The sequence below is a fragment of the Lynx rufus genome, unplaced genomic scaffold (assembly GCF_022079265.1).
Source record: "Lynx rufus isolate CCGP_SWC_20201006 ecotype Redwood Valley unplaced genomic scaffold, mLynRuf1.p SCAF_17, whole genome shotgun sequence".
Taxonomy (NCBI): Eukaryota; Metazoa; Chordata; class Mammalia; order Carnivora; family Felidae; genus Lynx; species Lynx rufus.
The window spans coordinates 49,477,386-49,549,474 of NW_025814831.1; the positions used below are offsets into that span (position 1 = coordinate 49,477,386).

Sequence of the window (72,089 nt, forward strand, 5' to 3'; positions counted from 1 at the left end):
CTGCATAGTTTGTGTTCAGAATTGAGCTGGGTCCTATTAAGTTCACAAAAAAATTTTTTTTTGTTAATGTTTATTTATTCTTGAGACAGACAGAGCATGAACAGGGGAGGGGCAGAGAGAGAGGGAGACACAGAATCTGAAACAGGCTCCAGGCTCTGAGCTGTCAGCACAGAGCCCGACGCGGGGCTCGAACCCACAAACTGTGAGATCGTGACCTGAGCTGAAGTCGGACGCTTAACCGACTGAGCCACCCAGGCACCCCAAGTTCACAAAATTTTATTGGACACTTCATTCACACCACTGTAAATCCTTTTGGTCCCACCTCTTGGAGCTAAAGCTTGCATGGCCAGCCTTAGCCAATAGGAAACAAAAACCAATGGATAAAAGCTTCCCCCTCCTGTCCCCCAAGCAAACTATTATGAAACACATTTAAAAGAATACCCTATCAAGACTGAGCATGAGTCACCCATAGGAATGGACAACTCAATGATGTATCGCTGTATGAGCTTCGCCTCCCTGCTTGTTCAATCCCCCTGACCCCTCATTCTTGCTCAGTGGGATTACTTCGAAACAAACTACTTTTTAGCACTTTTTGTCATGGGCTGTGCTTTGAAGGAGTATAGGGGAGGGGATGGTGGAGACCTAAGCTGAGAAAAAGATACATGCTGGCCCTTAAGTACAAGTTGCAGACACAAATATGAAGAAGATACCAATCAGTGACAGTATATTACTAAGTGCATAAAATAGCCTTATAGATATTTACAAATGAGAATTCTACTCATTAAGCAACATGTTCCAGATGGAGGTAGACTGTGATTCCCAAAGGAGTGATAACTCTTTGAGAGAGTGATAGAATAAGCAATGAGGATATCCTACATCCATGAACAGACAATTCAGGAGCCAAATCAAGTTGGGTTTTCTTTTTGCCACATGAGAAAAGATTGTCAGAAGATTGCATACGCACTGCTCAAGGACTTATTTGTACATGAGCTCCTAAGGAAGTCCATTGCTAAAATTGCTAAAACTTTTAATGTTTATCTATTTTTGAGAGAGAGAGAGAGAGAGAGAGAGAGAGGAACAGAGCATGAGAGGGGGAGGGGCAGAGAGAGGGAGACACAGAATCTGAAGCAGGTTCCAGGATCTGAGCTATCAGCCCAGAGCCTGATGCAGGGCTCAAACTCAGGAACTGGGAGAGCAAGACCTGAGCTGAAGTTGGATTCTTAATGGACTGAGCCACCCAGGCTCCCCAGTCCTACAGTTTTTTAAAGAAGAGATCTCTTTTGAGGAATACCAGATAGGAAAAAGTTGACTTATATGAAGAATAAAAAAGCAAAGGAGCCTAAAAAAAATACAATTTAGCAAAATTTCCATTCAATTTAATAAAAATACATTCACCCAGGATGGGAGCCAAGATGGCAGAACAGCATGGAAGTTTTTTGTGTGTCTCGCGTACATGAAATACAGCCAGACCCACACTAAACCATCCTGCACACCTAGAAAACTGATCTGAGGATTAACACAACAATCTGCACAACCTGAGCCACAGAATTCAACAGGTACATGGTGCAGAGAGGTGAACTCGGGGAGAGAGAAGCCGTGGAGGGCAGGGAGCCGCTTTTGCATGCAGAGAGAGGACAGAGACAGTGGGGGAGGGAAGAGAATACAGGAAAAGCACCCCCCCAAAAGCAGCTGGAGAGAAAGTAGAAAAGTGGAAACAGCCGCAGGGACTGAACTAAAAAGGGAGAAAGGAGAAAGGAGAGAGTTTAAATTCCATTAACACTATAAGCAGGGGGAGCTCAGACTCTGAACACCACAGCTCAATACCTGGCGGTGCTCTGATGGGAAGGGTGAATCCCCAGGAGCAGAGTGGAGTCCAGGGTTCTTCAGGCCACATGGGGAGAGGTGGTTCCCCTGCTGGGAGGACACCTGGTAGAGGCTGTGTGGGTTCCCCAAAGGCAAGGCCCCAGTGGACCTGGGAAAACAACCACATTCTCTGGTGCTGGAACAAGGTCATTAGGGGTGAAGCCTGGTGCCAGATGTGTGCTGTGATTTTCCATAATCCCTGAAACACTCCTGCTACACTATCTCACAAACTTTTTCTGGGATAGGCTGGCACCCAGCCGCAGGCTCTGGGCATCAGCACCAGCACAGTCCCGCAAACGTCCCTGGGTGCAGACAGCACCCAGCCATTGCTCAGTGAGACCCTCCTGCAGAGGGGCAGAAGGAGACAAAGTTGCAGTCTCTCAGAAGTAAGGGGACGGGAAAAACAGCCACATCTGAGACAAAACTCAGGAGGGAGGTGCTGCCTGGGGCTTGGTCACAGACTGTGTAAAAGCGAGGAGTGGATGGAAGCCAAAGACAAAGGAGGGGTGTGCAACTGCTGATTGGGGAGAACAGAGTTCTGATACTAGAAACTGTGTAGCTGGGTAACACCATTTTTACCGCTCCCACTCATGCGCATGCGCACCTACAAGTGCCACAATAATCCACCCCAGTAAGCTAAGCAGCTCCATCTAGTGGAGAATGGAGCCATTACACTAAGCTCCACCCGACTGGGTCAACCTTGCTCTTCAGAAACACAAGTCTCTCTGCCTGGACTATAAAGTGCTTCATAGTTTGACTTCTAGGGGAAAACAAAGAAATTTCAGTCATATTTCAGTCTGTTTACTGGTCCATCTATTCAATTTTCTTTCTTCCTTTTATTTTCTTTTTTCCCTTTTCTCTTTTTTGTTTCTTTTCTTTTTCTGAATACAGAAAGAGAAAAAACTCATTTTTATTTTCAATTTTTATTAAAAATATTTTTCTTTGGGGCGCCTGGGTGGCTCAGTCGGTTGAGCGTCTGACTTCGGTTCAGGTCATGATCTCGCGGTCTGTGAGTTCGAGCCCCGCGTCGGGCTCTGGGCTGATGGCTCAGAGCCTGGAGCCTGCTTCCGATTCTGTGTCTCCCTCTCTCTCTGCACCTCCCCCATTCATGCTCTGTCTCAAAAATAAATAAACGTTAAAAAAATAATATTTTTCTTTAATTTTTTTCTACTATATTTTTTACTTTTGTGTAAATTTTTTCAAATTCTATTTTACTTCCATCATTTCATTTTAGTCTACTTCAGTGTATTCATTTTTTCAAATTTTCAAAGGATTTCCTTTTTTTTCTTCTTTCCCCTTTTTTCTCTAATGTATCAAGCCCCTTTTAACACCCAGACCAAAACAAACTTAGGATCTAGCATCATTTATTCGATTTTGTGTGTGTGTGTGTGTGTGTGTGTGTGTTTCTAATTTTTTTAACTTTAATTTTTTATACCCCATTAATTCCTTTTCTCCCTTCAAAATGATGAAACGAAGGAACTGGCCCCAAAAGAAAGAGCAGGAAGATACGACAGCCAGGGACTTAACCAACACAGATACAAGCAAGATGTCTGAACCAGAATTTAGAATCACGATAATAGGAATACTAGCTGCAGTCGAAAATAGATTAGAATGCCTTTCTGCAGATATAAAAGAAGTCAAAGTTACTCAGGATGAAATAAAAAATGTTGTAACTGAGCTGAAATCTCAAATGGATGCCACGGCCACAAGGATGAATGAGGCAGAACAGAGAATCAGCAATATATAGGACAAAGTTATGGAGAATAATGAAGCAGAAGAAAAGAAGGAGATTAAGGTAAAAGAGCACGATGTAAGAAATAGAGAAATCAGTAACTCATTAAAAAGGAAAAACATCAGAATCATAGGGGCCCCAGGAAAGGAAGAGAGAGAAATAGGGGTAGAAGGGTTATGTGAGCAAATCATAGTGGAAAACTTTCCTAACCTGGGGAAAGACACAGACATCAAAATTCAGGAAGCACAGAGGACTCCCATTAGATTCAATAAAAACCGACCATCGACAAGCCATATCATAGTCAAATTCACAAAATACTCAAGCAAGGAGAGAATCAGGAAAGCAGCAAGAGAAAAAAAGTCCTTAACCTACGAGGGAAGACAGATCAGGTTTGCAGCAAGCCTATCCACGCAAACTTGGTAGGCCCGTAAGGAGTGGCAGGATATATTCAATGTGCTGAATCAGAAAAATATGCAGCCAAGAATTCTTTATCCAGGAAGGCTGTCATTCAAAATAGAAGGAGAGATAAGTTTCCCATAAAAACAAAAATTAAAGGAGTCTGTGACCACCAAACCAGCCCTGCAAGAAATTTTAAGGGGGACTCTCTGAGGGGAGAAAAGATAGATAGATAGATAGATAGATAGATAGATAGATAGATAGATAGATAGATACCAAAAGCAACAAAGACTAGAAAGGACCAGAGAACACCACCAGAAACTCCAACTCTACAAGCAACATAATGGCAATAAATTCATATCTTTCAATACTCACTCTAAATGTCAATGGACTCAATGCTCCAATCAAAAGACACAGGGTACAGAATGGATAAGAAAACAGGATCCATCTATATTCTGTTTATAAGAGACCCATTTTAGACCTAAAGTCACCTTCAGATTGAAGGTAAGGGGATGGAGAACCATCTATCATGCTAATGGTCAACAAAAGAAAGTCAGAGTAGCCATACTTATATCAATCTAGACTTTAAAGACTGTATCAAGAGATGAAGGGAATTATATCATAATTAAGGGGTCTATCCACCAAGAAGACCTAACAATTGTAAACATTTATGCACCAAATGTAGGCTACCCAAATATATAAATCAATTAATCACAAACATAAAAAAAGTCATTGATAGTAATACCATAATAGTAGGGGACTCCAACACCCCACTCACAGCAATGGACAGATCATCTAATCAAAAAATCAACAAGGAAACAATGGCTTTGAATGACACACTGGACCAGATGGACTTAACAGATATATTCAGAACATTTCATCCTAAAGCAGCGGAATATACATTCTTCTCCAGTGCACATGGAATGTTCTCCAGAATAGACCACATATGAGGACACAAATAAGCCCTCAACCAGTACAAAGATCAAGATCATACCGTGCATATTTTCAGATCACAACGCTATGAAACTCAAAATCAACCACAAGAAAAAATTTGGAAAGGTAACAAATACTTGGAGACTAAAGAACATCCTACTAAAGAATGAATGGGCTAACCACGAAGGTAAAGAGGAAATTAAAAATTTCATGGAAGCCAATGAAAATGATAACACCACAACCCAAAACCTCTGGGATTCAGGAAAGGTGGTCATAAGAGAAAAGTATATAGCAATCCAGGCCTTCCTAAAGAAGGAAGAAAGATCTCAGATACACAACCTAAACTTACGCCTTAAAGAGCTGGAAAAAGAACAGCAGATAAAACCCAAAACCAGTAGAAGACAGGAAGTAATAAAGATTAGAGCAGAAATTAATGCTATCAAAACAAACAAACAAACAAACAGAAACACATTAGAACAGATCAATGAAACCAGAAGCTGGTTCTTTGAAAGAATTAACAAAAATCAATAAAACCCTAGCCAGTTTGATCAAAAAGAAAAAGGACCCAAATAAACAGAATCGAGAATGAAAGAAGAGAGAACACAACCAACACAGCAGAAATAAAAATAATAATAAGAGAATATTATGAGCAATTATATGCCAATAAAATGGGAAATCTGGAAGAAATGGACAAATTCCTAGAAACAGATACACTACCAAAACTGAAACAGGAAGAAATAGAAAATTTGAATAGACCCATAACCAGTAAAGAAATCGAATTAGTAATCAAAAATCTCCCAAAAAACAAGAGTCCAGGGCCAGATGGCTTTCCAGGGGAAATCTACCAAAAATTTAAGGAAGAGTTAACACCTATTCTCTTGAAGCTGTTCCAAAAAATAGAAATGGAAGGAAATTTTCCAAACTCTTTCTATGAAGCCAGCATTACCTTGATTCCAAAACCAGACAGAGACCCCACTAAAAAGGCGAACTATAGACCAATTTCCCTGATGAACATGGTTGCAAAAATCCTCAACAAAATATTAGCCAACCAGATCCAACAATACATTAAAAAAATTATTCACCACGACCAAGTGGGATTCATACCTGGGATGCAGGGCTGGTTCAATATCCACAAAACAATCAATGTGATTCATCATATAAATAAAAGAAAGGACAAGAACCATATGATCCTCTCAATAGATGCAGAGGAAGCATTTGACAAAATACAGCATCCTTGATAAAAACCCTCAAGAAAGTAGGGATAGAAGGATCATACCTCAAGATCATAAACGCCATATATGAAAGACCCAATGCTAATATCATCCTCAATTAGGAAAAACTGAGAGCTTTCCCCCTAAGGTCAGGAACAAGACAGGGATGTCCACTCTCGTCACTGTTATTCAACATAGTATTGGAAGTCTTAGCCTCTGCAATCAGACAACACAAAGAAATAAAACGCATCCAAATTGGCCAGGAGGAGGTCAAACTTTCACTCTTCACAGATGGCATGATACTCTATATGGAAAACCCAAAAGATTCCACCAAAAAACTGCTACAACTGACTCATGAATTCAGGAAAGTTGAAGGATATAAAATCAATGCACAGAAATCGGTTGCATTCCTATACACCAATGATGAAACAACAGAAAGAGAAATCAAGGAATTGATCCCACTTGCAATTGCACCAAAAAGCATAAAATATCTAGGAATAAATCTAACCAAAGAGGTGAAAAATCTATACATTGAAAACTATAGAAAGCTTATGAAAGAAATTGAAAAAGACACACAAAAAATGGACAAAGATTTCATGCTCCTGGATAGGAAGAACAAATATTGTTAAAATGTCAATACCAGCCAAAGAAATCTGCATATTCAATGCAATCCCTATCAAAATAACACCAGCATTCTTCACAGAGCTAGAACAAATAATCCTAAAATTTGTATGGAACCAGAAAAGACCCTGAATAGCCAAAGCAATCTTGAAAAAGAAAGTCAAAGCAGGAGGCATCACATTCCCGGGCTTCAAGCTACACTACAAAGCTGTAATCATCAAGACAGTATGGTACTGGCACAAAAACAGACACTCAGATCAGTGGAACAGAATAGAGAACCCAGAAATGGACCCACAAACGTATGGCCAACTAATCTTTGACAAAGCAGGAAAGGATATCCAATGGAATAAAGACAGTCTCTTCACCAAGTGGTGCTGGGAAAACTGGACAGCAACATGCAGAAAAATGAACCTAGACCACTTTCTCACACCATACACAAAAATAAACTCAAAATGGATGAAAGACCTAAATGTAAGACAGCAAGCCATCAAAATCCTTGAGGAGACAGCAGGCAAAAACTTCTTTAATCTTGGCTGCATCAACTTCCTACTCAACATGTCTCCAGAGGCAAGGGAAACAAAAGCAAAAATGAACCACTGGGACCTCATTAAAATAAAATGCTTCTGGACAGCGAAGGAAACAATCAGCAAAACTAAAAGGCAACTGACAGAATGGGAGAAGATATTTGCAAACGACATATCAGATAAAGGTTAGTATCCAAAATCTATAAAGAACTTCTCTATCTCAACACCCAAAAAACAAAGATCCAGTGAAGAAATGGGCAAAAGACATGAATAGACACTTCTCCAAAGAAGACATTCAGATGGCCAACCAACATATGAAAAATGCTCAATATCACTCATCATCAGGGAAATACAAATCAAAACCACAATGAGATACCACCTCACACCTGTCAGAATGGCTAACAGTAACAATCAGGCAACAACAGATGTTGGTGAGGATGCGGAGAAAGAGGATCTCTTTTGCACTGCTGGTGGGAATGCAAGCTGGTGCAGCCACTCTGAAAAACAGTTTGGAGGTTTCTCAAAAAATTAAAAATAGGGGCGCCTGGGTGGCTCAGTCGGTAAAGCGTCCGACTTCCGCTCAGGTCATGAGTTCGAGCCCCACATCAGGCTCGGTGAGGACAGCTCAGAGCCTGGAGCCTGCTTCAGATTCTGTGTCTCCTTCTCTCTCTGCCCCTCTCCCGCTTGTGCTCTGTCTCTCTGTCTCTCAACGATGAATAAATGTTAAAAAACTTAAAAAAAAAAAATTAGAACTACCCTACTACCCAGCAATTGCACTACTAAGTATTTATCCAAGGGATACAGGTATGCTGTTTCGAAGGGACACATGCACCCAATGTTTACAGCAGCACTATCAACAATAGCCAAAGTATGGAAAGAGCCCAAATGTCCATTGATGGATGGATGAATGGATAAATAAGATGTGGTATATATATATACAATGGAGTATTATTCGGCAATCAAAAAGAATGAAATCTTGCCATCTGCAACTACGTACGTGGATGCAATAGAGGGTATTATGCTAAGTGAAATTAGTCAGAGAAAGACAAATATCATATGACTTCACTCATATGAGGACTTTAAGACACAGGACAGTTGAACATAAGGGAAGGGAAACAAAAATAATATAAAAACAGGGAGGGGGACAAAACATCACAGACTCTTAAATATGGAGAACAACAGAGGGTTACTGGAGGGGTTGTGGGAGTAGGGATGGGCTAAATGGGTAAGGGGCATTATGGAATCTACTCCTGAAATCATTGTTGCACTATATGCTAACTAATTCAGATGTAAATTAAAAAAGTTAAATTAAAAAAAATTTCAGACTGGAACACAATCTAAATAATCTACAATAAACTATCACTATTCCAGTTAAAAAAAAAAACAAAGCAAAACAAAATAAAACAAACAATGGTACATGATTTTTCAAACTATGTAATATATTTTGGATAAAGCAGACAAGTACTCTGCTAATATTAGAAACCACAAGTTTCAGTTTAAAGGGAAAAAGTTACCAAAATAAAATACAAGACATTAATAAAAATATTATCAACTTAAATTACAGTTGAAAATAGTAATATATGCTCATAATTTTATTTGTACTTTTTACTACTTTCTGTACCCTAAAAGTTCTAGAACCTATGAAGCCCATGTGCCACAGCCATACCTTTCATCTACATCTTGATTTCTAAAACCAGCCCAGTAAACAGAACCAGGGCCTCTTGAAGAACTGGATCATTTTAGGTGTAAGGCAGGCAATTTACAAAACAAGCTGGGATATCTTGTTGTTCCAGAAAGACCAAGGCCAGCACATCATCTACTGAAGCAAGACGAAGGGGATGACCAGCCACCAAATGAGAATGATTTTGGCACCAAGAGGCCTAATAAATGCAAATGAATATTTTTAAAAAATCTTTGGAACCACAGTATATGAGGAGAGTAAAAGGAAGAGAGAAGGGGAGCTCATTTGTCCACGGAGGGGTTTACCATTACACTAAAACCCTGCTATGACAATTGATAATCAAAGGTAAAGTACTAACCATGGATCCTGACACATTTGTTGTCTATACCCCAGTTGAGGCAGGAAAACTCTTTATGAAAGAATGCTATCTAAGAAATAAAAAAGAATGGAGGTATTAAAAAATCACTATGCTGTAAACACCCCAAAAGCAAACTGTTGTAGACAAAACTGGTCAATGGATACCACAACCATTACTAGTGAGTGGCTAATGGAAAAAAAAATGCATTTGCAGTGGAGAGGTCAGTCCGTTACAACATTCAAGACTGGCATCACTAGCAATGGCTGCTCAAAAGGATTACATGCCCAGTGTGGTACAACGTGAAGCACGTGGCTGGCAAGTAGCTTCCAGCTTATCATGGAGAATATAGGGGATAGAGTCACAAGTTAAATGTCACCTTGTGGAAACACACAAGACAGGACACAGGTGTTCCACAGCTGGTTTGTGACATTGGAAAGTCAGGGTCAGGGGAGGAAATAGGTAACAGTTCTAGACCAAGTGAGGTTAAAGGCATAAGGAGGCACACATCGTGACTGCATTTTTGTTGGAAAAATATACTCTCAGCAGATTGAGTATTGGTTAAAGAAATCTGGTCTTTGCCTGCGAGCAGATAATCAGGAGCTCTTGTTAATTGACTCAAGGGTAATGATTGAGCCTGGTGTAACAAAGGCAATAGCTAACAAAGAAAAGTAATAATTGTGACAATGTATATTTTACTCAGACATGTTTATATGTACAGACATGGTTATCATTTTGACATATTTGCTTTAATAATTAAATAAAGACAGTGTATGTTGGCTGAAAGAGGTGACTGTAGTGTGTTTTCCAGTATATTGGACTATTTTAATTAAATCTTAAAATGTTTCAGAAAAAAAATACATTCGGCCCTACTGATACTAAAAACAATTTTTTTACAAAGCAGCTGCCTAATAATTTATGCCAATTGTATCACTTTATATTTGGCACACTGAACTTTAGTTGCTCTCTTCTCCTGTTTTCTTTCTTTTGGTAATGTTCATGTGTTTTCTTTAAAAGATCTATTAGCTACTTTCCTTAAAAAGAAAAATTAGGAATTGTGAAACAAAATTATAGTGAACCAGTACCCAAGTTCCTTGCCAGTCTGAAAAGTCAGCTGAAAAAACAGTCAACAACCAAGCATGATGTATTTTAAGCCCAGTCTTCAAGAAATCCAGCAAGGTTTTGGGGCGCCTAGGTTAAGCATCTGACTTTGGCTCAGGTCATGATCTGATGGTTTGTGAGTTCAAGCCCCACGTTGGGCTCTGTGCTGACAGCTCAGAGCCTGGAGCCTGCTTCGGATTCTGTGTCTCCCTCTCTCTCTGTCCCACCCCTGCTTGTGCTCTGTCTCTCAAAAATGAATAAACGTCTAAAAATTTTTTTTAAAAAGACAAAAGAAATTGAGCAAGGTTTTGAAGATCTGCAAGACAGCCACTTCTCTTGGAATGAATAGCCCCTACCAGGTGTGGTAAACACACATACAAAGGATTTAGGTATAAATGAAAAAGAAATGTTAACATGAAAAATAAAGTCTGAGAGAGTTTACTCTTAATACCTCCACATTTAACATAACTGAGGAGGATGACTTTTTAAGTTTTTAAATCCCAACACCATAAGACAAGTGTTGCTCAATATGTGAAATCAGGTTTCATTTAGCCTTTTCAATCTCTCAAACTATGGGATGCAAGCCTTTGGGAAATCTAACCACCATATACAGTTACAGAGTTTGTGTACTGCACAAATGTACCTTGCCAAAGGGGATGTGAAAGCCAAGTAGGGCTGGGCCCAGGAAAAGTCACAAATCTAAATATATATATGTAAGACTGTACACAATTTAAGGAGATCTCAAACCCTATGAAGCCCAGGACACAAGTTCAGAACCTTTTCTTCTATTCATTTACCCAAATAAATGAGGTTTGCATTTTACCATATTGAGACTTTGTTGTTGAGTCAATCGTACCTCAGGCATAAAACTAATTACAAATGTGCCCTTTTCAAGGTAAAAGAAAATTTATCTTTACCAGGTTAATTAATTATTTTGTCCTTTGTTACAAAACTGATTTTTATCTAAATAAGATCTTAAGACAGTAACTCTCAAGTATTTTCTCTTGACTTCTCTTCCACTACATGAAAGGGTCACTCTCTGGCCTTTATAAATTTAATAAAAAGCTAACACTATGGAAAGCATATCTAGGAGTAAAAGTTTCAACATTTATAACTTCATGATATCTACTTTCTTTCATTTTAAAGTTTCATTCAAATAAGCAAAATTTATCAATTGAAGCTATCAGTTATAACAGCTTAACTGAATGAAATGACACAGGAACATACTCTTAGATACATACACTCATCCGTCAAAGTCAACTGATTTAATAAAAATATTTGACAAGAAAAGGAACAAAAGCATCACACTTAATTTCAGGATGCAGCTATAAATTTAAACTCAATTCTATGTGACATCACCACCCCATTCTTCAGTACAAAGAAGTCCCCAATGTCACAGCTAAAAGATCTCCCACAATAAAAAGTTTTTGTTAATATCTGATTTTCTCAAAACACTGTTAAAGTAATGTAAAGAGATCTTTTTAAGTGTATTGTAAAAATACAAAAAAGAACAGGAGAGTACTTCTGTTTCAGGCAAAATAACTTAGTAGGCTGGATAACTTAAGAAAAACTCCTGGGACAGATGCTGAAAAGTTCTGGATAAAATGTTTGTTTTGTTTTTTTAATCTCTTTACAATCATGGTTGGGCACTAGGAAGAAGCACTACACAAGCAAAAATGAAGCAAGGACTTAAATTAAGTGAGATAGCTAAGTGTAAGAGCTAACAGTTACCACTGATGCCTCTGATGATCGATGCTAGTGGATTCCAGCTTTTTGGTCTTTATGCAAATAAGTACACTGGGAAAAAGAAAAGAAAACGTAGGACCTAACATGACAGGTGAGATGAGATGAGATGAAACCCAAAACTCCCTCGAAAATAAGATGAACACAGAAGCAGATAGGAAGGAGATATGTCTATTTTACCTTAGCTCTGGGAGAGGGAAAGATTCTTCTGGGAGTTTCTCCAAAAGCTGGCCCTGCACGCACAAACAAAATCTGTAGCGTCCTTGGGTGTGAAAAACTCCAAGGTGCGAATTTAATTTAAAACATTCCTGGATTCTAGAAGATGGCGGCAAAGTAGGATGCTGGTCTCACCACATCCTGCTGATCGCTTAGATTCCACCTACATCTGCCTAATTTACCCCAATAACCACCAGAAGACTAGCAGAACAGACTCTCCGGAGCCAAGCGTAGACGAGAGGCCCACGGAAGAGGGTAGGAAGGGCGGAGAGGCAATGTGCGCTACACGGACTGGTGGGAGGGAGCTGGGGCTGCGGAGGGGCAGCCAGCCCACCAGGCAAGGCAGAGCCCCCGAGTCTGGCTTGCAAAAGTGGAGGGGCTGGACGGAGTGTGTTCTGACAGCCAGTGGGACTTAACATCTGGAATGTTATACGTCATCAGCTCTGCTCGGAGAGCGGGAGAGTTGTTGAGCCCCAGAGGACAGAGCTCAGCTTGGCGGGGAACAAAGGCGATGGGAAGCGCCGACTCCCTCGCCCATCCTCCAGCCAAAATGCCAAAGGGAGCCAGTTCCCACCACGGAACTTGTTTGCCCCGCGCAAACACCCAACACTGTGCGTCTGCGGATCCATCCCTCCGGCGGATCTGCCTCCCTCCCGGTGCTGCAGGGCCCCACCTGAAGCAGACCACCCAAGGCAAAGAGAGCTGAGCCTACCCCTCCTGCCCCTGTGCACCTTGCAGATCCACCCCAGCTAATATGCCAGATCCCACTGAAGCAGCACCACAAGCCCGGCAGTGTGCAAGTAGCCCAGACAGAGGCCACACCACTCCAAAGTGAGTCCTGCCCCTAGGAGAGGGGAAGATAAGGTGCACACCAGTCTGACTGTGGCCCCCAGCGGCAGGCTGGGGGCAGACATCAGATCTGACTGTGGCCCGTTTACCAACTCAAGTTACTCCAGACAGCACAGAGGAAGAGACTTGCAGTTCCACACCACCCCAGAGACTATCCAAAATGATGAAACGGAGGAATTCTTCTCAAAAGAAACTCCAGGAAGTAGTGACAGCTAATGAACTGATCAAAAACGATTTAAGCAATATAGCAGAAAATGAATTTAAAATAATAGTCATAAAATTAGTCGCGGGGCTTGAAAAAAGTATAGAGGACAGCAGAGAATCTATTACTACAGAGATCAAGGGACTAAGAAACAGTCAGGAGGAGCTAAAAAATGTAATAAATGAGCTGCAAAATAAAATGGAGGCGACCACAGCTCAGGTTGAAGAGGCAGAGGAGAGAACAGGTGAACTAGAAGGTAAAATTATGGAAAAAGAAGAAGCTGAGAAAAAGAGAGATAAAAAAATCCAGGAGTATGAGGGGAGAATTAGAGAACTAAGTGACATAATTAAGGGAAATAATGCACGCATAATTGGGATTCCAGAGGAGGAAGAGAGAGGGAAAGGAGCTGAAGGTGTACCTGAAGAAATCATAGCTGAGAACTTCCCTGACCTGGGGAAGGAAAAAGGCATTGAAATCCAAGAGGCACAGAGAACTCCCCTCAGATGTAACTTAAATCGATCTTCTGCATGACATATCATAGTGAAACTGGCAAAATACAAGGATAAAGAGAGAATTCTGAAAGTAGCTAGGGATAAACATGCTCTAACATATAAAGGGAGACTGATAAGACTCATGACAGATCTGTCTACTGAAACTTGGCAGGCCAGAAAGGAATGGTAGGAAATCTTCAATGTGATGAACAGAAAAAAATATGCAGCCTAGAATCCTTTATCCAGCAAGTCTGTCATTCAGAATAGGAGAGATAAAGGTCTTCCCAAACAAACAAAAACTGAAGGGATTCATCACCACTAAACCAGCCCTACAAGAGATCCTAAGGGGGATCCTGTCAGACAAAGTACCAGACACATCATTGCAAGCATGAAACCTACAGACATCACAATGACTCTAAACCCATATCTTTCAATAATAACACTGAAGGTAAATGGACTAAATGCTCCAACAAAAAGACATAGGGTATCAGAATGGATAAAAAAAAAAAAAACAAAAAAAACAAGACCCATCTATTTGCTGTCTACAAAAGACTCATTTTAGACCTGAGGACACCTTCAGATTGAAAGTGAGGGGATGGGAGAACTATCTATCATGCTACTGGAAGTCAAAAGAAAGCTGGAGTAGCCATACTTATATCAGACAAACTAGACTTCAAATTAAAGGCTGTAACAAGAGATGAAGAAGGGCATTATATAATAATTACAGATTCTATCCATCAGGAAGAGCTAACAATTATAAATGTCTATGTGCCAAATACAGGAGCCCCCAAGTATATAAAACAATTAATCACAAACATAAGCAACCTTATTGATAAGAATGTGGTAATTGCAGGGGACTTTAATACTCCACTTACAACATTGGATAGATCCTCTAGACACAGGCTCAATAAAGAAACAAGGGCCCTGAATGATACATTGGATCAGATGGACTTAACAGATATATTTAGAACTCTGCATGCCAAAGCAACAGAATATACTTTCTTCTGGAGTGCACATGGAACCTTCTCCAAGATAGATCACATACTGGGTCACAAAAGAGCCCTTCATAAGTATACAAGAATTGAGATCACACCATGCATACTTTCTGACCACAATGCTATGAAGCTTGAAATCAACCACAAGAAAAATCTGGAAAACCTCCAAAAGCATGGAGGTTAAAGAACACCCTACTAAAGAATGAATGGGTCAACCAGGCAATTAGAGAAGAAATTTAAAAATATAAGGAAACAAATGAAAATGAAAATACAACAATCCAAACGCTTTGGGTGCAGTGAAGGCAGTCCTGAGAGGAAAATACATTGCAATCCAGGCCTATCTCAAGAAACAAGAAAAATCCCAAATACAAAATCTAACAGCACACCTAAAGGAAATAGAAGCAGAACAGCAAAGACACCCAAATCTGGCAGAAGAAGAGAAATAATAAAGATCAGAGCAGAAATAAACAATATAGAATCTAAAAAAACTGTAGAGGAGATCAATGAAACCAAGAGTTGGTTTTTTGAAAAAATAAACAAAATTGATAAACCTCTAGCCAGGCTTCTCAAAAAGAAAAGGGAGATGACCCAAATAGATAAAATCATGAATGAAAATGGAATTATTAAAACCAATCCCTCAGAAATACAAGCAATTATCAGGGAATACTATGAAAAATTATATGCCAACAAACTGGACAACCTGGAAGAAATGGACAAATTCCTAAATACCCACACACTTCCAAAACTCAAACAGGAAGAAATAGAAAGCTTGAACAGACCCATAACCAGCAAAGAAATTGAATCAGTTATCAAAAATCTCCCAACAAATAAGAGTCCAGGACCAGATGGCTTCCCAGGGGAATTCTACCAGACATTTAAAGTAGAGATAATACCTATCCTTCTCAAGCTATTCCAAAAAATAGAAAGGGAAGGAAAACTTCCAGACTCATTCTATGAAGCCAGCATTACTTTGATTCCTAAACCAGACAGAGACCCAGTAAAAAAAGAGAACTACAGGCCAATATCCCTGATGAATATGGATGCAAAAATTCTCAATAAGATACTAGCAAATCGAATTCAACAGCATATAAAAAGAATTATACACCATGATCAAGTGGGATTCATTCCTGGGATGCAGGGCTGGTTCAACATTCGAAAATCAATCAATGTGATACATCACATTAATAAAAGAAAAGAAGAACCATATGATCCTGTCAATCGATGCAGAAAAAGCATTTGACAAAATTCAGCACCGCTTCTTAATGAAAACCCTCGAGAAAGTTGGGATAGAAGGAACATACTTAAACATCATAAAAGCCATTTATGAAAAGCCCACAGCTAATATCATCCTCAATGGGGAAAAACTGAGAGCTTTCCCCCTGAGATCAGGAACATGACAGGGATGTCCACTCTCACCGCTGTTGTTTAACATAGTGTTGGAAGTTCTAGCATCAGCAATCAGACAACAAAAGGAAATCAAAGGCAACAAAATTGGCAAAAACGAACTCAAGCTTTCACTTTTTGCAGATGACATGATACTATACATGGAAAACCCGATAGACTCCACCAAAATTCTGCTAGAACTGATACATGAATTCAGCAAAGTCGCAGGATACAAAATTAATGTACAGAAATCAGTTGCATTCTTATACACTAATAATGAAGCAACAGAAAGACAAATAAAGAAACTGATCCCATTCACAATTGCACCAAGAATCATAAACTACCTAGGAATAAACCTGAACAAAGATGTAAAAGATCTGTATGTTGAAAACTATAGAAAGCTTATGAAGGACATTGAAGAAGATATAAAGAAATGGAAAAACATTCCGTGCTCATGGATTGGAAGAATAAATATTGTTAAAATGTCAATACTACCCAAAGGTATGTACACATTCAATGCAATCCCAATCAAAATTGCACCAGCATTCTTCTCAAAGCTAGAACAAGCAATCCTAAAATTTGTATGGAACCACAAAAGGCCCTGAATAGCCAAAGTAATTTTGAAGAAGAAGACCAAAGCAGGAGGCATCACAATCCCAGACTTTAGCCTCTACTACAAAGCTGTCATCATCAAGACAGCATGGTATTGGCACAAAAACAGACACATAGACCAATGGAATAGAACAGAAACCTCAGAACTAGACCCACAAAAGTATGGCGAACTAATCTTTGACAAAGCAGGAAAGAATATCCAATGGAAAAAAGACAGTCTCTTTAACAAATGGTGCTGGGAGAACTGGACAGCAACATGCAGAAGGATGAAACTAGACCACTTTCTTACATCATTTACAAAAAGAAACTCAAAATGGATAAAGGACCTAAATGTGAGACAGGAAACCATCAAAACCCCAGAAGAGATAGCAGGGAAAAACCTCTCTGACCTCAGCTGTAGCAATTTCTTACTTGACACATCCCCAAAGGCCAGGGAAACAAAAGCAAAAATGAACTATTGGGACCTCATGAAGATAAAAAGCTTTTGCACTGCAAAGGAAACAATCAACAAAACTAAAAGGCAACTGACAGAATGGGAAAAGATATTTGCAAATGACATATCAGACAAAGGGCTAGTATCCAAAATTTATAAAGAGCTCACCAAACTCCACACCCGAAAAACAAATAATCCAGTGAAGAAATGGGCAGAAAACATGAATAGATACTTCTCTAAAGAAGACATCCAGATGTACTTGCTTCGGCAGCACATACACTAAAATTGGAAGGATACACAGAAGATTAGCATGGACCCTGCCAAGGATGACATGCAAAGAAGACATCCAGATGGCCAACAGGCACATGAAAAGATGCTCAACGTCACTCCTCATCAGGGAAATACAGATCAAAACCACACTCAGGTATCACCTTATGCCAGTCAGAGTGGCTAAAATGAACAAAACAGGAGACTATAGATGCTGGAGAGGATGTGGAGAAATGGGAATCCTCTTGCACCTTTGGTGGGAATGCAAACTGGTGCAGCCGCTCTGGAAAACAGTGTGGAGGTTCCTCAAAAAATTAAAAATAGACCTACCCTATGAACCAGCAGTAGCACTGCTAGGAATTACCCAAGGGATACAGGAGTACTGATGCATAGGGGCACTTGTACCCCAACGTTTATAGCAGCACTCTCAACAATAGCTAAATTATGGAAAGAGCCTAAATGTCCATCAACTGATGAATGGATAAAGAAATTGTGGTTTATATACACAATGGAATACTACGTGGCAATGAGAAAGAATGAAATATGGCCTTTTGTAGCAACGTGGATGGAACTGGAGAGTGTTTGCTAAGTGAAATAAGTCATACAGAGAAGGACAGATACCATATGTTTTCACTCCTATGTGGATCCTGAGAAACTTAACAGAAGACCATGGGGGAGGGGAAGAAGAAAAAAATGGTTAGAGAGGGAGGGAGCCAAAACATAAGAGACTCCTAAAAACTGAGAACAAACTGAGGGTTTATGGGTGGTGGAAGGCAGGGGTGAGTGAGTGATGGGTATTGAAGGCACCTGTTAGGATGAGCACTGGGTGTTGTATGGAAACCAATTTGACAATAAATTTCATTTAAAAAAAAAATTCCCAATGAGGCACCTGGGTGGCTCAGTTGGTTAAGCGTCCAACTTTGGCTCAGGCCATGATCTCACTGTCCAACTTTGGCTCAGGTCATGAGTTTAAGCCTGGGCATTGGGCTCTGTGCTGACAGTTCAGAGCCTGGAGCCTACTTCAGACTGTGTGTCTCCCTCTCTCTCTGCCCCTCCCCATCTTGCTCTCTCTCTCTCTCAAAAATAAATAAACATTAAAAAAAAAAAAAAAACACTCCCAAGTGACTGGCAGAAATAAATGCAAATCCTAGTCTACCCTGAAGTCTGGCTCCCAAGAATTCACAGATAAAGCAAATATGAAATTAAGACAAAAAATCCCTTAGGTACAAGAGAAAAAAAATCAGCATACGTGACTAACACTCAAACAGAACACAACCATTTCAGACTCACAGTGACTGGAAATAATTTACTGACTACATTTAAATATGTACTTAAGATAGTACATAAAGTATGAACAGGCGTATTTCATAAGTAGAGTGTCTAGAAATTTAAAACATATCATTGGATTTGGAAACTCAATAATGAGATAAAAGAGAAGATTAGACGTGGCTGAAGAAAGAATTATTATCAAAGATAATTTTGAAGAAATTACTCAGCATGAAGGAAAGAATAATAGACGAAAAATATAAAAAGAAATGTAATAGATATTGAGAACAGAGGGAAAATGTTTAACACATCTCTACTAAGACTACCAGAAGAAACAAATAAATAATATAGGAATGAGGCAATGTTCAAAAACATAATAGCTGAAAAATTTCCAACACTGATAAAAGGCACAAATTCTCAGATTCAAGGATCCCGATGAGTCCTAAAAGGATCCCGATGAGTCCTAAAAATGCTTAAAGAGATTCACAACTAAACATTACAGAACAATGAAGGGAAGATCTTAAATACAGCTAGAGGCAAAGATTACCCTAAAGAAATTAGTCTAACTTACTTCTAAAACTCACAAGACCTACTCCAGGAAGAAGTAAAATGGACTCCCCCCAAAAATGATTTGTGATGCAAAAATCAATGGTGAGCAAAATAAGCAGAAAGTGCATAAGAAAATCTAAGCTACTATTGACTGTATAATGCAGCAACAACTGTACTGAAATGTGGGGTTAAATATAGACAAGTAAAATAAAAAATAATAGTATATAATTTGGGTGATGAGCAAAAACAGTGATTAAATTTTGAATTTGTTCAATTAAACATGCTTGTTAGAATTTTTAGAACCACAAAAAATTAAAATAGAGACTATCACTTTCAATGGAGAAGATGAAATTTAAAACAAAATTTTAAAAAATCTCTATCAATCCAAGAAAAGGGAAAAAATACATATGTAAAAAGAATGCTTACAAAACACAAAATCAGATGGTAAAAAGAACTCAAAAAATATTATTAACATAATAAATATTAAAGACTAAATTCTTTAGTAAAAGAAAAGGTCCATATCCAGTACCTGTTTTATAAATAAAGTATTATTGGAACATGGCTACACTCATTCATTTACAGATTACCCAAGGCTGTCTTTGTGTTGCTACAACAGCAAAGTTGAACTCTTCAATAGTGTCTCACCATGGCTTTGCCTCATTATCATAAACCTTTCTATTTGTAAAAGAGGAGTTTGGGCAAGCTTTTAATGTTCTGACTCAATTTCAAGAGAATCACTAGAGGCCAAAGGCTTACTACAATCTTCTTCTTAACCTGGTGGCAAGACCTACTGACCTGGTAAGGGCGGCAGCTACAGCCGCCAACCTAGGAGAGGCTTCTGCAGACTTGGTTTTAGGGTCTCCTTTAAACTTGATGGTGTCCCATGCTGTACAATCTTTGCTGCTTACTAGTAATATACAGTTCTCACCAGGTGGGCTTATCTTCTATGAGATCCTGTTTTTTTTCCCACACATTTATATTCATTATTATATTCGAAATATAATATGAATATTATATTATATATATATATCAGGAGAGATACACTATAACAGGTCTCACACTTCCCCTCTAGGATATGACCCCCTGCAAAAGGCGAAATTTGCCTCAGTATATTCACCAGAGCCTGTTGGTTACTTAAAGAGAATTGATATATAAACTGATAGCACGTATGATTCTTGATCTCAGCAGAAAATCTAATTAAGATCAATTAGAAAATTAAAGAACTTTGAAGTACTCTAATACATCCTAAAGTACTGGTCATTATAATGGTTGGAACTTATCACAAAAAGGATAACATGACACTGAACAAAATGCCACGGCTGATCACGATGAGAGACAGGCATCCTTTACTAAAATCATAGTGTTCATGAAATCCCAACAGACCAAATCTTTGGAGAGGTGAGGCTATTACAAGATGCCAGCAATTAGATCCAGAATGAGAAGAGAAATACTGGAAGAAATCTGGATGCAAACTGCATAGGGATAATGTCTTGACACTCTCATCATGGAATATGGTAAAAAGTTTACACGAAACTACTTACCACAGCAAGGAAAAATTGGCCACTGTACTGAACCAACATTGGTATATTAGCCAGGGCTATCCAGAGAAATGGACACAACAGAATAAACACAGACAGACAGATACACACACACACACACACACACACACACACACACACACACACACAGATATTATAGAAATTGGACCACATAGTTAAGAAGACCAAGAAGTCCTGTAATCTGCTATCTTCTCTGCAAGCTGGAGAAATAGGAAAGCCAGTGATATAATTCAGTCCACTTCCAAAGGCCCCCAAACCAGGAATCCTGCTGTCCATAGGGAAAAGTAAAGAAAATTCAGCCTCCCTCAGCCTTTTGATTCTATTCGGGCCCTCAACTGACTTGATGTTGCCCATCCAAACTGATAGTACAAATCTTTAATGATTCAAATGCTAATCTCTTCCAGAAACAATCTCACAGACACTCCTAGAAATAATGTTTTACCAGCTACCTGTGCACCCCTTAATTCAGTCATAAACGTGACATAAATTTAAGCATCCCAGTGTGGAAACTTTACTAAGATTGCTGCTGGTGTCTCTGATGCATGTCCCATGTCACCAGCATAACTTTAGTAAAACTTTAAAGGTTGGCCTTGGACAAAAGCCCCAAATTCAGGTCCTCTTTGAACATCTCCAAATGGATTTCATCCAAGTATACCCTATTATGGGTTTTAAATATGCCCTGGTCATTGTTCTATCCTTATTCTCAGGATAAACTGAAATCCTTTCTTACTAGATCTTTAGCCCTACAGTATAAAAAATATTACCTAATTTCATGCTCCAACCTGAGGAATTCCAGCCTCTCTCTCTTTAGTAAACAAAGCACCAGTTTCCCTGGGGCTATTTATTAAAGAGTTTTGTAAAGCCCTACCACTTACTCAGAAAGTCTGCTATGCATATTGCCCCCAATTTCTAGGAAAAGTAGGAAAAAAAAAAAACAAATGGAGTTCTGAAACTTAGTTTAGCAAAGTTCTCAGAGACTCTCCAAGTTCTACGGTTGAAGATATTCTCATTGGCTTTAATGACTCCCCTGTGGTTCAACAACTTTTGCCTTATGAGTAGTTGACTTATCTGGGCATCTAGGAATATTACATCTGATTCTAGACTCCACACGCTACTAGCAAGCAGGCATGACCAAATATGGCAAGGGACTCATATAATACCTCTGACCTTATCATCAACAGGTATGAGCAGACTTGCCTTGGAATCCTCCTAAAGTATGCATTACCTTAAAACCCAGATTTGGCCTTCTGGAAGAGACAAATGACTCATGAACAAGTAGAGCATACCACCAAACTAATCATTGGAATTGTACATATTTCCCTTTGGGAGCAGCCACTTGGTTTCCCTTGGTTCCATTTCCTTGAATGAAATCTGGTAACTTCTGCATAAACTCAATCATTTTATTAGGCATTTTTTTTTTACTTTTTTTTCTTTTATTTGCATTTATTTTATGCAGGATTTGTTCCTGGGCCCTAAGTTTTTGTTTCTTCAGTTTCTTCTGCGAGATCTCTTTCTTCTGTGCAACCTCCTCTTTTGGTTTAGGAACAATCTGCTCTTTTTCGGTCAGGATCATCTTAGTGTGGCAGGGAGAGCTCATGTACCAGTTAATACGACCATGAACTCTCTAAGTTCTGCATTGCATCTTGAGGGCTTTGTTCACCTGGATGTGCTCAATGTCCAGAGAATCTATATCTAAACCCTTAAGTTCAGCACTACACCCTGAATTTTTAAGCATGTGCAGCAAAAATTCAGCACTCTTTTTGGGACACCGACTGTGTGTCAAGCCCCACTGTTTAGCCTGGGCACACCTACCAACTCCACCATTGTAGCGAAGGAATGGCACACATAGCTCCTGCAAAGTGACATCTTTCAGATACTTGGTGGTTTTTTGGACATGCATACCCTTGATGGCCTGGCAGTTTCACATGTGTTCTTTTTTTTTTTTTTTTTTTAATTTTTTTTCAACGTTTATTTATTTTTTGGGGGACAGAGAGAGACAGAGCATGAACGGGGGAGGGGCAGAGAGAGAGGGAGACACAGAATCGGAAACAGGCTCCAGGCTCTGAGCCATCAGCCCAGAGCCTGACGCGGGGCTCGAACTCACGGACCGGGAGATCGTGACCTGGCTGAAGTCGGACGCTTAACCGACTGCGCCACCCAGGCGCCCCTCACATGTGTTCTTAAAGTAAACAAGAAGATTTGAACTTCTTGATTTGCATGATTTACTTTAGTAGAGTTTTCTGGATCCAGTGAATAGAGAACCATTTTCAGAGATCACTTCAGGCCACTTAGGGCAAGAGTATCAGGCAAATTTTTAGATGGCAAACAACACACAGATAGACAGCCAGAAATCTAAAATCCTCTATCATGTCATATGTAGAAAAAAAAGACTCTTGTCTCCACCAAAACTATTATTTGGACCTTTTGTGGGATCTAGCTATGGTACTTGAACTCTCAGATATGGAGCTTGGAAAAGAACTAGGGAACACATGGTAGATATTTGGAAGGTGTCTCACTTTATCCACTGCTACAGGTAAAACACTATTTCTTTTACTTTAGATGTGCCTAATTAATGGTCTTGACACTAAATTTTAACACCTGGAACCAGACTACTCAAGTGGCCCCAAATCATAAAAAAACTAACTGACAACCCCATTAGGGGTACTTTAACCAAAAACAGATGACTAAGTGGCCACCAATGACTACATATGTAACACAAAACTGACTTTGTAATACAATTAGATCTGTAACACAAAAGTCTATTGGCTACAAACTGCAAAATGCCCAGGGGTTGTTACCATGGTAAATGGACAACCTGCCCTCAGGATAGTCTGATATTACCCACTCTGACTCATCAATTTGCCTCTCAGAAAAGGAAATTAGGTAAATTAATGAAAGGAGAAAAATTGGAACTTGGGTTAAAAACTGAGCCCTAACAATTCACAGAGAATTCTGGATTGCTGTCTATTCTCTGCTAGACTATTTCACTTTGCAAGAAGCCTTGAAATAGGGAGACAGCTTACATGCTATGGTTCAGAGAAAAGGAGAGCTAGACAAATCCACTAAGGCTATAAAGTTCCACCAAGGAAATCTTCATCCAAGAGATTCAGGAAATTGAACTGAAATAAAAGCCCATTAGATATAATATTGGTGTCTTGAGAGGAAGCATGTACTGTTTTAGGGGGAAATGATGTGATTATATCACTGCAGCCCTCTCTGGCATCTTTAGTACTACTAAATAGATCTGGTAAGCTAACAAAAAAAAAAATATCACAAAATTCGGTAACTTGGCAAATAATCCCCTATCTGGTACTACAGACTCTAAATGGAAATGAAATCTGTCCTTCTATTTTAATTTGGGCACTCTTGGCTCAGGGTTTAAAAGAATTCTACAAACTCTGATCATAGTCCTTCTCTTAGAATTTGTTATACAGGGGCTCAGATGGGTGATGGCAAGTTTTAAATGTTGCTATGCAACTGGTGTCTCATCACAAAATTAAAGAAATGATCAAGAAAAAGAACAGAAAAAACTAACACTGTGCATGCTGAAACAGTCATCTGGGAACCGTGATACATGATCATGATGCCACAAATAGCAGTGATGATCTGCAGTAAAGACTGGGATCACATCCCTTGTTATGAATCTTTCAGCTCAGGCCAAAGAATGGCAATACTGAGAACCGAAACTATTTGCACTTACACAGCTTACTGTCAACATTAACAACTTTTACTATTTGACTGTCTTCATTCAATGGCATTAATATTCTAGGACACTTGCCCAGAAAGCTAAAGCTACAAAGAACTTTACTGTTCATTTTAAGAACTTCCTTTAAGTCATTTATCTGTATACTAAACTATTCAACGTCCCCCCTCAGCAAAGTATATACTCTTTTCTCAGAACAGGTAGCGTTTAGTGACTATTTACTTTTCAAGATTTACTTTAAAATCCTAGTACCAAATTTGTCCAGCCACAAACAAGACCTCAAATCAAGAAACCCACCTTAAGTCAGACTGCAAAAAGAACTCACATAACTTGATTTTGCTCTCCCTTACTTCAAAACCCTAATAAGACTGTCAATGAAGTGATTGTCCTTACCACAGTAAAGAATAAACTCAGCTTTGCTTAAATCAGTAGGATTATTTTGATATATTTTCAGAAAGCTAGCATTCGACAATTGAGTAGGAAGCTTAGATTATGAGGTGCCATAAAAAAAAAAGCACCATATAAAATGAGGGTAGCATGGTATAGAAGTTACTACACTGGGGCTCCTGGGTGATTTAGTCGATTAAGCGTCTGTCTTTGGCCTAGGTCATGACCTCACTGTTCCCAGGTTCGAGCCCTGCGTCAGGCTCTGTGCTGACAGCTCAGAGCCTGGAAACTGTTTTGGATTATGTGTCTCCCTCTCTTTCTCTGCCCCTCCCCCACTCACACTGTCTTTCTCTCTCAAAAATAAACATTAAGGAAGGAAGGAAGGAAGGAAGGAAGGAAGGAAGGAAGGAAGGAAGGAAGGAAGGAAGAAAGAAAGAAATCACTATACTAACATTCCCCCAAAGTACCCAAAGTGTACTTGAAGGAATACTAATGTCTTGGGATATTTAAAGAATGTTAATTTAAAAAGAGGTTCTATGTTCAAATACAGTAAAACCTTGGATTGCGAGTAACTTGTTCTGTGAATGTTCTGAAAGATGAGCAAACATTTCTAATAAATTTTAACTTGATAAACAGGCGATATCTTGCAATACTAGTACCTGATGCCAGATGTTACATGATCGTAACTGAGCCATGGTTCCTCTCTGTCTGTCTCTCTGTCTCTCTCTCTCACTGTGGGATTGTGGGTGATTGTCTCTCCCATGCTCAGATGCTCAGTCTCAGGCCAAGGTGTTTGGCAGAAATGAGTGATTTTTCAGAACGCTGGAAAGTGCCCACAACTAGCACTAGTGTGTTTTTGTCACTTCAAAGCACCTATGGATGGTCCTTTGCTTTTCCATACAAGAGTAAGCTCAGGAATGCTTTGCTTCATTCTAGGTCAGGCTGCCTTTAGATACAGACCTTTTCCTTTTCTGCCTTATTGCCAGCTATACTAAATACAGTATATGACAAGAGTTTATTAATACTGTACTACAGTCAACATCTGAGCAAACATATACAATGGCCCCCATGCAGAAAAGATTCCACTGAGCCAATAGATAGCAGTGATTCCATTAGTGATAGTGAAAGTTGTCCTATATAATAACCTTCCCCTCTGTCTCCCTTACACCAGCCATGAAGGTTTTCAAAGGTAAGTGCAGATTAATTTATTTTTCTTTATATTTTGTATTTTATTATTTTGTACTGCATTACAATATTGTAATCATTTTTATATGAATATTTTGGGGTTGTGGAATGAAGCACCCGAGTTTCCATTATTTCTCACAGGGAAATTTGCTTTGATACACAAGTGCTTTTGATTACAAGCATATTTCTGGAACAAATTATCCTCGCAAACAAAGGTTTTATTATAAAGGGAAATATCACAATGAACAAAGGTAAACTGGTCTTGTTGGTACAGGGACTTAGTCTGTGCTACGAGCATCCATAGGAACAACATATACAAACCCATTTTACCACGAGACTCCATGAAACCTCTTGTGGGACTAGTGATCTAAAGATAATCTAGAAACACTGAACTCTACTAAAGTAAGTCAACCTAGGTTCAAGCCTTAAATCCACTACTTAATGGTTGTGCAAACCTGAATCAGATCTATTGGCTGGAGTTTCCATTTCTTTATCGTTAAAATAATAATAATACTTGCCCTACCTACTTCTTAAGGTGGTTGTGAGTCAAATGAGACGTTTGTGAAAGCCCTTTGGAAGCTCTACCGCAGGACACATGTGACTAAAATGTTCTTCACAATACCTCTCAGGAGAGATAAGGTAAATCCATGGGAATCAGGGGACAGTGTATTAGTGAAATAAAACAGAAAATATTCTAATAAAAATTATTCTGCACAAAGTTGGATAACTGGCACCACCAGAGTTTTCTTTGATTGTCTACTCCAGGTCAGGGGTAAACAGCTAAATAAATACACTGAGCAAACATTTAGTGAGCTACTGTAGTGCCAAGACATGAATACGACTGACATGAAATTAACCTCAGTACTTCTCCTTGATACTATATTTTATAATGATGCTTCAACCAGAAAAAAATAAGTTGTCAAAACCTCAGTGTACCCAACTGGTCTTTCTATTCCTTAGCACCAGTATAGATTTAATCTTATGCATCTATATTAACAAGTGGAAATGTTACTGATAAAGCTAAAATTTAGAGACAATTATTCTCCTCCATGATTCCAATTTAAAACAGAGACACAGAAAAATGAGACTGCTGCAGGCATAAGTTGCACAGTAATATAAACTGTCACCTGACAGATCTATGAGCCAACAGCCCTGTTTGATCAGATCAGACTTGGATTCTTTCTTTCTTTCTTCTTCTTTTTTTTTTTTTTTTCTTAACACAGGAGGCTAAGTTCATTTTGAGAGAGTGAGAGTGAGTGTGCATGTGCACACAGGGGAGGGGCAGAGAGAGAGAGAGAGAGAGAGAGAAAGAGAGAGAGAATTCCAAGCAGGCTCCATGCTATCAGCACAGAGCCCAACGTGGGCCTCAAACTCACAAACCATGAGATCATAACATGAACAAAAATCAAGAATCAGATACTTAACTGACTGAGCCACCTAGGCGCCCAGGTCAGACTTGGGTTCGATGTAACGATATGAACAGAACATTTAAGCTTACAGTTGTATAACAAGGCATGGCTTCCAATAACCCCACTCAGGGAAAAATTTGTGAAAAAAGAAGAAATCACTTGTGAGGAGACCTGAATTTTTATTTTCTATTTGCCTTTCATGAGCCGTCTAGGGAAGAAACTTCAGTTTACTCATCTTGGACAAGATAAGTGGTTCCCAGACTTCAAAACTTTATGGTCCAGTAAAACTCTCCAAATTTGGGATACTCACAAAAGACTGTCAACTCTTAACTTTAGTAAGGTAAGGCCACTTTTTAAAATCTAGCATTTTTAATTTTAAAACATTAAGAAGGAGGATATAACCTCAGAATAAAAAATAGCTCTTTAAAAAACTCATCATATTATCCTGTCTCTGTATACTATAATTTCTCTGTAAGCTCATATCCAAAGGTAAGAGTAAGTAACATCACTTTATGAAATTTACATATCTCCAGATTAAAAATCAGCCTGAAGGCTGGAGCCATTTAACAACTTGAACTCACACATAAACACTGAACACAACTAAAAATGTTTACATGCAGCATGCATATAACTCAAAGTTAGCAAGGCATCTGGTTCCTTCAACAATGAGGTACTTCAAAGCATGCACTGACAGCTCAAACATCAAAAAAAGTAATTGCATTCTCGACGGTTTTGCGAAATAAACACTTCAAGCTACAATGCAAGTTATAGTCTAGTAAGCAGTAGGGTTATTTGACTGGAATCCCCTTTCATAAACATTAAGAAATATTCCATATCAAGCTGTTTGCATGTGCTAGGTTATGACTGGCATTTGCACATACATTGTCATTTAATCTTGACAAAACACAAACAAGAAACTTAGAAAAGAGAGAAACATTCCAGAAGACATAAACAAATGTCACCCTTTACTCACCCATCCTTTTCTTCCTCCTCTTCAAAGGGGACAGAATGGCAAAATGATTCCTTCTTTTTTTTTTTAAATTTTTTTTTTTCAACGTTTATTTATTTTTGGGACAGAGAGAGACAGAGCATGAACGGGGGAGGCGCAGAGAGAGAGGGAGACACAGAATCGGAAGCAGGCTCCAGGCTCTGAGCCATCAGCCCAGAGCCCGACGCGGGGCTCGAACTCACGGACCGCGAGATCGCGACCTGGCTGAAGTCGGACGCTCAACCGACTGCGCCACCCAGGCGCCCCCAAAATGATTCCTTCTTACCATCTTCAAACTTATATTATTCCCATTCTCAGTAGAAAATTCAAGTTACTATCAAAAATGATACATAGGAATTTGCTCACTAAACAAAATCCAAAGAGGATCTTACAAGCTAAACAAGGCTATTTTAGGCTCAAAGCCTGAGTTAACACGAAATGGTTAGCTATACTTACACTCAACACACTATTTTTAGCTTCTAGGATTTCATCTCTAATGCTTACAAGATTCTAATATTAATGTAATAAAATATGAGGAATAAAAAAATAGCCCCCCAAAACAGAAAACTATACTCACTTAACTTCTCACTACCAAGCCTGTTTGGAGTACATGTCTGACTTAACCCATCAATTGCTTTCAACCACATATATGAAGATTAACTCTTTTTCCTGAACTTGGGCTGTCACAGTGAGAAAAGTAAACCACGGCTTGAGGTTAGCAATTTGATGATGACATGGAATTGAGCAAAGTTAACCCAAATCAAGACACCATTGTTCACAGAGTCCAGAAAGGTGACAGCCATGTTGATACTTTAGTTATAAGTAGCTGAAAACAGCTAGGGAATAAGGAAAATTATCTCAAATAACAAGATGTTCAGAGATAGGGAGTGTTCTGTCAAAGCTCAAGCTTTGCTTTTCTGATTCTCTTGGCTCTGTCCTCCTTTTTGCTCACTTCATCCTCAGGATGTGAGATGGTCATAACATTCTAGGCATCACATCCAGAAAATGGCAAACTCCAGAAAAAAGAGACATGCCCTTGAGTCCTCATTTTTAAGGAAAGAGACCTTACGAGAAGCCCCCACATCCTCACTGGCTCAAGTTGGACATGTTCATTGACCATGTCAATCACTGGTTTGGATTATCATGTGTCTTAAGAACCAAAACTCACCCCTAGTAAGTGAGAAAAGTCTCAGCTTGTCCTGAAGCACATGGCTGTCAAGAAAAAGATGGAGAACATAAAATCTGGGTTCTGCTGTGAAGGATGTGAATGTCAGAAAGTAGAATAGACATTAGTGTGTACTAGGAGCGCAAAGGCAGAACAGCCTTTTCCTTTTCCTGCTTCTCCATCTTGGCAGATTGAGGACCCAAGCTGGTGCCTAATGACACCCACGATTTACTGTCAACATGACTAACTTCACAATTGTCTCCATTCACATGGCATTTATGTTCTAGAAAACCTGCCCAAGAAGCTAAAGTTGCAAATAACTTCATTGTTCACTTCAAGAACTTCCTCAAAGTAACTTATCTAACAACTAGACTACTCAACTTGCACTCATTTCGCAAAAACGAAAATCAATGTACAGACAGGCAGTAGTCACATTCTGAGTCAGGGGCAGAGACAAGACTTGAAGCCAGGTCTCTCGACTTCTGTCAAATCTCGCTGAAACAGCATGCTTTGTCTCTAACAAGTATTTTCAGGCCTCAAAGTGATGACAATCAGGTTTTAGAGACAACTTATGAATGCAGTGACTGTCTTCTTCAAGGTAGAGAACCCCAGAAATCACTTAACTCATAACTTGAGACCAAAGGATGTATTATGATTTGCTCAGTGCCAGTTAACTGGTATAATAAATGCAAGAGAAGAAACATAACAAGACAGAATGTGATTTAACTGCCAGAGAATGGTGAAAATCCACATTTTAGGTTTTTTGGAAAAAACAAAACAAAACAAAACAAAACAAAAGATTGTGGGCCAGAAAGGACTTAAGGGATTTGAGCTGACTCTTAAACCAACAGATGGAACGTGAGACATGTTGACAGACAAGAGGATTTGTTAAAATAGTTTCAGGAATATTAGTTGGGTTGGGTAGGGGACATGAAGTTAATAGCATTTAACATTCTCAACCAAGTGTATACTTGATTCTGTGGAAGCAGAGACATCTAAACTTTAGAGAGCTTCTGTGGAATGCCCGGGTAGCAGTAAGTTGAATCTTAAATACTTGAGTTGATATATGCTAACCTACTAATAACCTTATTTCTGTGACATGTTTTATTAAAAACACTGAAAACTAAGGATGTTTTTTAAAAATACTTAATTACTTAAGTTATTCTTCAAAGTATATGTACACTCAGTTTAAAATGGATTTAATAGGGGCACCTGAGTGGCTCAGTCGGTTAAGTGTCCGACTTGGGCTCAGGTCATGATCTCACAGTTTGTGAGTTTGAGCCCTGCATCGGGCTCTGCACTGACAGCTCAGAGCCTAGAGCCAGCTTCAGATTCTGTCTCTCCCTCTCTCTCTCTCTCTCTCTCTCTCTGCCCCTCCCCCGCTCGTGCTCTGTCTCTCAAAAATAAAAATTTTTTAAAATAATAAATAAAATAAATAAAATAAAAGACTTACTTCTATTTAGATTTAAAAGAAATTTCAGATGGGCACCTGGATGGCTCAGGTGGTTGAGCATCTGATTTTGTGCTCACAACACAGAGCCTGGAGCCTGCTTTGGATTCTGTGTCTCCCTCTGTCTCTGCTCCCCACTCCCCGCCACCCTGCTCGTGCTCTGTCTCTTAAAAATAAATAAATGTTAAAAAAAAAAAAAAAAGAAATTTCAGAGAAGCACACCTCTATTTGGTCAATTACTTGTTATATTTTCATTTTTCATGTTTTCATTTTCAGGATACAACCAGTCTGAGTTGTGATAACAACAAAAATAGGCTTAAAAATGTTACACACAGCCAAATGGGTAGAAAGGAAACAGTTGATTTCATTAATGGCCACAATACTGATATTATCATAATCATCTGTAATTAATGAGTCAAAAGAAACAATCATTAAAGGAAAGGATATATTGGGGTGCCTGGGTGGCTCAGTCAGTTAAGTGTCTGACTCTTGATTTTGGTTCAGGTCATGATCCCATGGTTCATGAAATTAAGCCCCTGGGTTGGGCTGTGCACTGATTGCAGCCTGCCCACTTGAAATTCCCTCTCTCTCTCTCTCTGCCCCTCCCTGGCTCATGCTCTTTCTCTCAAAATAAACATTTTTGCTAAAAAGGATATATTTTAGGGGCACCTGGGTGGCTCAGTAGTTTAAGGGTCTGAGCTCAGCTCAGGTCATGATCTTGCAGTCCATGAGTTCAAGCCCCACATCGGGGTCTGTGCTGACAGCTCAGAGCCTGTAGCCTGTTTCAGTTCTGTGACTGTCTCTGCCCCTCCCATGCTTGTGCTCTATCTCTCTCTCAAAATAAATAAATAAACATTAAAAAAATATTTTTTAGTAAATAAAATTTAAAAGGATATATTTTAGATCTGTTCAGATAGTGACTTTACTACTTATATATTATCAAACTTCAAATTTAAATTTGTTGTTCTAGCTTTAATGGTTTTAGAACAAATGCAGAAGTTGCTAGATATGCAATATATACCCAAATCTGTAAGTGATATATTTAAAATTTTACTTTTAGGGGCGCCTGGGTGGCTCAGTCGGTTGAGCGACCAACCAACTTTGGCTCAGGTCATGATCTCACGGTTTTTGAGTTTGAGCCCCATGTCAGGCTCTGTGCTGACAGCTCAGAGCCTGGAGCCTGCTTCTGATTCTGTGTCTCCCTCTCTCTCTGCCCCTCCCCCACTCATGCTCTGTCTCTCTTTGTCTCTGAAATAAATAAACATTAAAATTTTTAATTTTACTTTTAGAATTATACAATTATTCAGTAGGACCACTCACTTAAATTCCATCTCAAATTAATTATCTTATTAATAAAAGATCCCTATCAAAAGTAATTTGTTTTGGCAATCATACCTCAGTAAAACTGGAAAGAAATAATTTATTGAAAGAATTATACCTTAAACTAGTGTTATGCATCATAATATCCTAGGTAATACTAAAATGAGTTAAAATGTTTATTCAAAAATGTTAATCTCATAATATAATTAAGTCCAGACCTATGCCTTTGATGCACTGGGTTGAATAAGGACACAACTGACTTGACAGAAAATTGCTTTCAAAAGCATCATTTACAAATGAAACTGGACCACTTCTCACACTATACACAAAAATAAACTCAAAATGGATTAAAGATCTAAATGTGAGACCTGAAACCATAAAACTTCTAGAAGAAAACATAGGCAATAATTTCTCTGACTTCAGCCTTAGTAACATTGTCTAGGTATGTCTCCTTAGGCAAGGGAAATACAAGTAAAAATAAACCATTGGGACCACATCAAAAGAAGAAGCTTTTGCACAGCGAAGGAAACTATCCAAAAGATAAAAAGGCAACCTACTGAATGAGAGAAGATAGATTTGTAAACGATCTATTCAGTAACGAGCTAATATCCAAAATATATGAGAATTTGTACAAGGCAACACCAAAAACACCCAAGTAATCCTATTAAAAATGGTCAGAGGACCTGACTACACAATTTCCCAAAGACACACAGATGGCCAACAGACACATGAAAAGAGGCCCAACATCACTAATCCTCAGGGAAATGCAAATCAAAACCACAATGAGGTATCACTTTACATCTGTCAGAATGGCTAACTCAAAAAGACAAGAGGTAACAAATGTTGGCATGAATGTGGAGAAAAAAAGAACCGTCGTGAATGGAAGCTAATATATACACAGGAATCTTCATTACACCTTCTGTCATTCTTGCTGACCTAGGCAGTATGTGGTAGACCTGCATTTGTTTTTAAAGGTTTATTTATTTTTGAGAGTGCACCAGCGGGGGAGGGACAGTGAGAGGGAGTGTGGCTGATCTGAAGTGGGCTCTGTCCTAACAGCAGCAAGCCTGATACAGGGCTTGAACTCACGAATCACAAGATTATAACCTGAAGTCAGATGCTCAACAAACTGAGCCCCCCAGGCGTCCCTAGAACTGCCTTTTCTATTGGAGTGATCAGTTTTACACTTCCACGTTAGCAGTGAATAATTATTGCGGGGTGGGGGGCAGAGTTCTCCAGGATGCTGATATTGCACCTTAATCTCTCCTAAGATTTATAACTAACTCCTATGTTGAGCCCCCTTAACCCAATAAGGGAAACAAAAGGAGTCTGTTAGAGGTAAATGATCCTGTAGTTTCTATATGCCTCTCGTATGACAGAAAATTGATATTCAGGTGTCTAGAGTGACAATCTTGAAGAAATGCAAAACCATCTGTTTTCTGAAATATCATGTCTCTACCTATTCAGGCTACTTTTAATTTTCTGTATATACAGTATTTTCTAATTAAGAACTTAAAGTCTATGTCTTGTATACTAGAATACTAGAAAGTGGAACACCTGATTAATGAGTACTATTCTCCTCTATCATCTCAAATAACAAAAAAAATGTGTAGAACTCTAGCCTTTTGATTATACAAATCAAGAACAGAGTGACACAATTATTCATCTGAACATTGTTAAATACAAGGTAATGAAGTACTTCTAAAGATGCAACTAGAAATCACACTTGTCTCCAGCCTTTAGTGAAGTGCTTAGAAAAGTTTATTTTGTGCTTAGTCTATTTTTCTAAAGCATCACAAAATTACTATACATCCAAAACTCTCCAATGGTAGAATATTTAATATTCTAAAGGCAAGGTCTTTGAAGAAAACTGTTGTACATTACGATACTGTAGAAGTCTAATGGATTCACACAGCAGAATCTAGACAAAACAGGACATTACAGAAATTGTCTATTAAATAATGGGCAAGTGATTCATTCTGAGTTATGGCTTTTCCCCTTCTTGTAGATAATACAGTTCTTACTGCCACCCAACACCCCCCCCCTTTTGCTGTAAAGTCAAAGCTCTGTACTCTTTGAGGTGTAAAATTATATTAAATGTCCCATCCTGCTGATGCCCACCTGTGAAACACTACACAATAAAAAGTACAGCAGAATACAGACTTTGTGTTCAAAAACGTACGAATGCTATGATTTTTAAACATCAAGCATACACAGACTTTGTAAAATCAATTAAGAATTTTCTGTGTGATGATGAATATACAGTGAAAACATACACTATAAGATGCTTTTTCCTGAGTAGAATGGTAACTTTATTTTATATCAAATTAAGCTTCTATGAATTTTCAAATGTAAAATATCAAGGCTTTTCTACAAGATCAAATAAAAATCAGGAATGTTCACCTTCATGTGCAAAACAAACAAACAAACAAAAACCTCAGAAGTTCAACAGAATGACATAAAATCTGAAATGAGTGGCCAAAATTTTAAATGATCAGTAAACAGCTTTTCAATTTTAAGGAATCCTCAGTAAGCTTCAGTTGAAACAAAAAGGGCTATTTATTAAAGCATGAAAAATGTTTCCAGAAAATTATCCAATTTAGAAAAAGAAAAATGTAACCCATGGTAAGAAAAACATAAACCATACAGTGAACAGAGGGGAACAAAAAAAGGCAACTGACCTTTATAGGAATCAAGACAACACCATGGACTTATATAAAAACTTCCTAAATCAGGAGAATATCCTATATTACCATGTGTAGAAAACTAATTAAAGCAAGGTAGTCTTTATTAGTTGCATAATCTAAAAATATGAAGAAATTTTGGACTATATTTGTGAAATGACCAGAGTTGTCACTGAACCACACATTTCTCGAGTCAATGGGCAAAGTTCCCATTTATGGGAAATATGTTCTTTTTTTCACACAGTGAAACTGAGAAAAATTATATCAAATGAGAAATCTTCTCCAAAGTAATCTCCAAAAATACCTCAATAATGCAATACTCGGGAAATGTAATTTTTCAACTCAGAAGATCTGAAACATTATTAAATAAAAATACTCAAACCTTATTGCTTGGCACCAGATTTTTCAAAACCTAAAGAATTGTTTAAACCATCATACTGTTGTTCTTAAATCCTATTTCAAACTTTTTTATGTAGTGCTACTTTTATTTTCTGAAGACAGTCTGTCCAATCTAATGACAATCTAGACTGAACCCTGCAATGTACAAGCATGTCACAGTTTACTTCAAACCAGAATGATCCATCTTCTGTTTCTGCCAAAATCATATTATGATACCTATAAAAATCAACTAGGATTGATCTGTGGCCAATGAAGGACCCACAGAACGTTGCCTAATGGTGTTCCGTGGAAAGTCTTTGTTTGTTCCTTCTTTACTTCCTGCTTCCTCTTCTGAAACATCTTCTTCATCAGCCTCTTGTTCCTCCTCCACTTTTTTCAAAGGTTGAGAAGATTCTGGTAATAATTTTTCTTAAAGATAAAGACCAGAGGGGATTAAGAGGTACACACTTCCAGTTATAAAATAAGTTACAAAGATGAAAAGTACAGCATAGGGAATATAGTCAGTAATACTATAATCACATTGTATGCACACAGACAACATTCATGGTGGGCATTACAACAGAAAAAGATAAAGACCCAGAAATGGTTTTTTTCACTGATGTATTAGAGTTCCACTACAGTAAAATCAAGACACAATTCATAGGCCCATAAACTGCTTCGGATTTTATTTATCAATCATAAGTTTAGATTTCTAAAAGGAAAAAGTTATCTTTAAAAATAAGTGACACCATAAAAATGAAAATTGGTTTGAAAGATCCATCTTATTTACCAAATTCACTGTAATCACCTGCCTGTTTATAAACTGAACCGAAATTAATAAACCAGAATTAATGCTGTGCGTGCATGTGGATGTTGTAAGAAAATATACTACATTACACAGAACCAAATTTATTTGCTCTTAAATCTTCTAGTTAATAAGTGCAATGAAACAAACTTCAACACTACCCGTTTCAGTTTCTAGGTGAGCAGCAATCAGACATTTATGTTATATTCCTATCCATTGTGTTTTTCTTCTCCAAGGAGTTTCACAAGTGTGCTTCCTCTTCCTCACATATATAATTTTGTTTGGCATAATTACAAACAATAAAATGTATAAAGCTTAAGCGCACAGCTCAATGAATTTTTAACTATGTACGTGTACACACACACACACACACACACACCTTTTCCATTTTTTTTTACAGGACCTGTTGCTAGTTAACCTAAACTTCGAACACACCATGTTACTGAGGTACAGAACACAGAACTGGGCCAAGAGGCTTTAGTCTATTCCACGATCCTAGACTGCCTTAATCTTAGGCAATCCTGAGCAGAGTAGGGAGGCCTGAGAGCGTAAGGCAGAAAAAAACACGAGAAGAAATGACCACATGGTGGGCACTCTGTGGTTTGGTCTGACATTGCTCTTTCAGCTGGGTTAATGGCCCCTTCCCAGTACCACACCCCATGTAGCTGTGGTAGGCACTACAGCCTACAACAATGGTTCTCCATGGGGGGTGGTCTTGCTCCCTGGACCCCACCACTGCCAAGGAACACTTAGCACTGTCTGGAGATATTTCTGGTTGTCATCACTAAGAGGAGCGGTGCTGCTGCCAACGTGTGGGATGATGCTGAACACCCAACAATTTACAAATGACAGTCTGTCACAATTAAGAATTATTCATCTCAAAAGGTAAAAAGTGTCCATGTTGAGAAACCCTGGTTTACACTGACTGTTCCAAAAAGTGAGCTCTTTACACAAGTAGAGTACACCAAAATTTTTCCAAAAGATAGCTGGGTGTAGGGAAAAAGCATACTTCCTACTCTGGATTGTGAGCCACTGCTTTCTTACTCATTTTATGCTAAGGACTGGAAAGAGCAAAAATGAAGCAGGGAAAGACATGGAAAACAAAGCGGTTCAGAAACACAACATCTTTAACATTTGAGCCCAAGGATCCAGCCAACTCTGCCCTCAGACTTCCTTGCTACATGAAGCAGTAAATCCCTATTTTGCTTAAAGCTAGACTGAGTTGGGTCTCTCCCTGGCAACTCAACATCAAAGCTAAACACAGACATTGAAAAACAACTCAAATCACGTGGCCTGCTATAGAAGGGGTGGTATCATATTAAAGTCCAGGTTAAAATCTATCAGTCGTGCCACAGATTACTTGAAACTAATTTGCTGTTAGATTTAAGGTTTTTCAATGATATAAGTATTAAATGTACATCCACCAACTTTTAAATTGTCTTTTAAGTAATCTGTGTTCACATTTCTTTCCCTACAGGTCAGTGGCTCTTGCTAGATAGAATGAATTCTTCCCCTGTACGTGTCTTTTCGGTATTGATGCAACCATCTAAGAAATGAAAAGATAAGCTGTCAGCTATCCAGTGAACAAGGTAGACTGTAAATGCAATCTTGACTGATTTCACTTCAGGAGTTCTGACCTCGGTAATTCCTAAAGTCACAAAAGGTGGCACAATGAAAATGTCATGCCCGCAGTCTACTTTAGGCTCTACTCTCTACTCTGTCACTTCTTTGTGACCCTAGAAAAATAGTTCACCTCTCTGAGCCTTACTTTCCCCAACCACAAAATGAAGAGTATCACTCATACAATCTAGAGAGCTGCTGAAAAGTGAATGGGAGGGCACAAAGTGAGAGTTATTTATAAACAGCAAACAGGAGGGCTTCCCTAACAGTGTAATTTTCAAGATTAAACCAAATGCTGAGAGCAATTGTATTAAGACAGATAGCAGTGAATACTTCTAATTATATCAACTCATCTTGTAGTACAGTGTTAATGCAAATCCTCAATCAGCTACAGGAACTGCTTTCCCGAATATCCTACCAGAAAAACTTAGACTTGGCTACGATTCAAAGAAAAACCGTCAAATGTGGCCACCATAATAATGAACGACTACCAGAGTAGAACATACTCAACTCTTTCTGACTCCAGTATACTCAAATGGATCCATGAATATCATGAAATTTTCAAATAAAATGACACCAGATCAGGGTTATTAAGTATCTGCAAGTTATACGCAATGTTAAAAATCTCCACATTACAAAAGCCAAGAAAACAACTATGTTCTAAAATCCAGGCTGGAATTCTTACATGAAATCTATATCCTCCTTCCGTTTCTGACGTAAACTATTATTCCACATTTAGAAACCTAAGCTAAACAAGCAACTTGCTATATGTGTGACTGTGTTCACAGAAATGAACAAAATCATGGCGAATAAAAAATAAACGTTAAAAACATACTTACTGGAAGGGTATTGCTGTGGTCTACGCCTTTTTGAAGGAAAAAGGCAATCTGCCACAAATATCATAAACTGCAAAAATAAACACAAGTAATCTGAATGTATATGATAGAGCTTAGTGTACCTACATTCAATCATCAGATTTTAAAATATTTTTCTTCCATGTACTCTGAAAATGAAGTACTTACAAGTCCCAATAATAGTCCTGAAAGCAGAGTTGCTAAAGCAAAAACTGTGTATGATCCCCAAACTGGTAATCCAAGGTCTTCAATAAAATAGTTATGGCAAGTCTAAAATCAAAAGGAAAGAATAAACTTAAAAACCCTGGTTGTTTAAAAAACTCGGGTAGTGTCAAAAATGTTTCAAATAGAAATAAAACTCTAGCCCATACCCTGATCCACATGGATAGCTGAAAGAGTGCTGACATACTACTCATCCTGAAAGAAAAAAGGATTAAAAAACTGAATAGGACACATACCTTCGAAAGACAATGTGTGCATATCTAGATCTTCTATTTTTCAGGCTATAATTTCCCTAACGTAACAGATTTTATTGCTGGTGTTAATCAAGACTAGCGGCACATCATTGATTTCAAGCTTGTATTAGGAATTCCTATTAATAAAAATGAACAGTTCTTGAACTGCTGTCACTATGTGATGTCCTCATAAATAAAACACTTGGTAACTTTTTCCCTTTCCCTACTGCTTTGACTTTAGCCTTTCACCTTTCATCTGATGATGTCTCCAATATACTCTGCATAACGGGTTACAAGTTCTAAGGAACCAGTTGCCTAAAGTCAAGTGTACTGTAAGCAAATGACAACTCTTATTAACCCTTAAAATCCCTCCAAAGAATGAGGAGAGAAGGGAGCCTGAAGGAAGAACTGGGAATACTTGTTGAACTGATCCTTCCCACCTAAGTATTATTCCCCTTTTGTATTAAAATTAAATAATTTTAATTTGTATTAGTTTGATATCATTTAAGGATATACAAAGAAATTTCATATGAAATAAATGCTAAGACATCATATAAACATAAATAATTATTATTTTCACATAAACCCAAGTAGTTTAGACAGTTAGAAAAAAAGGCAAAACTAAGAAGGGTTTGCTTCCTCTCTAGCACAAGGATTGCCACCAACATATAGATCAATTCACACCTAAGCCAAAGTTCCTGCATGCAGGATGACCTACTCCGACTGCCCACACTGGGTGGGTGAGCCTGCCGACACTACAAGTGTCTCTCACTCGGTCCACCAATAAAAAAGGCATGCACTGCTGAATCCCTGAGGATTCAACAAAGACGCACAAGGAATACCTTCTTCTACTAGAGAGGGTAAGATTCGTCTAGGAGATTTCAAATTAACAAAAATCAGGAGCAATTTCAGTTTGACACAAAAATGTGGTTCAATCATGTTGCTTCTGTCACTTAAATTGCAAATGGGCATAGGAACAGGGAACTGAAACATAAAGCAATGTGTAGCCTCACTATAATCAGCACTAATTAGATTCTATCAGGAATACTAGGGCATGGTGGTTCAGTAAGGGGAATTCTGACAGCTACAGGACCATTCAATTTAGAGATTTTCACAGGAAAAGAGGTGAAAAGGAAAGGAGTTAAAGACAAAATTCGATTTCAAAATATCACTTAGGGCTGATCTTTCCTCCACTCCCAGAATCCAGAGCATTTTTATACCTTACACCGTTGGTGTAACAACTCCCCAACCTCTAAGGGCAAGTGTGGTGAGGGGACAGGAAGAGGTAACTTAGCCAAACCAGGATGAGTCCATGGAGACCTCAGCAAAACTCAATTATTTCCAGATGTCTCTCATATGACCTGAGAGGCCTTATACCCCAAAGGCTAGCTGAAAATACTCTTGCTATTTCCAATCCTTACTGCTCCATATATCCAGCTATAGATTAAGCCCAGTGGTTACCCATACCATTAAGTTCATTGTCCATTCATCCTATTCAACCAAAAAATTATCAGATGGGTAGAATAATGCAATCACGTTAAGAACTAAAATATAACGGTATAAAATATAACGGTAACAAGAGTAGGCACATGTTTGAGGCTTATTCAAATATTAAGCTGAAATGATAGCTTTACCAATTACACTGCTCAGGGAGATCAATTCGTTTTTGAGGATACAAATGACCATTATCTGGAGAGCTAAAATATTCCTGAAAAGGCTTTCAACTTAATTTTAGCATATACCTCCTTCTAGCTTACCAAAGATCAAAGTATCTGACTTAGAAGAAAAAGTCAAACTACAAATATCGCAGTAAGTATGAATGTACCTTAAGACTCCAAGAACTAAAACTGGGTATGAATGCTTTATTTCCACAAAATATAATTATCTGGTCCAATTAATTCTGAAATAGATAAAAGAAAATCCCTCATACTTACAGAACAGAACCTGGACCAAACCACGATGAAACGGGTTCAATACTCTTCCACTCTTTCTCACTTACAAAGTTTATGAAGTCCTTCTTAGTCCTTGGGCCCTGATAGCGCCTAAATTCACCATCTTTACAACTAAAGGGAATCAGAAATAAATATTAAACAGCACCAAATAAACTTAGCATTGTTTTGCTTTTTCTTTAACCTCATTTTATAATCAATCCTTATATTCAAAATCATTAGTAATGCACAAGTAACAAATTGCACAAGTAACAACACTAATTACCAACTCATAACATCTTGGTTCCAAATTTATTTAAGCAGTGGCATTATAAAGAATCATAAGCCTTACAATTATTATTACTTTTCCAAATTATAAAATTATGAAACCATAGTTCTATGTAAATTATACCTCAATAAAAGTGCAATGCACATCTTAAAAGGATGGCTACATGAAAAGTTGTTAGACAGTATCTGGCACTTACTAATTATTAGCTATTTTAAGCTTCAGGTTAAAAATTGAAGGCATTTTTCTGGTATTTTCAGCCATAATCACATCATCTTAACCATGCTACTTTAAATTGCTGGAGGTATCTGGTAGTGTTTCCTTTCCTATTTCAGTGATTCTATTTTACAGTTATGCTTTGCATTCTTCCTGACATCTGCCTCCTCCTTCCCCTCCCAATGTAGGGAGTTCTCATAGGCTCAAAAATGCTCTCCCTGCTCCCACAACTTCACTATTTCCAAACTACCCTAAATAATACTGCCAGTCTAGGGGCATCTGGGTGCTTCAGTCATTTAAGCATCCAACTTCGGCTTAGGCCATGATCTCACGGGCCCAGGGTTCGAGCCCCGTGTCAGGCTCTGTGCTGACAGCTCAGAGCCTGGAGCCTGGTTCAGATTCTGTGTCTCCCTCTCTCTCTGCCCCTCCTGCACCTGTGCTATCTCTAGCTCTCAAAAATAAATAAATGTTAAAAAAAAATGATAATACTGCCAGTCTAATCCTACATAATACTTTATCACTTAAGTACAAAAATTTTCAAGAGCTCCCTACCACCTACAGTAGGGTTAAAGAATCCTTTAGCCTTCCAGTGCCAAAGACTACAAGGAAGCTTCCACTCAAAAACAAAGTTTTTGTAAAGGCAATGGCATTTGAGCTGTTTTTGAAAAATATGTAGGATTTCAAAAGGCAAAAATTAGGGACATGATAAACAATGTGACTTAAAAAAAGGACAGGAGGGGCGCATGGATGGCTCAGTCATCCGACTTTGGCTCAGGTCGTGATCTCGCAGTTTGTGGGTTCGAGCCCCGGAACCCAGTGTTGAGCTCTGTGCTGACAGCTCAGAGCCTGGAGCCTGCTGCCTGCTTCAGATTCTGTGTCTCACTCACTCTCTGCCCCTCCCCCCGCTCACACTCTGTCTCTCTCTCTCTCTCAAAAGTAAATAAAACATTAAAATAAAATTATAAAAGAAGGACAGGAAATTCTGGAAGTTCAGGGGATGTTAAGAAGGGAGAAGGAAAATGGGAGATACTGATTAGAACCAGTAAAGGGGGAAGTGGAGAAAAAGACGAGTAAAAAGGAACAGTAGCACTTCAAGAGAGGAATAATATACATATGAATAGATACAAAAGGAGCAGGGGTGAATACAAAGGCACAGAGAAACAGATACACACATGGAAAAAAAAAAGATGCCAAAGAAAAGTGAGGTAGAGACACAAAAAACTGCCAACTTGCTTTCAGAAATTTAAATGAGGAAAGTACCTCCTGCCACACAAGCCACCAGCTGAATGAACTTTATGTCTAAAACATTATGCATATCTTCATCTAAAAATACTTTCTTGCTAAAAAATGCTAAACATCATCTGAGCTTTCAGCAAGCTATAATCACTTATAACAGACCACCAGAAGACATAATAATGAAAAAGTCTGAAATATTTCAAGAATTACCAAAATGTGACACAGAGACACAAAGTGAGCAAATGTTATTGGAAAAATGGTGCAGACAGACCCACTTGATCCAACGTTGCTACAAACCTTCAATTTGTGAAAATCCAACATCTGTGAAGCACAGTAAAACAAGGTACGCCTGTACAGATTTGAGATTTCCTATCCCCAGCTTAGAAGATAAATTCAAACTAAAAGACCTGACACAGAAAACTACATAATCTTGTTCATCCTGACTTAACACTCAACCATTTCACCGATTACCGTCTGAAGACTGAGCTACAGCCCTTTCCTAGCTAATTTTTGAACATACCGTGTTCCTATTTATGACTGTTCGTGAAAGTATCCAAAGGATGGAATGCTTACTTCTACACTCTTTTGAAAATTCTACCTCTGAGGTTGCGTTTATATTCCCATGTTCTCCAGGAACCACCCTGCCCAGTGATTTTTTTTCCTTACCAAACTTTCTACAGGACTTAACACAAACCTGGGCTCATAATCTTTACTATGCTACATGGTATCACACCATGTCATGTGAACCTCTGAGTTCAGAAGGTTACAAAATAGCTACAAACCTCTGTGACCAGAAGTATTTCATACGTCATCCATCTATTTAACGCACCTACAATAGCATGAAGGACAAACTGAGCCTTACTGAATATAATGCTTTTTAAACATGATTCAGGCCAGAGGTCTTTTATTCTGATTATACTATGCTGCATCCTTCTCCGTAACGATAGAATCTTCAAATACTTACTGATAAATAGTAGGAAGAGCAGTTATAATAAATCGTCCACTCAGTCCTAAAAATGATAAGGAAACATTAGAAACAAATACAAGAAACAACAGGTTTTATATGAGCCAACAATCACTTACTACTTAAAAGTTGATTCTGAATTATTTAAATACTAATAGGGGATGAATATGAAATTATACCTAAAAACAGTTGAGCTTTGTAACAACGAAAAAAATCCCAATTATGTACTTGAAGCAACTTTAAAATCAACACTACTGCACATTATCTCAATTAAAAGTATGTAAGGCTTGAATACTGAAGATGTCTGTGAATATATATATTAACATTTGATCAACTATACCACTATGTGATAAGACTACCAGCAATGAGTCAGAGGGTGGCACACTATAACAGTAGTCTTAGAAAGATCTAAAATCAAATGAAATACCACTTGCCATTCAAAAAAACAAAGAGTTTAAGATGTTAAAAACGAAAAATATTTTCAATCTTTCCTAAGATGGGCAGTAACAATAACATTATTAACCATGTGTTAAGCTCTAATATAACTGAGAGTTCATCTCTCTATGCCTCAGTTTTCTCATATTACCTAACTCACAAGGTTGTATAAGGATTATATAACAAATGCAAAACACTTGGAGCAATACTTGTACTAAGTGCTCAATAAATATTAGCTCTTATTACCATCTGGGGTGGGAACAGAATCAACAACCCAGGTTTACTGTGACCAAGATCAGGTAAGATGAGGTTGGTCTAAGAAAGGAGCATCCTTAAGCAGGGCCTGCCACTTATTCAGGGGGCCAAGTCGGGAGTGTATTTGACCCCACAGACATGAGAGCTTTGTATTAAGAGCATGCCCTCAAACCACAGGTTATTAAATTTGAAACCCAATTAAGAGATTGGGTTCACTTGTCAGAGAATGTACCCTTGGCTCTACAAAAAACCTCAACCACATGCTCTTTATTCTGAAGCTTGGTATATGGATGCAAATGATGGCTTCGCCAATGTCCACCTAAACCACAGTATTCTAGGACTTCTCAAAGGCATCTTACATGCTAGTCTGGGGTCTGGGATACAAAGGAAAAAAAGATCAAAGGCAGTTACATGGGCCAGAACAGGGAGAGGGCACGGCCCCCAACGTCCCTTACAGCAACACCTAAAAGGAATGAGCTGCATACACAACCACAGAATCTGCTTTTTGTAGCCACTGCACAAGGATCCCTCACCAGGGAGGCGGGTGAGTCAGCGTAAGTACTGCAGACAGTTATGCAGTTATGTTATGTTGTTTTTTTTTTTTTAATGTTTACTTATTTTTTGAGAGAGAGAGAAACAGAGAGAGACAGACTGCGAGCAGGGGAGGGGCAGAGAGAGTGGGAGAGACAGAATCCGAAGCAGGCTCCAGGCTCCCACAGAGCCTGACGTGGGGCTCGAATCTACAAACTGAACCTTGAGATCATGACCTGAGCTGGAGTTGGACGCTCTACGGACTGAGCCACCCAGGCGCCCCCAGACAGTTATGTTTTCAAAACCTAATGAAAGGCAGTTAAGACCAAGTGATGTGGCAAACAGGATGAACATATCAACCCAATTTGCAGACTAACCACAGACTTACAGTACCTGGCTGCTCTGTGACATCTACTTTTGCAACATTAACCTCAAGATCTTCTCCCCATTCAGCAAAACTTTCCCATTCTGGTTGAAGATTCTGACAAGCAGGACACCATGGAGCATAACTATAAAATACAGTTTAAAAAAAAAAGTTAAGCATTCTAATATGACCATATAGATATAACAATTCTAAATGTGTAATTCGTGAAGACTGTTTTATACTAAAAACAAGATAGCAAAGTGATTAATTCTGTGAAGATGAAAGAGTTTTAACTGTGGAGCTAACATTCTGAAAATCAAAACTATAACTGATGATGCTCATTACGTAAAATTCTGAGAATACGTTCTTCAGACACAAAAATAAGTTCATAAGTTTACATGCCAAACAGTCTTTGTTTTTTAATCAGTTTATATATTTTGAGTGAGAGAGCGCGCACCCATTTGAGCAGGGAAGAGGCAGAGAGACAGAGAGGGAGAGCCCCACGCTCAGCTTGGAGCCGGAAACTGGGCTTGATTTCACGTCCGTGAGATCATGAACTGAGCCGAAATCAAGAGTCAGATGCTCAACCGAAGATCAACAGACTGAGCCACCCAGGAGCCCCCCAAAACAGCTCTTTGAAAACCTTTGAATCTCTCTATGAATACGTGGCCACCAGAAAACTCAAAACCAAATCTGGAGTTCACCCGTTTGAATAATTTGCACTACAGGAGTCACAAAGGCAAGGGGCTGGTAAGGAGAAAAATAGGAAGTGCCCAGGGCTGTGGCGAAAAAGGAAATGCATGCTCCTTATGAGGGGAACCTTCACTCAGCATGATTGCCACAAGGGGATTTCTGGCTAGGTAGCAGGCTCTACCTTATTTAAAAGAAGCTGAAAATCTGCATATTTATGTAAAAATGGTACCTCAAAACTTAACCCGGACACACACACTGGACAGAGCATACAAAATTCTTCTGGCCAGTCCTTGGTTAGCCAGTTTCTAAAACCTCAGGTTTACAAATCTATGGCCAAGCTTATTAGCATTTTAATTACTCCTCTGGTATTCAGCATCTTTCAAGGCCCTGATTTTTCTCCAGGATTTCATTCTTTACTTTATTGTGTATTATCTTTCAATTTGACTCAGTTTGTTTTTTTTTAATGGAAGAATAAAGCCAGTACTTGCTGAACACAAGAGTTCAGTTTCTGCATTTCATTATATTTTAACTTATGTTATGAAAATAAAACTCCTAAAAGTAATAGACACTGGGAAACAAGACTAGTACCATACATGAAAGCAAAAGTCCTTAACAACAGATTGTATTTCAATAAAAATATCTCTGCAACAAAACTGATCAGGATGGGTTTAATGCAGATAACAGACTTATTACAAGAGCAGACTATCATTCATTAGTAATACTCGATCCCCCTTACAAGTTCCTTTTGTGCTTTTTAAAGTCTTAACGCATAAATCAGTAAGCTAAGGGGGAAAAAAGAACAAGTTCTACAGTATAGTCTAATTTCACAGAGAAGTTCTAATTCAAATCCCCAAATACTTAACTTTTGACCACTGTATTTACATAGATTGATCAAATCAGTTAAAAAAAAAAAAAAACCTCAAGGGGTGCTTGAGTAGCTCAGTCTGTTGTCTGACTTTGGCTCAGGTCATGATCTCACAGTTTGTGGGTTCGAGCCCCGTGTCAGGCTCTGTGCTGTCAGCATGCAGCCTGGAGCCTGCTTCAGATTCTGTGTCTCCCTCTCTGCCCCTCCCCAGCTCGTGCTCTCTCTCTCTCTCTCAAAAATAAACATTAAAGAAAAAATTTTTTAAAAACCCTCAAGTATTACTTGACTATATTTTGTATATAAATTCATAATCACTATTGTTTAATTACTATTTATGAAACCGTAAATATTTTATGGGCACAATCTAAAACAACTTATTCATGACAATAAAAATCAAATTTTGTCTCTGGTTATATTTCCTCTTGGCTGCAGCTTCAATGTTGCCTAAAAATTCATTTCACTAAGTTACAGATTAAATGTATAATGCATAAACAATTTCCCCTATCTTTTACTCCATATAAATGTTCTATGCCTTTTTTGATTTTATGACTCAAGAGTTATCGATTTGGTCTTCTGCACTCTCCCTTGGGGACGTCCACCTTCATCCATTAACTGGCAACCCAAGCATACAGGGAAACACTCATCTGAACCCTGTTAAAGAAGGGCACCGTTCTAACAATTACTGCATACCTACGCTTAGGCTCTGGAAAGGAAAGCCAGTATAGCAATACCAGGACAGATTAATTAAAACCCTTAGGTATTTCTCTCACCTGTAAAATGTGGGAAATAATGCCGATCTTAAAGAATTTGTAGAAAATTAAATAGTATAATGTATATAAAGTGTTTAGCAGTGTCTGGTAACAGTTAACACTCAAAAGTGGTGTTTTTTACTAATATCACTAATACCACTAATACCACTACGATCAATAGCACTACCACATCACCAATTTAGCAACTAAAGCAAAAGCAGACAATTTATTTTCTACAGATGCAAAGGGGACCTTAGTAGAACAGAATCACCACAGACACGTGGTTTCCTCCAAACAGTAAATGATGACCTGATGGTCCTAAGAGTTTATAATCACTCTCATACATTAACTTTATTTTTTATTGCAATAACACTTAGATCTGAGAGTAACAATCTAGGACACTGAGCAATAAGTACTTTGCAGAAACACGAATCCAAAAGAAAAATGAGACGTGCAGAGAGAAAAAAACAAAAACAAGATAAAGCAAAAAAAAAAATTAACAATAATCCAAGTTGAATTTACTCAGCATTTAAAATTAAAATACACTTAATCCATAAAATAAAATGTGAAAAGTCTCAAATCCCAACACTACGAATGGACTTTTAAAGGATAAAAGACAAAAGGAGAGGAGAAGTTCTGCTCAATCTCCTCTTTTGTAAAGTTTGGTGAAGAGTAAGTCTAGAAGTTTGCGAAGGATGATTCTAAAATAAATAACTGTATAGGAATTAGTCAAACCAACCACTTCCACCCCCAAAGTCATGAAAAGTAGAAAAAATGCGAAGTTGAACTCTTATATCTCTTAGGCGCACCACAGTACTAGAAACGAAACCATTTAGAAGAAACTTAATATTCCCTGGTTAGAAACGAGGGGGTGGGACCCAGCCAGCGGCCGATCCGAAGAGGACTTTAGGGATCTGGAGGAGTCTGAGGCGCTGGGTCGTCGGCTCCGAGTGGCAGTTCTGGGTAAGCTGGGACCCGCCTGAGCTGAATGGAAGTGAAGCGGGTGTCCAGATTTAGATCCAGCAGCCGGGACCTCCCGGCCCACCGAGGGGACGCGAGACGACCGCCCCACACTCACAATTCTATCATCCACTCTCCTTCCAGCAACTCTTTCCAGTTCTCGTCTGTGATGATGCGCACGTCGCTCCGCCGCCCGTGGGTCCAGGGAGCCCCGCAAGCCAACAGCAGCAACACTGCCACAGGAACCACGGGACTCCTGGAGGCCGTCATTTCTGCAGCTCGCCCACCCCACAGCAAGCGCAGCGCCCCCCACCTTTGCGCAGCCGCTCCTCACTTCCGCCCTCAGAGAGCTAATCTGCTCATGCGCATGACCGCGCAGTTGCGCGCGCGCGCGCGTTCCTGGGAAACTCTCAATGCGCAGGACGATGCCCGGTCCTACTGGTTTGTAGAGAGAGAGGGAAAAGCGCCAATCCCTAGTGCGCATGACAGAAAAGCGGTTTCTTCCCTACGCCTGGCGAGCCCTAGAATTGTTCGGAAGGAAAAGAGCAAGCAGGGGGCGTGGTGTGGGGAGTGGGGCGGGGCTACGGAGCGGCCTGGCTTAAATATTGTTTCACCTTTTGGCGCCAAATGATTGGTATTCATTCTTACTCAAGCCAGTTGGTAAGTTTACACTAAAGAAGTGTCCAATTAAGCGCCCTTTAGAGTTTTCATTTGTTTCTTTTGGAAACTTTTGTAGTAAAGCTAATGGATGTTTATGTAAGTCAGAATTTTGATTTTCTTCTAGGGGATTACAGGCTGGAAAGGTGCACAAGGGAATCTTCTGGGATACTTTTACATTCCTTATCTTTGAACAGTTGGTTACAAGGGCGTACACATAAAAAACCATCAGGCTGTACCCGTTGACATTAGTGCACTTTATGCACTTTAGAATGTATGTTATACCTCAATTTGTTTTTAAATGCAGTAGTTACAGAGATGCCAAATCTGAAATTCGACATGGGAACAAAACACATAGGCTTGTAACAAATATTTGAGATTTTTTCCCCCAGGCATTTGTAAATGCAAATACAAATCAAAATGTGCACTGTCTTTAGAAAGTATTAGTCAAATGATAATAGTTGCAATTACATCTCACCTCAATTTCTCTCCTAAACTCACTCTAGTTGGCTGACTCCCTCGCCCTGACACTGAAGGCTTTTTCTAGGACACTAGTGATCTGCATGTTAACAAAGCCAATTGTTTCTGCTCAGTATTCATCTTACTTCACTGACAGCAGTATTCTACAGTCACCACGCCCTCCTTGAAGCTGCTTTACTATCTTGCCTTCAGTTGAGCCTCACCTGATTGCTTTTTCTCCTTCCTCACTAGCTGCTTCTTCTGAAACTTCTTGGTTGGTCCTCTCTGTGATTTCTAGGCATTGGTTTGCCCTAGAAATCCTAGTAGGATGCTGTACTGGCCCCTTTTTCTCTTTGTATCTGCACACTCCTCCAGATAAACCTCAATCTGGAAGTAAAAGAACTCAGTCCTACCTGTCATTCCCACTCTGGGAACTTTGGACATATGTATTCAACTCTTTGCAGGACATCTCTTGGATATAGAATAGGCAGCTCAAACATTATGTGGCCAAAAAATAAAATTCTTGATTCTCCCTCTCTTAGTCTTCCATCTCAGTAAAAAGCCCCAAGGTCCATCAGGTTGCTCAAGACAAAAATTTCCATTCTAATTCTTTATTGTTTCTCTCTTCACCCCTTCCTCATGTACTCCATCAACAAGTCCCATAAACTCAACCTCCAAAACATATCCTGCATTTGATCACTAATTTCCATCTGCATAGCAACACCCTAGTCCAAGGTTCTATCATCTCCTGCCTCTACTAAGATAATAGATTCCCAACTGATCTCCCTGTGTCCTCTCTTTGCTTCCTTAAATAAGATCAAGCTGTTTCTCTTGAAAACCCTCCAAGTGCTTCCCACTTTACTTAAATCCAAACTTCTTAAACTCATTACTAGTACTTAAAAAGTCCTACTTGATCTTCTACCTACCTAACTGCTCCCTCACTTAGTATTTGCTCTCTTCCTCCTTAGCCTGCTACCCTCCAGTGGTTCCCTGAATGTGTCACATGCATTCTCACACTAGAGAATTGGCATTGTCTGTTCCCTTTACTTACTACTTATCCACCATGTTTCATATGACTCCATTTTGTCATTGATCTCAGCTTGAATGTTACCTCTTAAAAGTCATATTAGAGCCATCATATTAGTCCACTCTAAATATTAGTCCACTCTAAATATTAAACTGATGTCCTTGTTTATTAACTGATTTCTTTCCTCACTCAGTAAGAATGTAAGTTTCACAACAGTGGAAAACTTCTCTATTTTGTTCACTACTATAATCCCTAAGGTATAGTGCCTAGCCACTATTAGAAACTAATATATAATAAATGCTCAATAAATATTCGTTGAATGAATGAATGAGGAAAATGATAATTATAGATATGCCATGCTTTTATTATAATGTATGGGCTGTACATAAAAAGAATAGGGGCACCTGGGTGGCTCAGTCAGTTAAGCCCCTGACTTCATGTCAGGTCATGATCTTGCATTTCGTGAGTTCAAGCCCCATGTCAGGCTCTGTGCCGACGGCTCAGAGCCCAGAGCCTGCTTCAAGTTCTGTCTCCCACTCTCTCTGCCCCTCCCCTGCTCACACTCTCTCTGTCTCTCAAAAATGAATACACATTAAAAAAAATTTTTTTTTATTTTTTTTTTAAAGATTTTTTTTTTTCAACGTTTATTTATTTTTGGGACAGAGAGAGACAGAGCATGAACGGGGGAGGGGCAGAGAGAGAGGGAGACACAGAATCGGAAACAGGCTCCAGGCTCTGAGCCATCAGCCCAGAGCCCGACGCGGGGCTCGAACTCCCGGACCGCGAGATCGTGACCTGGCTGAAGTCGGACGCTTAACCGACTGCGCCACCCAGGCGCCCCAAAAAAAAATTTTTTAAGAATATAAACATATTCTTATGTAATATGGAAATAATAGCTGCATTTATTTTTTTATTTTTTTAATACTGCCTTTTATACTCACAGGGTTGATAAAAAGATAAAATGAGCTTATATTCATAAATAATTCTTTTTAACAGTACATCATTCATGATAATTTATTAAAATTTCATTTTAAGTGCATTTTTATACTACAAAAAAATGCAGTCTTATGACTTATATGTGCAAGTATCGAAGGCTATAAAGTGAATAGAGATACCCTCTAAAATCTTTTTCCATCTTCGGTGACAATTTGCACCCCATAGGCAATTGCTAATAACATTTTCTTTTGTATGCTTTCAGAATTTTTCTAAGTACATAAACTGTTCTTTAAAAAAATACACAAATGAGCTCATACCTCAATTACTACTCAGTTTTTTTCACTTAACAATACATACATATCAACTTAAAAGAATTCTAATATGATCTCTGAAATATTTGTCTAAAAGTATAAATATCAGGAAATATGTGAAAATATCTATATAATATAGTATTGATAACTTAATATATTAATAATTAACCATCAATTTAAACTTCCTGTAATGTTATTATAAATTAAATAATATCAGATAGTATTCTTTATATAATACAATATTGAATAAGTTATTGATATTATTAATATCATTTTTCTCATAGTGTGAATGCTACACTATCCTCTCAGTTAAAGCTTGTATGCAGAATAGGCCATATACACTCTTGACCACTGAGTTCTGTGTGGCACATCCTACTTTTCTGTATCAACCAAAATACATTTTACTCTGTATCATGAGTGTGTTCTGAGATTAGTGCCACCCCACGAAAGATGGAAAGGTAGCTTAGTGTAGTGATTAAGTGAATGGAGTCAAGCCAGGCTGTATTCAAATCTTGCCTTTACCACTTAAGTTCTTCAGGATATTTGGCAAGTTGCTTAACCTCTTGTTATCTTGGTTTTTGTGTTTGTAAAATGGGGTAATGGTTATCCTACCTCACTGTTGTTCTGTCAGAGCTGTTATGAGGATTAAATGAACTGACATTTATAAAGTGCTTAAAACAGAGTGAGTCAGTTTAAATCTTCCAAGAAACAGATGCTAAAATGGGATTAGACACAGAAGGGATTTATTAGGGAGAAGTTCTGGGAGGAACGAGGGGAAGAGGAGCAGGAGTAGGCAGGGAGCTTGCAGACTGCAGTATTTTTCTGACACCTGTAAAAGGACAAAGGGAAGGCTGGGCAGAGCCTCAGAACACAGTACAGTTCTAAGAAAGGCTCAGCCAGATCCATGGAGAGGCCTGAACCAAAGCTCCCTGGTAGAGGAATCTCATATCAGGCAAGAAGAGCTGGCACAAGTATATCTGCCACTCAGTCATCAGCTGGCAGCGGTGGTTAGTTGGGCGGGAAAGGGAACATGGCCTCAGCATTCAGTGGCAGCAGCTGGGGACCATCAATCAGAAATGCTTCCCACAGCAGGCTCTCTTGTAGGCAGGCATCTGAATAGTGCTTCTCTATGATTGCCACACAGAGCGTGGCAAACAGTAAATACTAATAAGTGTTTGATAAATAATGATTTAATACATAAGAGTACAGAGCAATGTTCTCCAATAAAAATAGAATGAGAATCACATATATTATTGTAAATTTTCTTATAGCCAAATTTATAATTAAAAATTAAAATTAGGGGTGCTTGGGTGGCTCAGTCAGTTAGGCATCTGATTTGGCTCAGGTCATGATCTCACAGTTCCTGAGTTCAAGCTCCATATCGGGCTCCATGCTGACAGCTCAGAGCCTGGAGCCTGCTTCAGATTCTGTGCCTCCCTCTCTCTGCCCCTCCCCTGCTCATGCTCTCTGTCTCTGTCTCTCTCTCTCTCAAAAATAAATAAATGTTAAAATAAATAAATAAAAATAAGTTTCTAAAAAAATTAAAGTTAGCACTCATTTTCATATTTCTTGAATATGATTACATAATTAATTATGTAATTAAATAATATCAATTTAATAACCCTGTATCAAACCCTAAATTTTGGTAACAGAGAATATTTTTTTTTCATTTACTCAGAGACCTTTTACTAAAATTAACTTACATAAGGCCATAGAGAAAAGCTCAAAAAATTCTAGAAAGTAGAAGGATAGTGTAGCAGTTAGCCTGTCTGGGGGTAAACCCTACCTCCACCCTTGGCTAATAACCATGGGCAGTTTTCTCTTGAGCATCCTCAGTTAGATATCACCAATTAGGAAAAGTATGGACCATAATGCTTCAGCAATGTCCTGGTGGCCCCCCTGTGCAGGAGAAACTAAAGATTAATATTTTAGTTGCTGAAGATCTCAAGAGGGAGGGTGGAGGGCAGGGGGAGCAGCCAAGATGACTCTAGTAGCTGGAAGCTGTGTAGAGGCAGGACTCTTGGGAGAGGTAGGTGGCTCCAGGTAGCAGCTAGCTGCCAACCATCATGGAAATATTTCAATATTTTAACAAGTGGCACAGCTTTACTGTCACAGTGTGACTCACTAATTCTCCCAGGCTAAGGCTGTTCCTCTTCCTCTGAGAGCTAGTTTTTCATTGTTTTGGTTTATTTCATTAGGCTTAGGGGGAGGAGCCACTGATGATCTAGCTTCGCTGCTAGATCTTACCACCAAAGATCTGAAGGAGACACTATTTGAGTTATTAAAACCAGATTAGCCCTCCTAACTAATCAACCAAATCACCAAGTTCTGTTGCTTTTAACTCCTAAACTCATCTGAAATCTATCTTTTCATCCCACTGTCACAGCCCTGGTATATGCCATGATCCTTTTTCCTCTGGAGTCTTGAAGGTTTTCCTTCTTTTTTTTTTTTTTTAAATAAACATTACTGATATATCATTATTGATATATAATACATTGATATATAAATCATGTACCATACACTATAGCCATTTAAAACGTACAATTTAATGGTTGTTAGTATATTTACAGAGTTGTGCAACCATCACCACAATCAAATTTAAAACATATTTATCGGGGCACCTGGGTGGCACGGTCGGTTAAGCGTCCTACTTCAGCCAGGTCACGATCTCGCGGTCCGTGAGTTCGAGCCCCGCGTCGGGCTCTGGGCTGATGGCTCAGAGCCTGGAGCCTGTTTCCGATTCTGTGTCTCCCTCTCTCTCTACCCCTCCCCCGTTCATGCTCTGTCTCTCTCTGTCCCAAAAATAAATAAACGTTGAAAAAAAATTTAAAAAAAATAAAATAAAATAAAACATATTTATCACCCCAGACAGAAACCCTATATTCTTTAGCAGTCATTCCCATTTCCACCCAACTACCCCTTTCCCCAGCTCTAAGCAAACACCAATCTACTTTCTGCCACTATGTTTTTTTTTTGTACTCTAGATATTTCACAGAAATTGAATAATATAATATATGGTCCTTTGTGACTACCTTCTTTCATTTAGCATAATGCATTCAAAGTTCATCCATGTTGTAGCATGTATCAGTACTTCATTTATTGCTGAATCACACTCCATTGTATGAACAGAACATACTTGATTATCCATTCATCACTTGATACTCTTTGGCTATTATTAATAATGCTGCTATGAACATTCATGTACAAGTTTTTGTGTGGACATAATGTTCCCATTTCTCATGGACATGTACCTTGAAATGAAAGTGTTTATGATACAGTATCTAAAAAATGATTGCCTAATTCAGGGGTACCTATGTTTTCATATGAGAATTTTACAGTTTTGGCTCATACAGATATTTGGTAGATATTTGGTTCATTTTAAGTTATTTTTTATATATGGTGTGGGATAAGAGGTCCAACTTCATTCTGTAGCATGTGGATATCCAGATGTCCCAACACCATTTGTTGAAAAGACTATTCTTTCAACATTGAATGGTCGTGGCAACTTTATCAGAAATCAGTTGATCATATATGTATGAGATTTTGTTTTTCCCTGAATTTCCAGTTCTGTTTTATTGATCTATATGTCTCCCTTGATGCTATTACCACATGTCTTCATTACTATAGTTTTGAAGTGAGGAAATGTGAGTCTTCCAACTATGTTCTTTTTTAAAATTGTTTTAGCTATTCTGGGATCCTTAAATTTCCATATAAAATTTTAAAAAATATATTTTTTTCAACGTTTATTTATTTTTTGGGGGACAGAGAGAGACAGAGCATGAACGGGGGAGGGGCAGAGAGAGAGGGAGACACAGAATCGGAAACAGGCTCCAGGCTCCGAGCCATCAGCCCAGAGCCTGACGCGGGGCTCGAACTCCCGGACCGCGAGATCGTGACCTGGCTGAAGTCGGACGCTCAACCGACTGCGCCACCTAGGCGCCCCTCCATATAAAATTTTAAATCAGCTTATTGATTTTTATAAAAAAGCAAGCTAGAATTTCAAGAAACTACATGAAATCTGTAGATCAGTTTGGGGAGTTGCCCTTTTTTTTTTTAAATTTTTTTTTAACGTTTATTTTTTTGAGACAGAGAGAACGTGTGAACAGGGGAGGGGCAGAGAGAGAGGGAGACACAGGATCTGAAACAGGCTCCAGGCTCTGAGCTGTCAGCACAGAGCCCAACGCAGGGCTCGAACTCACAGACCATGAGATCATGACCTGAGCCGAAGTCTGACGCCCAACTGACCGAGCCACCCAGGCGCCCCTTCTTTTTTTTTTTAAAGGAGTTGCCCTTTTAACAATATTAAGCCTTCCAGTCTGTGAACAGGGATGTCTTTCCATTGATTCATGTCTTCTTAATTTTTTTCAGCAATATCTTGTAGTTTTCAGATTACAAGTTTTGCAATTCTATTAAATTTATTAAGTATTCTTTTTGATGCTTATATTAATGCAGTTGTTTTTATTGTTAAGTTCATTTATCTATATTTATAGAGACAGAGCTCCCACATGAGCAGGGAAGGGGCAGAGTGGGAATCCCAAGCCGTCTCTGAGCTATCAGCGTGGAGCCCAACTAAGCCGGGCTCAATCTCAATCTCACAAACTACGAGATCATGACCTGAGCCAAAATCAAAAGTCAGATGCTTAACCTACTGAGCCACCCAGTACCCCCACCTTTTTTTTTTTTTAAGGTAATGCAGTTGTTTGCTTAATTTCATTTTTGGTTTGTTCATTGCTGCTATACAGAAATGCAATAGAATTTGTATTGTATATTTACCTTGTATCCTGCAATTTTGCTGAATGTGTTTATTAGTTCTAATACTTTTTAGTGGATTTCTTACATTTTTTGTATGTAATAATATGTGATCTAACAGTAGAGATAGTTTTACTTCTTTTTATTTGCTAATATAGATGCCTTTTATTTAATTATTTAATTTTCCTACCTGGTTTCCCTGACTAGACCTCCAGTACAATGCTGAATAGAAGTGGCAAGAGTAGAGAACCATCTCTTGTTCCTGTTCTTGGAAGGAAACCATTCCGTTTCATCATTAAGTATAATATGAGTTTGGATTTTTCACAGATGCCCTTTATTAGCTTGAAGAGGTTTCCTTCTCTTCCTAGGTGGTTGTATATTTTTATTATGAAGGAATGTTGAATTTTATTGCATGGTTTTTCTACATTTTTCGAGATGATCATGTGGTTTCTCTTTTATTCAATTGATACAGTGGATTGTATTAATTGATTTAAATCAACCTTACATTCCTGATATAAATCCCACTTGGTTATGGTGTTTAGTTCTTTTTATATATTGATAAATTCCACTTGCTAGTATTTTATTGAGGATTTTTACACCTGTATCCATAAGAGATATTGGTTTCTTTTCTTGTGATGTCTTTGTCTGGTTTTGATATCCAAATAATACTAGCCTGATAGAATGAGGTGAGAATTGTTCCCTCCTTTTCTATTTTTTGAAAGTGTTTGTGAAGAATTCTATTAATTCTTTATTTTAAACATTTTTTAAAATGTCTATTTATTTTCAATAGTGGGGAGCAGAGAGGGATAGAGAGAGAGGAGGACAGAGGATCTGAAAAGGGCTCTGCGCTGAGAGTGGAGAGCCTGATGTAGGGCTCGAACTCACAACCATTAGACCATGACCTGAGCCAAAGTCAGACCCTTAACTGAATGAGCCACCCAGGTGCCCCAACAATTATATTAATTCTTTAAATTTTTGGTAGAAGTCGAGAGTGAAATCTGGGCCTGGGCTTTTCTTTGTGGGTAGTCTTTAAATTACTAATCCAATCTTTCACTATATATCTATTCAGATTTTCTACTTTTTTTTGTGTCAGTTTTGGTAGTTTGTGTCTTTCTAGTAATATGTCTTTTTCATCTAAGTTATCTAATTTGTTGGCCCATAGTAGTTCATAGTATATCCCTTTATAATTCTTTTTATATCTGTAAGGTCAATGTTAAGTCTCTTCTTTCATTCTTAATTTTACTAATTAGTAATTTAGTAATGTGAGTCTTCTTGTTTTTCTTGGTTGGTTTAGCTAAAGGTTTGTCAATTTTATTGATCTTTTCGAAGAACCAGTGTTTAGTTTCAGTGGTTTTCTCTATTTTTTAAAAATGCTCTCTTTCATTATCTCCTTCCTTTTCAATCTTTGGTTTTAGTTTTCTTCCCCACTCCTTTCAAAGTATTTTAAAGTGGATATTTCTTCTTTTTCTAATTTTGGCATTGAACCCCTAAGTTACCTTCTAAACACTGCTTTAGCTGCATCCCATAACGTTTGTCAGGTTGTGTCATCATTTCATTGTTGTCAAGGGATTTACTAATTTTCATTTTGATATCCTCTTTGTCCATTGGTTACTTAGAAGTGTGTTATTTATTTCCACAAAGTTCTGAATTTCCCCAATTTCTTTCTGTTATTATTTTCAACTTCACTCTATTGGGATCAAAGAGCATGCTTTGTGTGATTTCAGTTCTTTCTAATTTATTGGGATTTGGTTTATGGCCTAGCATATAGTCTAATCCAGGGAATGTTCCATTCCTTGAGAAAAATCTGCATTCTTCTGTTAGGTTAAGTGCTCTATAGATGTCCATTGAGCCAGATGATGTGTAGTGTTGTTCAAGTCTTTTAATTCCTTGTTGATCTTCTGCCTAAATATTCTATCCATTATTGTAAATAGGGTATTGAAGTCTACGACTGTTACTGTTGAGCTGTCTATTTCTCTCTTCAATTCTGACGGTTTTTGTTTCAGGTATTTTAGGGCATATTTGTATATATCTTTATAATTGTTATGTATTTCTGATGTATTGGCTCTTTTACTATTATAAAATTTCCCTCTATATCTAGTAACATTTCTTTTTGTTTTATATTTTCTTTTGTCTGATATTAGTATGGTCACCTCTTGTGACTTTGTTAAATTAATACTTGTTATTAGATGGCAAGTTGCAGTTTATTAAAAGACCATAAGAGAAATTGAAATAGAGAAATTTATTACTCACAAGTCCTGGAGGAAGTACACAGTATGCCTTGAGGGTCAGTGAGTAGAGTGCTTGGGGGTTCCCGGGCTAAGGCCAAATTTGTTGTTTCAAACCAAAAAATAGCAGGGTTTGGGTAAATTTCACAGGGTTTTTATCTAAGGGATGCACAAGGTGAAGGTCCTAGGAAGAGGGTGGGGACTGTTTATCACGTCAGCCATTGAGGGACTTACATTTTCCTATGACTCTATGGACTGTTACAAGGACATACACACACAGGAGGGGCTGGTGTCAGTTCAAGGCCCCTGCAGTCTGCCTCGAAACACCAATTGTATGCCAAGGCAGCACTATTATGCCTTTAGCTTAGCTAAACTCTATGACAACTACACTGTCTATGAGATAACATCCTTAGATGGTCTCACAGCTCTCTAAGCCACCATTAGGAAGATTAATTATTCTCCTTTCCCATCTAGATGCAGAAAGGCAAAAGTAAGGACCATTCTAAATTTATGAGATTGACTTTAAAATTTAACTTTAAAGAATCTTATTAAATATTTTATAATGTTCTCATTCATGCATAAAATGTTTAAACCAAGCTAGAGAAAATTCTAAATGTTCAAAGGGGTACTATCACATGAAATCCTGTATTACAGTTAAATGAAGATTTGGCCATCTGAAGGGTAACTAATCACTGACGTAATTATTTGGCAGGTTTTAATGTGGGGAATAAGCTTAGGAATCCCCTGGGCTTACACCAGTGGGTTAACAAGGCATAAAGAAGTACAAAGCCATAGGATGCTCACACCGGAGTTTGGGTAAACAAGATTAGGCGAATAAGGATAGATAAGGGGGACTTAGGCCCCTAGAATAGAGTAAAGGGGGGCTGGAGCCCCCTTAATAGAGTAGGGAGGTACAAAGGCACCCAGAATAGAGTAGGAGGGTACAGAGACCCCAGAATAGGGAGAGAGGGGCAAAGGCCCAGAATAGGGAGATGCAAAGACACCAAAATAGAACATAGGTATATGAAATAAACAAGATTAGGTATTCAGGGTGGAAACACCCCCTGATTTAGTACTATAGCAGAAAGCTGCTTTCACAGGAAGGAAGGACCAAGATAGGTAACAGGTAAATTGGGCTATAGACCGCTGTGCTGCAGGTGAAGCAGCCCAGAGTGGAGATGATTAACAAAAGAAAAGATGCCTTGTTAACTCTGAGGTCACACATCCTACTGGTCTCATCCCCTAGGCTAGCTAAGACAAACAGAGGTGGTGCCTCATGTCTGCTGTAAACAACCTTCTGCCCACTACCAGGTGTCAGGATTTTCCTTTGTATTAACCCAAACCCCTAACCCTGAATATCTGCAAGAACCCCTTTCCCTCACATCCACAAGTTAATGTTCACAGATTCATTGTCTCTCTGTACATGTCCATGCCGTGTATGTAAGCCTTCTGATCCTAATAAAAATGGGGCAAGGACCCTTATTCGGGGCTCTTGTCTTTTCCCAAACATTAGCCATCTCCCACTTTCATCCTGCATCGCACTCTCTTGCTAGACAAGAGAGAACTGTAGACCCAGAGTCTACAATAGTTTTAATATATGTTCTTGCAGTTGTCCAAAGGCAGAAGGAAAACTGAAACTTAGACACCAGACTTAAATTTTGAAGTCTGGTCAATTTCAGAAGAAGAAAGAGTGTATTCACTTAGCATTGACATCTCTGACACAAATAGCAGTTCTTCCTACACAGATGGCCCAAGGCAGAGGAAGGATCATAAATGATACAGAGTCAGGACAACAAAAAGTGCTTGAACTGGACCTGGACAGAAATGCTTATCTGAGCATACCATGGATATCACAGGTTCGCTACCCATGAACACTGGCAGTTAATACAGAGCAACATTGCATACTAACTCTTATTTCCTCTTTTTTTTTTGTATTTTTTTTAATGCTTCTTGCTGAGAGAGAGAGAGAGAGAGAGAGAGAGAGAGAGAGAAGGGGAGGGGCAGAGAGAGAGGGAGACAGAAGATCTGAAGCAGGTTCTGTGCTGAAGCAGGTTCTCTGACAGCAGAGAGCCTGACATGGGGCTCGCACCTACAAACCGTGAAATCATGACCTGCCCTGAAGTCAGACGCTTAACCGACTGAGTCACCGAGGCGCCCTGCATACGAACTTATATTTACCTATTAGATGAATTATAGTAGGTTAAGTATCAAATTTTATAAGTGTATTCTGATATACCATACTTATACTTAAGTATCTGTCTAAAATTCAGTCATTCTAGAAAATGGCCACTTAATTGTTGTTCTGGACTAAACGATTCTCTCTCCCTGAAATTCATATGTTGAAGCCCTAACTGCCCCCCATGCCATGGTATTAAGAGGTGGGGCCTTTGGGAGATCATTTGGTTTAGATGAGGCCATGAGAATGGGACTCTCACGATGAGAAGAGTGCCTTTATAGGAAGAGGAAGAGACACCAGAGCTGTTTTTCTCTATCATGTGGGGGTCCAGCAAGAAGGCAGACATCTGCAGATGAGGAAGAGGGCTCTTACCAAGAACCAAAACTGCCTGTACCTTGATCTTAGACTTTCCAGCCTCCAAAACTGTGGGAAGTAAATATCTATTGTTTCAACCACCAAGGCTATGATATTTTCTTGTAGCAGCCTGAACAGGCTAAGTCCTTTTTAAAAATTAAAGCAAATCAATATGCTTGTGGTTCTTAATATTTCCATTCTAAGTAATATTTGGATCTGACAGTTTAGGGGATGTTTGCTATCACGGAAGCCTAATGTATTAGTTATCTATTGCTTCCCCAAATTACCTCAAGATTTACTAAATTAAAACAATAGGCATGCTCTCTCACAGTTTTCTGTGTGTCAGGAATTCGGGAATGGCTTAATTCCTGGTGGTTCTGGCTCCAAGTCTTTCATGAGGTTGTTGACAAGGTGTCGATCGAAGGACATTCATCTGAAGGTTTAACTGGTGCTGGAGGATACACTTCCAAAGTGGCTTCCCTGTGGCTGGCGTGTGGGAGTTGCTGGCTGGTGGAAGGCTGTAGCACCTTTCCACGAAGGCCTCTCCATAGGCTGCTTGAGGCCTCCGTGGCTGGCTTCCTCCGGAGTGAGCCATCCAAGAAAGCAAGGCAGACGTAGTGATGTCTTTTATGACCTGGCCTCAGAGGCCACTCACTATCAGTCACTTCCACAACATTTTGTTTGTCTTAAAGGTCAGAGTTGTTCATTGTGGGAGAGGAACACAAGCATATGTCACAAGCAGACAAGGATTACTGGGGGACATCTTGGAGGCTGGCTCCCACACCTAACAGCTCCGTTTTAATGGTCATGATAGCTTAGGTCTGGTGGCCAAGAACCTGGTTCTGGAGTCAGACAGACCAGCATTCCAATCTTAATTGCACTACCTACTTACACTTTCTAATCCTCTGTTTCCTTATCTGTTGTGTGGAAATGATAGACCCACCTCACAGGTTTGCTATAAGCATTACATGAGTTAATACACACAGAATAATCCTTTCTGTCAGATCATGTCATATCCCAACTCAAAATCTTCAGACTTACCAGAACCTGACCCAGCTACAACTGACTTAGCTACTACCACTATTGCCACTACTACTCCTACCACCACCACCAGCTGATCTTGTTTCTTCTCAGTATCACCTTCCCTCACTCCACTCTATCCTTCTTCTTCAGACATCCCAAGCCTTCTCCTACCTCAGGGCCTTTGCACTTGCTGTCCCTCTGCTTGCAACACTTTTCCCTAATGTTTTCATGAATCATTTGCCCACTTCATTCAGGTCTCTACCTAACTGTCACTTCCTCAGAGACCTTCCCTGACCATTCCTCTTATCTTTTAATCCTTCTTGACTTTTCTATGTATAGCATTTACCACTACTTGATATTATATATTTGTTTGCCTATTTTGATTATTGTGGCTCTCCTTCATTAGTATGTTACTTCTATGAGGACTGTGTCTCATTCACCACCTTTCTTTAGTGCTTAAATGTATGCCTACAGTAGGCGTTTCAAAAATACTTGTTTAAAAATTAAGTAATGCATGTGAACTACTCAGCACATTGCTCAACCCACAGCATCATAAGAGTTCAATAAATCTTAGCTGACTTCAACTTCATCATCATCAACATCCTTCCCATTATCCCCTGACCATCCTAATATCTCACATGTATATGGTACTTTACAGTGTTCAAATTCCTTTGTTGTTTATAGAGAATATGTTATAATACTTTGAAAACAAAGCTGTAATTGTATAGCTGTAGCTGAAATGATCTGACAACTAATAAAACTGGGAAGCGCAAGGGGAGGATTTGTCTCTTGTAGGCCCTGTCTGAGAATTGGTCTTTCCCCCCCAAATACACAGGCTTTCCTTAGGACAAATGAGTCTATTATGAACAGGTCATTTTAAGTTCATTTATGATTTGACTCTTAAAAGAGTCTTTAGTGACTGGGTAGTGTCCTGGCTCTTTCTTGCCCACTCTCTAAAGCAGAGGGTCATGTTTTATGACTCTTCAACCTTGGAGTTGCCCTAGAAGCTTAGTAATTTCTTCTACACCCTCGCTATCCCCTTCGTCTACCCTCACTGTCCCTAAAAATCGGATCCCCTTGCAGGGCTGCTTGCCTATATTGTGCCTTCATGTTAATTAGGAAAAGGCAACCTTTTGTCCTGGCAGAGGAAGCCCTCCAGGGGACCTGATTTGGTGTGGACGATGGCCAGGGCACACGGCTTTGCCAACGAAACAGAGGCTGAATTTGAGCCCCAGTCAGCCCTTGGCTGGAGGCCCTAGAGCACAGTGGCAGGCAGTGGACACCTCTGTTCCCTCCGTGCTGCTCACAGGCTGCATGTATCTCCATTGTCATCCTAGGAGATGAGTACCCTGCTGAATTATACCGAGTAGAGGAATCTTCGCTGAGAGGCAGTCTAGCACGGTGGGGACGGCAGACCAAAGCATGTAAGAGTGAAGGTTCTAAAGTCAGATGTCCTGGCCGTGAATCCTGCGTCTCCCAATTAATAACCCGAGACCTCAGGCAAGTGATGCAGTCTCTCTTACCTCAGTCTTGGGTTCTTGTGAGGCTTACATAAGTTAATATATGTAATCCATACTCAATACACATTATTTGTTAATACAGGGTAGCCCAGAAAATCTAGGAATGTTGTTCAAAATGCTTCCTCATGTGTTAATGAAAATGCAGCTCCACCTAAGAATGTTTCACTTCCATGCCTTCCACCCACCCTTGCTGGACTCAGCACTGAGTCATTCAGCAAGCATCTGAACGCTTACTGTGCACAGTGGTAGTAAAAAACATTTATTTTTTTTTTCAATATATGAAATTTATTGTCAAATTGGTTTCCATACAACACCGAGTGCTCAACCCAAAAGGTGCCCTCCTCAATACCCATCACCCACCCTCCCCTCCCTCCCACCCCCCATCAACCCTCAGTTTGTTCTCAGTTTTTAAGAGTCTCTTATGCTTTGGCTCTCTCCCACTCTAACCTCTTTTTTTTTTTTCCTTCCCCTCCCCCATGGGTTCCTGTTAAGTTTCTCAGGATCCACATAAGAGTGAAACCATATGGTATCTGTCTTTCTCTGTATGGCTTATTTCACTTAGCATCACACTCTCCAGTTCCATCCACGTTGCTACAAAGGGCCATATTTCGTTCTTTCTCATTGCCATGTAGTACTCCATTGTGTATATAAACCACAATTTCTTTATCCATTCATCAGTTGATGGACATTTAGGCTCTTTCCACAATTTGGCTATTGTTGAGAGTGCTGCTATAAACATTGGGGTACAAGTGCCAAAACATTTAAAGAGGCAGCCCCTAGCCCCAAAGTATGTTCCCTACTTCTCAAAAGGTCAATCAAAATAAGAGAATGCTGTTATGTATTATCCTAAAACAAATGTGACCCTATCAGGAAGCATGCAATAGGCCTTCTGGCTTACTGGAATGGAATCATCCTTTAGAGATAGATCACCTTTGAATTCAACCTCCTTTACTTATTGGCTGTGTGACCTCAACTAGGTTACGTAACTTCCATGAGCCTCCAGTTTTCCAATAGGTAAAATGAGTGGGGGGAAAGTTTCAAGGGTTATTTGAGATAATTTTGGAACAAAAGGGGTCTGGCACATAGGAAGTGATTATTTAGTGGTAACTTTTGTCCTTATCACTATTTTCTGTTATTATCTAATTTCTGTTGTCAAGTTCTATGAAGGCCTTTAATATCCTACAGGTTAAAGTCAAGATATAGCACATTCCAGGCTTTTGGGAATCTGGCCTCGCTCACCTTTTTACCTACACCTTAAACCTTGAACCTTGTAGCCCAAACGATTTGTGGTTTCTGAAACCTGCTATTATAAGTACCCCACCTTTGCATCCAGTCTTCCCTCTGTCTAGATGATCCTTCTTGACTCTTTTTGCCCAGTGAACTACCATTTTTACATAAATTATATGTATTTGGTTAAAAGAATCGTATTTCCTTACCCCCAAGTTAAAAAGCAGAAATAGAAGGCCTCTGAGCACCCCACATTTTTTTTAAATCAACATTTGTGACATTTATGTTTTAAAAGCATGGAAGACAAAATCCTTGTGTTTATGGACCACCTGTGCCATGAAAAAACCAAGGAACTTAAATGTGCCATAAAAGCCATAAGGGCTACTAGTCACTCTGCAGAATTGCTGTTAGCAAATGAATATTCAAATGCAATTTGACCAATGCAATATTATGGAGAAAAAAAGAATGTTTAAATATTTTAAGTTTAAGCAGTTTTTTCCTACTGTGTATTGCTTCTTTTGAAAATCTACAGCATGATTCCTTTGTTTAAATTAAATATGGTATGGGGGGGTTCTTTGCTTGTTTTTTTTTTTTTTCTTTTGTTTTTTGTCATTTTTGGCATCTTTTATGTTTTTCTTGACTGGTCATAAAGTGCCACTAGGTGGCAGAGGATGCTTTTTTTGATTACAATAAGAAAACATTTTTTAAAAATTCAGTGGGAAGCAGGTTTTGGAAAACAAAGTATCACACTGTAGACCTAACAGGTTAACACGTTGCCCTAGTACCCCATGGCCCTGCAGTTTCGGCTTATTGGCTATATTTTAGTAATAACAACAATAATATCAAAACCACAAAGATATACTGAATGATTACTGTATACCAGGCACCAGACTAAGAGGTGTCCACACATTATGCTGTTTGATCCTCACAGAAGCTAGAGGAGGCAAACGCTGTTAAGCTGCTTTTTGCAGAAGAAGAAGCTGAGTCTTGAAGAGAGAAGAAACAATGTGCCTAGACAGTGATGGGTAGCAGAGGTCAGATTCAAACCAGGTTTGTCGGATTTCAGAGACTGAGGGATTAACCACTTCACAGATTCTCAGAACTGGGAGAATATTTGAAATTTTTTTTGGAAGGATTAACTATGATATAATTAGTTTCAGACATGTGTTGACTTCAGATATTTTCTAATAGTTTTAGATGTCACATTAATATCTGTGAGCTTAATCCTTAAAGAACTTACAAAATAACAAGTTTATTAAGGACTTTACAAGTGGGTAGGCCCACCCCCTTATCTCTTTTTCCCATTTAGTGATCATTTGAACCCAATTCCTATTTATCATGTTTAATGTATTCCCTCAAAACCTCCTTTCTATTATACCCGTATGACAGGAAAAGGCAATTTATGAATGAAAGCCAATTTTTTCTCTAACCAAAAAATTTTAAGGTCCCTACAATAGTGTAATGGACAAGAATAATATTATAATGGTGTCAATGACCACATGTAAAAGATAAAGTGAAATCAAATGACACAGTCATTAATAGCTTTTGCAATCCTATGTGTTCATCTTCAAAAAACTACACCATATTCTAAAGCCTCTAGCTGGCATAAGGGATCAAAGAAGCATTTTATTTCCTAAATAACACTTAATAACTGTATTAAAGATATACGGAAAAGGGAGAGACTATAGACACAATATTGGTTAATGTTAAGCTTTGTGACAATATGTGACTGTTATATAAATCTGAAATGGGGCATTGATCATGTAGAAATTTCATACAGCTATGGGTGGTCCTCCTTCTGATTGGTAAAGTTTTATTTGGTGTCTTTATCCTCTTGTTTCCTTTATATGTTTTCTTCTTTGGAAGAAGAAAAGATCAGGGGAGGGGAAGGAGTAAGGTGATATCCAATACCTTCACAGATGTTATTTTGAATAAAAGAAAGAGCATCCCCAAATCTTCATGTTCCTGGATGTGAAAGCAGGAGTGCAGGCCAAAAGAAAGAAGCTTAAATCTCACATGTCTTTATTACTTGTTAAGTTTTGACATTATCCTCAAGTCATCTAGATTGAGTGATGATATTTTACACTACACTACATTCATACAATGCTTTACAGTTTAGAAGATGCTTTCAAAAACATCAGTGTATCCTTTGAAATAGAGAAGGGAGAGAAGCAGACAGATTAGAATGGTAATTAGCAGTTCATTGGATGTTGGTGGTTTGTTGGATGTTAAATATGATACTTATTTATATTATTATTTAAACTAGATTTTAGTGTTTTTTATTTTTCACTATGAAGATCTTCAAATTGTAGTAGGCAAAATGAAAATTCAAAAATAATACTCCTTTTTTGGTTTCTTTTGAATTTATTTATTTATTTATTTATTTTTAAATATGAAGTTTATTGTCAAATTGGTTTCCATACAATACCCAGTGCTCATCCCAACAGGTGTCCTCCTCAATACCCATCACCTACCCTCCCCTCCCTCCCACCCCCCATCAACTCTCAGTTTGTTCTCAGTTTTTAAGAGTCTGTTATGTTTTGGCTCCCTCCCTCTCTAACCTTTTTTTTTCCCTTCCCCTCCCCATGGTCTTCTGTTAAGTTTCTCAGGATCCACATAAGAGTGAAAGCATATGGTACCTGTCTTTCTCTGTATGACTTATTTCACTTAGCATAACACTCTCCAGTTCCATCCACGTTGCTACAAAAGGCCATATTTCATTCTTTCTCATTGCCACGTAGTACTCCATTGTGTATATAAACCACAATTTCTTTATCCATTCATCAGTTGATGGACATCTAGGCTCTTTCCATAATTTGGCTATTGTTGAGAGTGCTGCCATAAACATTGGGGTACAAGTGCCCCTATGCATTAGCACTCCTGTATCCCTAGGAACCTCCACACTGTTTTCCAGAGCGGCTGCCCCAGTTTGCATTCCCATTAACAGTGCAAGAGGGTTCCCATTTCTCCACATCGTCTCCAGCATCTATAATCTCCTGATTTGTTCATTTTAGCCACTCTGACTGGCGTGAGGTGATATCTGAGTATGGTTTTGATTTGTATTTGCCTGATGAGGAGTGACGTTGATCTTTTCATGTGCCTGTTGGCCATCTGGATGTCTTCTTTAGAGAAGTGTCTAGAGAAGTGTCTATTCATGTTTTCTGCCCATTTCTTCACTGGATTATTTGTTTTTCGGGTGTGGAGTTTGGTGAGCTCTTTATAGATTTTGGATACTAGCCCTTTGTCCGATATGTCATTTGCAAATATCTTTTCCCATTCCATCGGTTGCCTTTTAGTTTTGTTGATTGTTTCCTTTGCAGTGCAGAAGCTTTTTATCTTCATGAGGTCCCAATAGTTCATTTTTGTTTTTAATTCCCTGGCCTTTGGGGATGTGTCAAGTAAGAAATTGCTGCAGCTGAGGTCAGAGAGGTTTTCTCCTGCTTTCTCCTCTAGGGTTTTGATGGTTTCCTGTCTCACATTCAGGTCCTTTATCCATTTTGAGTTTATTTTTGTGAATGGTGTAAGAGAGTGGTCTAGTTTCATTCTTCTGCATGTTGCTGTCCAGTTCTCCCAGCACCATTTGTTAAAGTGACTGTCTTTTTTTCATTGGATATTCTTTCCTGCTTGTCAAAGATTAGTTGGCAATACTTTTGTGGGCCTAATTCTGGGGTTTCTATTCTATTCCATTGGTCTGTGTGTCTGTTTTTGTGCCATGGTTTCTTTTGAAATATTCAGGATTTATGTTGGTCACACTTCAGTGTCTAATATGGCTGTACATTTTAAATGTGCCAATAAGTTGTGAATATATATAATGAAGAGCTTTTCTAAAAAACAAAACAAAATAGATAAATAAAATTTTAGGAATCCAGTATCTTAGGAATGGGGGAGGAAAAGTTGCTATCACACTGATTATAAATTTTATTGACAGCTTTTTAATATTACTGTTTCCTTAAGCTAAAGAAATAAACAGAAGTATGTTAGGGATTACTATTGCTTAATTGATTTTTCATCAGCAATTTACCCGCTCCTTTTTTCCTTTTCTTTTTTTTTTTTAAAGAGGCCATATTTACCTACAGTTTGTTTAAAAGAGATTTCTCTTCTAATTTTACAATTTAAAATACCATGCATTTAGAATGTCATTACCCTGTATAATATTATTTTAGCCTAGTTCTTTTCTCTAGCTGTTAGGTAGTATTCTACTCTATCCATTAATTGTCTAGGAAGACATTACTGCCTGCATTTTTAAGTTTTGCATGATTTGCGTATGTATGGTTTTGCAATAAATCAGTAAAAGTCAGATGTTTTATATATTCATAACTTTCTCCCTTTCTCCGGACCTCTTTGATGCCTTTTGTTTTCCTACTAAACACACCTATATTTTTAGTTACCCAATAAGCTTCAGGAGCCATCTCTCCACTGAAAATAGTAGTCTAGTTTTAACAGATAGGGGGCAGCCATGGTATAAGCATCAAGGATAAAAAGTTTCATATTGTGGAAGACTGCTTCCCTTTACCCAATATACTAGAGTAAGGAAAGCTAGCTGCTCTGACAACCAAATCTCAAAATGTCAGTGGCTTAACACAATTGAAGTTTATTTTTTGCTCTCATGTAAAATCTAATGAGGATGTTCTGGATTGAAGGACAACCTTCAGTGTAGCCACTCAGAGACACTGTCTCTTTCCCATGTATGGCCCCAGCACCTGCTGGCATCGCAGTCTTCTCTGCCTAGATGTCTGCATCCAGCTGGCAAATAGGTACTAAGAAGTTGTGGAGAATCACACAGAAGGTTGTATGACAGGTCTGGAAATGGTCAACATGGTTTTGCCCTTGTTCCATTGGCCATAACTCAGTCATGGGCAGGGCAGGCTGTGAGATGCTGTTTAGCCATGTGTCAGGGGCAAAGGAAAAGATTTTGTTGAACACGTGGCCGTCCTTGCCTAGTCCTTGGTAGGAGTCCTATGAAAGAAATTGCTTTCAGCAACTCTCATGTGTACCTTATACAGAAGCAGTTGGAGCTTGGGACTGCAGGATTTTCAAGCCACATCCCTGCCCTGCTACTACGCCTAATCTTTGAGCCTTTAGAGTAAACTACTATGTAGTGAAATCTGTCATTGAGAGGCCTCAATGTTGTATGGCTCTAGAAGGCTTTAGAGCAGATAGCAGTTGGGTACAGGCATGAAAGAGGGAAAATAGACACTCAGGAGCTGAACAGGGGCTCACATTTCCCTGCCTCTGCTAAGAGCAGTGCCCATTTCCATAATGAAAGCTCTATTGCCATTTTTCCAGCCCTCCTCGAATCCATTTTCCAGTGCCTCTAGTGTGACCTGGCCTCCACCTCTGACTGCCAGAGAACTGATGATCAAAGTGGCCAGTATTCATTGGTGGAATGAAACCTGGAAAACTGGACAAGAAAATTAGCATGGCTATAGGTTCATTAAGCAAATGTATTAATGCATAGTTTAGTGATATTTGCGATAGGTTAAAATGTTGTGTTTAGCTTTGTGCTGTGAAGGACACTTGTGCCTAAGCACTGAATTTGGTAATTGAGTTGTTGGTTATTGAAACTTACATCCAAGTGTATTGATCACCTTTTTAATCTTTGACTGAATATAAATTTGATTTGATGGCTTACATTTACATATGTCATAAAAGGACCTTAACCTCTTTTGTGGGGATTAAGAGAAACCTCTTCTGTTAACTTGTTTTATTGTTGTTGCCATGGAGACCACAGGAGGTACATAAATGTATAAATTCATAACCCAAATGAATTAGCCTCCAAGCAATTTGTACTTTATTCGCTTCAAATAACTTTTGAAATGATTTACATTTTTGTCAAAAATGAATATGGATTTTTTATTTTTACTTGCCTGAGTTTCATAAATATGCAGCCCAGGATCATAGGTTATAAATACAAAATTAATTCACTGAATATTCATTTTATGAGCCTAAAGTTATGAATTAGTTCATCACAGCATGTCATAACAAAAAAAGCAATTTAATGGTATCAATTGCTTTTATCAGTTGCAGATCATTAAAATGTGCAATTATTATGAAAAATCTTACACATAACATCAAGATTGATGTTAATATTCGGTTCTAAATTACCTAATATTCTATAGGACATATACTATTCTGTTATAAATCTCAGAATAATAATTATTATCCTTTCAAAACATATACATAAAATGAGAACCACGAAAAGACATGCCAGAAAGTAATTGTCTGTTGTCAGTGTAGTGTTAGTAATGGTTATGACCTGCAATATTTAATTCGAGTAACAAACTCTTTGCTTAAATGGTAACAGCTTCTTCCCCTAAATATTATGTCTTTCTCATTTAGAATTATGACCCACTCACACATCTCTATAAGGATTCTGGAGAAAAAAAACAGATTTAGCCTAAATGACTGTTAGGATTCTATAAATTCATTCATCTTAACCAGAAATGACTTGTATAAATTTAAGAAGAAAAGTAACTTCACATTGCTGTTCTTCCCAAAGAATATTCCACAAGATTCTGCATATTGGCTTGAGTTCAGATGCAGCCCCCTGCTGGGATG

The 72,089-nt window shown here is 38.6% G+C and overlaps 1 protein-coding gene, 1 non-coding gene and 2 pseudogenes across 2 annotated transcripts; 1 reads left to right on the top strand and 3 right to left on the bottom strand.

The window, feature by feature from the left end:
* The first annotated feature begins 17,596 nt into the window (after positions 1-17,596).
* LOC124512740 (uncharacterized) lies at positions 17,597-17,697 on the top strand (annotated as a pseudogene).
* Positions 17,698-22,185: 4,488 nt separating this feature from the next.
* LOC124512425 (60S ribosomal protein L17-like) lies at positions 22,186-22,907 on the bottom strand (annotated as a pseudogene).
* An 11,425-nt stretch (positions 22,908-34,332) lies between these two features.
* Positions 34,333-49,263, bottom strand: TMX1 (thioredoxin related transmembrane protein 1). Its single transcript, XM_047079665.1, has 8 exons — positions 48,986-49,263; positions 45,630-45,745; positions 44,016-44,061; positions 41,320-41,448; positions 39,302-39,347; positions 39,099-39,200; positions 38,916-38,982; positions 34,333-36,080 (listed from the first exon to the last, which is right to left on the bottom strand). Exons 1-8 carry the CDS (start codon positions 49,135-49,137, stop codon positions 35,902-35,904), a joined length of 837 nt encoding a protein of 278 aa, XP_046935621.1. The 5' UTR covers positions 49,138-49,263; the 3' UTR covers positions 34,333-35,901.
* LOC124512751 (small nucleolar RNA SNORA70) lies at positions 45,139-45,272 on the bottom strand. Its single transcript, XR_006962256.1, has one exon. It is a non-coding gene; the product is annotated as a small nucleolar RNA SNORA70 (small nucleolar RNA).
* Positions 49,264-72,089: the final 22,826 nt, after the last annotated feature.

What these genes read in the sequence shown, in the direction of transcription:
- TMX1 (XM_047079665.1), bottom strand. Translation starts at nt 49,137, where the DNA reads ATGACGGCCTCCAGGAGTCCCGTGGTTCCTGTGGCAGTGTTGCTGCTG. An exon ending in AGATGTCACAGAGCAGCCAG is followed by an intron (nt 44,062 to 45,629) that starts GTACTGTAAGTC and finishes TATCATTTTTAG; the next exon opens with GACTGAGTGGACGATTTATT. An exon ending in AGCTATCCATGTGGATCAGG is followed by an intron (nt 39,201 to 39,301) that starts GTATGGGCTAGA and finishes TTTTGATTTTAG; the next exon opens with ACTTGCCATAACTATTTTAT.